The sequence below is a fragment of the Liolophura sinensis genome, chromosome 1 (genome assembly GCF_032854445.1).
Source record: "Liolophura sinensis isolate JHLJ2023 chromosome 1, CUHK_Ljap_v2, whole genome shotgun sequence".
NCBI classification, from domain to species: domain Eukaryota; kingdom Metazoa; phylum Mollusca; class Polyplacophora; order Chitonida; family Chitonidae; genus Liolophura; species Liolophura sinensis.
The window spans coordinates 26,676,110-26,748,198 of record NC_088295.1 but is presented as its reverse complement, the minus strand read 5'-3'; the positions used below and the strand labels follow the sequence as shown (position 1 = coordinate 26,748,198).

At 39.6% G+C, this 72,089-nt stretch overlaps 3 protein-coding genes across 3 annotated transcripts; 2 read left to right on the top strand and 1 right to left on the bottom strand.

Annotated features, from left to right (window-relative positions):
• The first annotated feature begins 19,616 nt into the window (after nt 1-19,616).
• Nucleotides 19,617-31,884, top strand: LOC135482355 (ionotropic receptor 25a-like). Its single transcript, XM_064762293.1, has 10 exons — nt 19,617-19,719; nt 20,618-20,791; nt 21,571-21,744; nt 22,410-22,520; nt 24,223-24,315; nt 25,505-25,699; nt 26,351-26,684; nt 28,266-28,833; nt 29,248-29,461; nt 29,775-31,884. Exons 1-10 carry the CDS (start codon nt 19,618-19,620, stop codon nt 29,868-29,870), a joined length of 2,061 nt encoding a protein of 686 aa, XP_064618363.1. The 5' UTR covers nt 19,617; the 3' UTR covers nt 29,871-31,884.
• A 10,977-nt stretch (nt 31,885-42,861) lies between these two features.
• On the bottom strand, nt 42,862-48,870 carry LOC135482017 (NADH dehydrogenase [ubiquinone] 1 alpha subcomplex subunit 6-like). Its single transcript, XM_064761831.1, is given in 4 exon segments — nt 42,862-44,311; nt 45,048-45,088; nt 45,091-45,162; nt 48,721-48,870. Coding segments are annotated over 4 exon segments (369 nt in total). The 5' UTR covers nt 48,848-48,870; the 3' UTR covers nt 42,862-44,182.
• A 254-nt stretch (nt 48,871-49,124) lies between these two features.
• Nucleotides 49,125-71,667, top strand: LOC135471777 (exportin-6-like). The gene is made up of 24 exons (XM_064751114.1): nt 49,125-49,229; nt 50,079-50,169; nt 50,451-50,563; nt 53,524-53,721; nt 54,977-55,136; nt 55,944-56,081; nt 56,379-56,817; nt 59,229-59,355; nt 60,034-60,143; nt 60,667-60,775; nt 61,236-61,328; nt 61,668-61,897; nt 62,471-62,563; nt 63,045-63,195; nt 64,363-64,509; nt 64,957-65,146; nt 66,025-66,180; nt 67,051-67,165; nt 68,075-68,134; nt 68,821-68,932; nt 69,517-69,672; nt 70,168-70,266; nt 70,991-71,221; nt 71,515-71,667. Exons 1-24 carry the CDS (start codon nt 49,227-49,229, stop codon nt 71,614-71,616), a joined length of 3,423 nt encoding a protein of 1,140 aa, XP_064607184.1. The 5' UTR covers nt 49,125-49,226; the 3' UTR covers nt 71,617-71,667.
• Nucleotides 71,668-72,089: the final 422 nt, after the last annotated feature.

Sequence of the window (72,089 nt, the reverse complement as noted above, 5' to 3'; positions counted from 1 at the left end):
ACTAAGTTTGTGTTCATACAACACAAGTGTTTTTGTGAGCACCCCAACAACTATATGTACAAACATCGTAGAAAATACTTCCAGGCCATTTTGAATTCCGAAATCTTGGTCTCTATTAAAAGCCAAGGTTGTAAACTTTCCGGGCTTTTCCTTTAAACTCTACGCTGTTACAGACATATGAGATACAAAATCATAAACACTTGCTTACATATGCAGCTCGTTTAGATTATTGCCATGCATGTTTTGATACAAGGGGTAGGAATATTAAAGGTCTTGAATTAAGAATACCTGTGTTTCAAAAGAGCTATACAAATATCAAACATCAATAATTTATGTTTCTAGTTTGCTTACTCCACACTAAAAATACTTCATTTGTACTACCTGCGCTCTAACGCCACGTTCACTGGTAGTACATACGTCATAAAGTCTATCACTTCAGAGGAATTGAGATTAAAATAAAAAAAACAGCTGCTTAATGCAACGTGGGCGTAATGACAATGAGATGCAATACCTCATGGTCATACTTTGTGATTAAATTGAGAATAGTTGCTTTTGTTGCATAATACATGACAGAGCTGATATAAATATCATCTCATTGGGAAGCGTACGTGGGAAGGTCTGTCAGCAACCTGCGGATGGTCGTGGGTTTCCCCAGGACAGAGCCCGGTTTCCTTCCACCATAATACGTCGTATAAGTGAAATATTCTTGAATACGGCGTAAAACACCACTCAAATAAATAAATAAATAAATCATTGGGAAGCGATTTAACGTTTATATTTACACAGAGCACACAATAGTATTGTGACAGACATATAATTAACTAATGCGTCTTTTGTCCCTTGTTCCAACAAAAGAACGATTCGTTTGTCAAACGTGACAAGTAGAATACAATTGCATTTAGTTTGTAAGAGTAAAACACTAATCTATTTTATACAGTCAGCTTTCTCGTCAGTGCATTCCGTAATGCCTTGTGGTAATGAATTGATAAATAAATAAATACAGAGACGTTGTTGACCGGGTCAACACTTCTAGACATGCATTAAGGCAAATTATAACTCATAGCCTACATGACTACCGTCATACGGACGACAACACACAATGACACTCAGCAAAGTCCCGAAAATATACCTTCAGTTTGCTTGGCTGTCGCTCTTAAGTCTCAATTTATAAGTTTCTGTTCCTCAATAATGTGTTGTATAATTTTAATGCGCGCCGCCAAAGTATTTTCCCGCTCATATCCAGTCTGCTGTGTTTCAAAGTGGTGTCTTATGCCCTGTTACTTAACGTCCACTGCAAGATACAAACATAAGCCAACCTATCGTTGCATACATTTCCGCATTGCCATTATGTAAATATAAGTCAGTTGCATACACCCGTGTACACTTTATTCTGCCTACGTAAGTCATAAGATATTTATTTGATTTGTGTTTTACGTCGTACTCAAAAATATTTCACCTATAAGGCAACGGCAGGTTTTTGGCAGAGTTAAGAACAATCTGGCATATGCAGGTAGAAGCATAAATGTTTTGTTCCGCAAAACTCTGTACTTCCTCAAATGCTGTGTGACTGTCGAAATGCCAGTGACAACATTTATACTGTCAGCATCATATACATTTTTCGTTTCACACTGATGGTGTTTACAGAGAAATTGTTACTTCCAGTCGATGCTCAATGCTAATTTGCTTTGGGAGTTTTAATAGTCATTAGTACTGTAATTGGACATAAGAGGGTTTACCAAGAGCATCAAAGTATCGAGACTCGCTGGACTCTACATTTATGTACATTTCCCATTTCGTGTTGTCATTCACATCACAGTACTGCATTTGTCCAGATGGTCAACCTGATACCGATGGATACAGTATTAGGTATCCAAGACAACTGGACTGTGTGGTTCTGTCTGTATTGACACTGGTCTCACATGTGTTTCTCACAGGTTGATCAGCCGTCTAAAATATATGGGTAACAAAACACGCCAGTGCTATATCCAATGTTCACACGTATTGTCTTTTCATCTCGGGCTACTCTAGTAGAAGTTGTTCACTACATATATATAATTTATATCTCGTTGATCTTAATAGACTGGGGCACTGGTGGTTGGAGATTAGAACGCTGACCTCACATTGGCAAAGAGCTGAGGCGAGAGTGACGCTTTGGTAAATAGATCCACTCAAGATCTTGAACACATGCACTTGTATCAACTGCAATCATCTGACTTTCAGCATTATGTATTTTGTCGAAGAATCATATTTGTTTCAAAAGCCATACATTAAGATTGCAGAGAAATCACTAATCTGCAAACAAAAGTGCCAATAGTATACTCTTTGTATCAAAATCTGATCCCTGGAAGCCGGTGACAGAGCCTACCTCACTGACATTTGTTTATGTCGAGTTCTAAGAACAAGATGTTAGAAACTTTCTCGCATAATTGGAAGTTAGGGCAGCATTCGTTTGAAAATCTTCAGAATAAAGTAGCTTACTGTTGGAGATTAATGCTCTGTTGTGTGTGTAATTCTAGAGGCATTGTGACTAAGAGGCTACCATTGAATCCATCAATATCTTTATCTTTCCACTCAATTAAATTGAACGTTTGCTTTCCCAAGAGTGCCCATGTACACATATCTTCGATCTTGAGCCAGCCTGTGTGCCTTGGGATTTGTCTGCTCAGGAGAGTAGGCAATGAGAGCGGTCGACCTTATCATCCCGGACAAAAACACCCATAATAACGGCGTCCAAGACAAGAGGCACACATCGGATGTGCGTCTGTTGACATTTCAACACAATCACATTGTGAAGACGTTGATGGGTATTGCTCCAAGGTGGTGTGAGGACAGGCCTGTCATGAGTGCTAACGAATAGGCTATATACGTGGACGAAACCTTAGCTATTTGATCAACGATCCTGTCGAAGTGCTTTCTCTGAAACGAGGGATCAAATTTGCCCTTTTGCTGTCGTACAGTTGGACTACGCCCACCATAATGCTATTGCAAACTTAAATATTAAACTGAGTGACATCGTGATTACGCCCGGCGATATGGTTAAAGCTGGACGACGTTGACAGGTGCCAGTGGGTGAAATTGAAAAGGGCACTGCCATCTCAACCGACAGATGCACACTAACCGGAACCATTGTATACTCGACGCCCCCTCGATGAGGCTTTTACGTCAATTAGGCGTGGATGCCAACAGTTTCCATGCAGAAATGCTGGAGATTGTCTACGTACCGCAGGGATCTGTGCCCGGCACTCTAGGCTCCCAGGCTGAGAGCCTTTGAATTTTGGCAATAACACTTCAAGTTAACAAACAATATATATTTGTACATGTACATTTTAATCACGATCATACCTTTAGACAAGATTGGGTAGGCACTAAAATATATATTTTTGGTTTATATACATTTTGCCAGTAATGTATTGAGTGCCAATAAAAAAAAATATGTAAAAGTAGTCAATGGGTTCTTAACTGCATAGCAACAATGACTGGCGAAATCGTAGTTTTTAAATACGGATTTTCGGTTTCAAGGTGTGAGCAGTTCTTACAGGAGCCGTTTACATTAGATTTCCCATGATTCAATTCTCAATTTCCACACTACACTATGGGTAGAATTTGCTACAGGTAATGTAACGTCATTGCATTACGGGTAGGGAGTGCTACCCATAGTGTAACATTTTTACATTCCGGGTAGCAAGAGCTATCCATAGTGTAATAATTGTTACATTACGGAATTTTATTACAGTAAGAGCTTTTAGTGTTTGCCTTGGTCACACACTTTGTTAAAAGCATATCGGTTGTAGCGTCGGTCCATCCCCTTATTTCTAAACTGATGTTGAAGCGAGATTCACTTAAAAACAAATTAGCAAACATATAACAAGAAAACGATGTATATTATACAGAGGTTGATTCCAGATAGTTCCCGGACTGTAAATAATTAAATAATTTATTTCCTGTTCAATTGAAAACCCGTGGATGTTTTCGTTTTTACCAGAGAAACTAATGATCATGACGGTATCTGCCATTAGAATTGAGATGAACGCTATGTGAAGCGGGACCAGTATAAACAGACTTCAGTCAACTGGCAACAGTCTCCTTCGTATGAGGCCATTATTCAATGATCAATGATGCTGAATTATACACAATATGGAGCACATAGCAACAAAGGAATGAAAATTGTCGCATCTGTCTCAGTTGTCAGAACTATAGTCTTTTAATTTTGACATCTATACCGTAAAGCACCACTATATGAACTACATTCAATTTGTCCACCTACTCGTCATCTGTCCAATCATATTCTACCCATTGATGCGCCTCTTTTTTCTCAGTCTTTCAAAAGAGACTGTCCATATCTCTGATAGCACAATATGTATATTGTAAAGAACAGTAATGGCGGACTTTTCCACGTGTAATTCCACTTCATACTGGTGGAAAAGAAGTAGTCTTCAATGGATGTTAGAATATGCAAAAGGATCCTCGATAGCCGAAGGCCCCCATGAACAGTAAAGAAGAATTGGTGGAATCCATACATTCCCTGTCCAAGGCCGATGTTATCACCTGCACCTCGTGTGTCCTAGCAATAGAAAGCTAGGGCCTTCACCAGTAGGTCACGATCTGCTGCCGTGTTTCATTTTCAACAAACGGATTCTGTTCATTGGATAATCTATATTAATGTCACCTCTCTGGCACTTCCGGGTACTCAATGTCCTGTTAAAAGAAATCATTGCCCACGCTTCAGCAGATAAGCTGAAGCTGATCAATGAGGTTGCGTGATCAAATCCAGCTACCTCTAACTCTGCTACTGATTTAGATCAAGGACTTCTGTGCAAAGGAAAAATGTTTTTGAGGAGGGCGTTACACTACAATCACGAAACTAAATATATCTTAAAAAACTCTATCCCGACTCTGGTACCTTCATGCCAAATTCTGTATACTGATATTCCCACCATATCAGCGAAACACGAAGCAAACCTTGTATACTGACACAGCCACCTTGTCAGTTGGACAACACACAATGGTCACAAAACCTGTATACTGGCACTGGTACCTTGTCAAGTGATGGTGACAAAACCTGTATCCTGACACTGGCACCTTGTCAGCCGAACACCAAGCAATGATGACAAAACCTCTATCCTGACAATGGCTTCTTGTCAGCCGAACACCAAGCAATGATGAGAAAACCTGTATCCTGACAATGGCTTCTTGTCAGCCGAACACCAAGCAATGATGAGAAAACCTGTATCCTGACACTGGCTTCTTGTCAGCCGAACACCAAGCAATGATGAGAAAACCTGTATCCTGACAATGGCTTCTTGTCAGCCGAACACCAAGCAATGATGAGAAAACCTGTATCCTGACACTGGCTTCTTGTCAGCCGAACACCAAGCAATGATGACAAAACATGTATCCCGATACTGGCTCCTTGTCAGCCGAACACCAAGCAATGATGAGAAAACCTGTATCCTGACACTGGCTTCTTGTCAGCCGAACACCAAGCAATGATGAGAAAACCTGTATCCTGACACTGGCTTCTTGTCAGCCGAACACCAAGCAATGATGAGAAAACCTGTATCCTGACACTGGCTTCTTGTCAGCCGGGCACCAAGCAATGATGAGAAAACCTGTATCCTGACACTGGCTTCTTGTCAGCCGAACACCAAGCAATGATGACAAAACATGTATCCCGATACTGGCTCCTTGTCAGCCAAACGCCAAGCAATGGTCACAAAACCTGTATCCTGACACTGGCTCCTTGTCAGCTGAACACCAAGCAATGATGAGAAAACCTGTATCCTGACAATGGCTTCTTGTCAGCCGAACACCAAGCAATCATGACAAAACATGTATCCCGATACTGGCTCCTTGTCAGCCAAACGCCAAGCAATGATGAGAAAACCTGTATCCTGACAATGGCTTCTTGTCAGCCGAACACCAAGCAATGATGAGAAAACCTGTATCCTGACACTGGCTTCTTGTCAGCCGAACACCAAGCAATGATGACAAAACATGTATCCCGATACTGGCTCCTTGTCAGCCGAACACCAAGCAATGATGAGAAAACCTGTATCCTGACACTGGCTTCTTGTCAGCCGAACACCAAGCAATGATGAGAAAACCTGTATCCTGACACTGGCTTCTTGTCAGCCGAACACCAAGCAATGATGAGAAAACCTGTATCCTGACACTGGCTTCTTGTCAGCCGGGCACCAAGCAATGATGAGAAAACCTGTATCCTGACACTGGCTTCTTGTCAGCCGAACACCAAGCAATGATGACAAAACATGTATCCCGATACTGGCTCCTTGTCAGCCAAACGCCAAGCAATGGTCACAAAACCTGTATCCTGACACTGGCTCCTTGTCAGCTGAACACCAAGCAATGATGAGAAAACCTGTATCCTGACAATGGCTTCTTGTCAGCCGAACACCAAGCAATCATGACAAAACATGTATCCCGATACTGGCTCCTTGTCAGCCAAACGCCAAGCAATGGTCACAAAACCTGTATCCTGACACTGGCTTCTTTCAGCCAAACACCAAGCAATCATGACAAAACCTGTATGCCGACACTGGCTCCTTGCCAGCCAAACACCAAGCAATGATGACAAAACCTGTATCCTGACACTGGCTTCTTGTCAGCCGAACACCAAGCAATGATGACAAAACCTGTATCCTGACACTGGCTTCTTGTCAGCCGAACACCAAGCAATCATGACAAAACATGTATCCCGATACTGGCTCCTTGTCAGCCAAACACCAAGCAATGATGACAAAACCTGTATCCTGACACTGGCTTCTTGTCAGCCGAACACCAAGCAATGATGACAAAACCTGTATGCCGACACTGGCTCCTTGCCAGCCAAACGCCAAGTAATGGTCACAAAACCTGTATCCTGACACTGGCTCCTTGTCAGCTGAACACCAAGCAATGATGACAAAACCTGTATCCTGACACTGGCTTCTTGTCAGCCGAACACCAAGCAATGATGACAAAACCTGTATGCCGACACTGGCTCCTTGCCAGCCAAACGCCAAGTAATGGTCACAAAACCTGTATCCTGACACTGGCTCCTTGTCAGCTGAACACCAAGCAATGATGACAAAACCTGTATCCTGACAATGATACCTTTGCACTAAGCGATGTTGCTACTTTAGACTTTTCTGTATATATGAAATGATGACTAGTTTTAAAGTTTTTCATTAAGGTATTACCTTTAATACCTTATGCAAACTTTATGTACATGTACCCATGCGTGGTTAACAATAAAACCACAACGGCATAGAGTAATGCCAGGGCAGCGACAACAAAATGATATCTGGCAAATGGACTTTAATTAACTTCAGGGTTTTGGTCTAAGCGTTCATGTAAATTCTAAAACAATAGCAAATTACACCATGTCTTAAGTAGAGGTAAATACAAAATGCAGTCTAATTCCAACGTATTAGACGTCACTGGTTTAAAATTACTCAAGTATGTTGATCACATTTAATACACAAGCACATTAAAACAGTGCCAAAAGACAGGCGTCGGGGGATGCTTGATCTATGTTTATGTGACCAGAGGATTAATCCGGAGGTAAATTGTTCCAGTTTATGTCTTATCAATGACGATTTTCCCTGGCAATCACATAACTATAACCCAAATTTAATTGGGTAAATAGCAGGTTACAATCTCGTCTCATCTCTTTTAAAGTCAGTTCGTTCTTTAAGTATTACGGCACCATCGGAATAAAGAAATGTTCAACACGCTTTCCTGAAATAACTCAAATAACCTGCAAAAACAATGAACGGAAATTGAAGAGCTTTTTGTGGAATGAGTACCAATGTATCCCAACTATTTTCGATTTATTACCAACAATTGTCTCCGGTGCAATTCATTTCAAACTGCTCTGTGATTTAGGTTACCTGACAGGACAAACCATCATAACAGTAAATGTTTACAGTTAACTCGTTCAAATCAGCCTTTCAGGCAAGATGAGCCACGCATGCAGTATTACATTAAAGATAAGCTACCAGAAGAAAGAAAAGAATTACCCTCAGCATCATCTCAATAGCCCACTGGAACAGTGGGTTACAAATTAGGACGCAGCGTGGGGAATTATGCCTGAATGAAACTGATTCAAACACGCCCAATGAGTAACTTGAAGCCTACTTCCGGTTTGTTAGATATGCATTTACTCATTTAATGCATCAGTAAACGTTAACCATGGAGTGTCTCTTGAGAACTTTGTCCTTTAAAAGCCTTTGTTGCTCTATATTAAATGATTGAACGAAAACTGGTAAACTGATATGTGGTGACCTTTCTACTCGCGTTAACTATTTACACTGAAAGCATTGGGCTACGCACATCCATCATCTACCAAAGCCCCAGTAACAACCAGACTTACGACTAGTTATGAAAACCTGCGAGTGAAGCATCGCCGGTAATCTTCGTAAATACTGGACTGATCGTATGATATGTATTTATTTATTTATTTGATTGGTGCTTTATGCCGTACTCAAGAATATTTCATTTACATGACGGTGGCCAGCATTATGGTGGGAGGAAACCGGGCATGGCCCTGGGGAAACCCACGACCATACCTAGGTTGCTGCCAGACCTTCCCACGCACGTCCGGAGAGGAAGCCAGCATGAGGTGCACTTGGACTCACAACGACATTGGCGAGAGCCACGGAGGCCCCTAGAGAAGAAGAAGAAGAAGAAGAAGAAGAAGAAGAAGAAGAAGAAGAAGAAGAAGAAGAAGAAGAAAAGAGTGAGTGAGTGCTGGGGTTTAACGTCGTATTTAACAATTTTTCATTCATATGACGACGAAGGAATCCTTAGAATGCATGTAATGTGCCCTTTATCGCAGGACGTATTTCCACCGCTCTTTTATCCAGTGCTGCTTCACTGAGACGCCTTACAGAAGGCAAGTATGTCGAACCACCAGAGCCATTATACTGATAAGGGTGAACCAGACGTTGCACTATCCCCTTCATGCTGAATGTCAAGCGAGGAAGCTGCAACTTCCTCTTTTAAAGTCTTAGTTGTGACTCGAGCTAGGATTGACCCTGGATCTACCGCTCCCGATGCGGAAAAGAAGAAGAATAGGCGGTCGGAGTAGTCGCAGGTAGCATTTTGTTCAGGTAGATTTTGTGCATGCACAAAAGCCAGCTGCCATCAGCTGCGATCTCCATAAATTCGGAATCATTTTAATCGGTCAGCTCTAGATGCTGGTTTCCGACCATCTAAAACCATCTTGATGAAATATGCATGTTTATCTTTGTCACAGAGTGCATTTGTTGTGAATCACATCACTCAAATTTTTCACAAGTATAATGTGTAATAATTGTATTTTGGAGTTGAGTAAATTTTTCCCCGTTTTTCAGATATAACAAAATTTACACCTCACTACAGCACCACTGTATGACGATTTCTGACCTCGTTGCTTTGGATCACTTTTGTGGGTTTAAATACCAGTCAATAATTCCAGTCTTAAGTGAGCATTTTACTACTAAGCCTTAATCTAATCCGTTTTATTTGGTTTTGATCATCCTTAGCATATGTGTAAGACAGTCAAAAATATCAAGCTTGCTAATAATCGTTTTCTCAAGATGACCGAGATGGTTAGCGTGGCACCGTGATGCAATGACACAAAAGCCTTTCACCAATTTGGTCGTTGTGAGTTCAAGTCCAGCTCATGCTGGCTTCCCCTCAGGCCTTATGTGGGGAGATCTGCCACCAACCTGCGGATGGACGTGGATTTCTCACAGGCAGTGCCCGATTTTCTCCGACCGTAATGCTGGTCGCTGAGGATTTTAGTACAATTTAAAACACCAGTAGAATAAATAAATAAATAAGTCAAATAAAATTACCACCTTATTGGTAAATGATTCTGTCATTTATTATACCTTATGGCACCATCGTTTTAAAATAACAAGCTAAGATTCCCCATTACTGTTGTGCAGTGTCGCTTAGAAACACTAACTTCGTCACTGATTGTATACATAAAGCTATTTGTATTGAAAAATTCAAAGAGTATTTACCACCCACTAAGTAGCGTGCTGTCTTTTCTGCTTGATCATCTTTAAACGTGTTGCAAGGCCCAGAAGAAGTAGGGAAATCTTTGAGACCACTGTAAGAAGATTTTCGCTATAACCATTGTCTACATGACTAATTCACAATCTAAATCTCGCCTGAGGAGTCTGTCTGCTTACTCAACCAATGCCAAATATTCTCTTTGAGTCCCGAAACACAAATAACAGAAGCATGAATAATTGGAGACATTCTCCATATCACATATACGGCTGCCAGAGTTCATTGAAGCTCACAATGGAGAGGTATTTGGTAACAACACGGAACATCCAAGGTCAAGGTTATCGTATTGTCCCACTAATACCAAATGTCTTCGTACTCCTATTGTTAACCATTTTTAATATTTCAAATTACAACCGTGTAACAAGATCGAGGTTAAATAACTGTATACATGGATTTGTGGAAACTCACGTGATATCACGTGTTGGACATAAATCTGATGCTCTGATTCGCTTGATCCTGATCAACGTTGTCCCATGTTAATCCACTTTGCTATGGCCTTGTCAGGACTTGCTGTTTGATAGCTTCTTGTTCAGGTGCATAGTCTCCCGGTTTCTCAGATTTGCCCGTAAAATGATCTAAAACACGGCTAGCCAATCCAAGAAAAACATGCCAAGAAGCGGCAAAAAGTAAACAATATATGCTGCATGTCACAATAGACAATATAGCCTGAGGGATTCATTTTGTTTTTCGTAGGGCAGGTATTTGCCTCAGAGTATAGCTGGGTAACCATTCAGAAGAGGATTTCCGTAGACTACAAATATTACACACACAGCTCTAAATGTCGAGTAAACCACTTCTGTGTGTTCCTTCCTGACATGATGTACATTGGGATAGGCCAATTACTGGTTGACTTGGTGTCAAGGGCTGTGACTGAATGGGACGTTACGGTTTATAAGGAAGCACTCAGAAAGGGTCGATATTTGATGTGATCTTCTACGAGGAAAAAGACAAGCGTTACATGACCGATATCATATAGAAAACTATATATTCAAAGACTAATTCATTAATTATCATTTTCATAAGCGTGGCCATTTCCAGGAGAAAATATGCAGCTCGTTACATGTGTTTGTAAATATACAAATCTTTTTGACTCATTATAGCTGCCTGATAGCAATTTATATCACTGGTTATGTCTTTGACGTTGATTCTCTACATTTGGCTTCATCCTATATGTGCTTGATACAACTGTGATATAACAACGTGCATTCAACAGTATAAATAGCTGATGTACGACACAGATATTATCGAAAATTATGTTGTTGTTTAAATTAGACAGGATTTGGAACTGCAGCAGTTTATCTGATCTGCATATACCTAGAGCCGGTAAACACTGGTGACAGGGAGTCAGTCAACCGGTACCGTCCATTCTTGTTACTCATCAATAGGAGATGGTATGAGAGATGGTTTCCATTGAAGCCAGTCTGTTTATCCATGTTAATGGTTTTGTTCCAGCAGAATTCTAATTCATTCAGTAGGATTTGGCATCGCCTTGTACTGACAATGGAATCGCCAGCGGGAGTGACATAGCCGCTCGGTATGGCCTTATAAATTACAAGTAGTACCTGGTAGACTCGCTGAAGTTGAAGTCGTCATCAAAAAGGATATCAACCGCATGGAAACCAGAAAACATCTGAGTTATTGCTTCTGTGGAGTGTTGTAATGATCAATCAATCCGGATAAGATGAGTACGCTTGGATAAGGTTCACCATGAATTATGTATCTGATTGTGGAGCATTGTTTTACGGGTGCTTGTCCGTTCGTTATGCGATATGCTTCCCTTGATGTCGTAGCCGCGAGCGTCAAGAGGCTTTATCGTCCCGTTCAAAACCTCGAAGCCATGTGTAAACCTCGTTTTCAAGCGGCCTGCGTTTCCGGTGCGATGATAGCGGTCTTCAGTTCTACCAATAGATTCAGTCATCCAGTGTGACGGGATAAACGCAGCTGTGCGTTGACCAAGTACTATCTCTCCGACATTTCTTTTTGCCCGATTTACCATTTTGTAAAATGGTGAACAGTCGGGCCGCAATGGCTTCACACTACCCATGGTGCTTACTTCTGGTGGCCTCGATTCTTTGGCACGGGACATCCGTAGCGTTTAATCTGTGTGAGTATTAACTTCAATGCTGATTTCCCAAAGGTATCTTTTGTGATGACAGCTGCTGTATATGGCACAGATACACCAGATTGATGCTTCGAATCAATATAACCCTTTTGGCGAATATAGTAAATACAGTTAATCGATATATTCAGTTGTCACGATGACTAGCCTTATTCCCAGAGTTAATTTTTATTTTTCCTAACTGCATGTGGTGACTGGCTCGCTGTGTGATTCACAGATAGCTTTTCTGTATTAAACATCTCAGCCGGCTGCGGATGTAGGCGAAATGGACATGTCTATATAATTATCTTCAGAGCTTTCACATAAAAGAACAGCAGTATCATTTTTCACATTTAATGTTATTTCTACATGGCAATCAGTATACCCTTATCACTGAGAGGGTGGTGGAACGTTAGGCTGGAAAAATAGCCTAATGAAGCGGACATATCTTCATGACTCAAATTTTGAATTGTTTTGGTGACATTTGTGAGTCAGAATAAATAAATATAACATTATCCTAACCTTTCTGCTTTCCTGTGAAAACAGATGTTTGCCGCATAAATGCAGTGTTTTATTCATTTTGCTACATTAGTGTACAAAAGCCTGCATCATAAGATTCAGGGGTTTATTTTAATACATTTCATGTTGCTAGAAAGTAGGTTGATCAGATTGTAGGATTTATAACTACATGTTTTCACGCGTGTGGTACTGTTAGAAAACCGCGCGATATTTGCAGACTATTTTCCATTTCATTGTTTTGGAAGGAAAGTGCGTTTTGTACTTAAAACCCAAGATATTGTGTTGCTGATGCAGTTATGTACACTGGGTGGAGTGCCAAATACGTGAACGTACTGTTCATATCTATACTGTTGACACATTGTTTGAAGGGTTTAAAATAGTGTCTGTGTTCATATCACAACTAATGTCTATTTTATATCATTTGCATTAAAACCAACTTGTTACATAAGGCTTTTCACTCCACCATACTCTACGCTATATCCAATCCTAACTTATATCAGAAGAAAAGAAACAAATCATTTACAGTTTGGTTAAAAATGCTCTCAACTCACTTTAAGTCATTCATAGCACAAATGCGATGTCGTCAATGAAAATGATCACTTAGAATCTTTCATGAAAAGGTTCAGTCATTAGTGTATGTACTCATTCGAAAGTCCATTTTTTTATCTTCTCTCCAACCTTTGATGTCCAATACGAATATAATTACTCACCATCATTGCCTCTGTTTACATCCCTCCGTGTAGCATCACGCAATGTTTATCAATAAGCCTACATCTGCACCTGGGTTATATGCCAGTGATCATCTTTCGAATAATAAATTTCTTCAATTTTGTATTTTCCACAGTAAGGTATACTTAAGTTGGTCAGTTAGTTAGCGCGCTAGCGCAGCGTAATAACACTGGAGACTCTCACTAATGCGGTCTCTGTGAGTTCAAATCCAGCTCATGCTGGTTTCCTCCCCGGCCGTAAGTGGGAAGACCTTTAAGCAAGCTGCCGATGGTCGCGGATTTCCTCCGGTCTCCGCCCGGTTTCCTTCCACCATAATGCTGGCCGCCGTCGTATTCTTGAGTTCGGCATAAAACACCAATCAATAAAAAAATAAGTAATACATTCTTAGCTGCCTCCTGTATCTAGATTTGCCAATAGTAATTTTGTAGTCATCTACATCGATTTGTTAAAAGCTATGTTAAAATTGTGTCTATTCAGGAATGAGCGCAGTAATTTCAGTTTGGGTTGTGGGCAAACCCTCTGACAATAGAGAGTCGTAATTACATTTGCGCAATTCAGAACGTCTCTCAGTCGTGCTGAATACAATGCTCTAATTGCAGTAATCGCCTGCCAATCCCCAGAGTGTAACGTCAGCGCGCCAGTCTTGGATATGTTAAGAGATGATCTAGATGATCCGTTCTTGTACACCTTCCTACCGGCAACTGGGTCGTCACTCTATGAAGATGTGGTGGGCTGTGAGTACCTCATACACAACTCCTCTTGAAAGCTCACCTTCGCCTCATGCCATCCATAAAGTAACAAACCGCGTGATCTTAATAAGCTCTTTTTGTTCGAGATCTAACGTATTTGTACTAATAAAGACTGGAGTCTCAGAAAATTCCACTTCCTGTCAGTTTGTCAAGGAATACTTTATTTTATTTATTACATTGTTGTTTAACATAGTTGTCATGGAATATTGATTGGTACTGGATTACGATTTAGCTTCCATTCGTGTGGATATACATGTAGATTGCCGAGGTTTTACGCAATAAGTAGAAAGAATATATCAGCAGTATATCTCAGCGATCATGATGACACAGCAACTCACTGTAGTGAACTGATCATTACAAATAAAGCTTGTGTCACCAGATATCCACAAATTACACGCCGACAAACACACGGATGCCACAAAACTTTCATTTTACATATCAGAAACTAAAGGAGCTCTGACCTTGTCAATGAAAACTGCTGAATGCTTAAAACATATTCTTTTTCAGTGTACCGTATTAGCAGCGAACCAATAAAGTTTGTTAAAATTCAAATATATATATACTTACATGTAGTCAAACATTGTAAACGTTAAAAAGAAAATGGCTACATATATCATGTATATAAAAGTATGACATAAGGTTTTATTTTATCGTACTTTCGCTTTGGTATCACCTTTTGCAGACTGTTCTACCCGAAGCCGAAAGATATCCGCCGTACTGGATCTAACCGAGAGTTGTCAGTTGTCAGAATTGTCGACTATCAATCAGTTGCCCTATCTTAGCTTGGTCCCCTGTTCTGGCGTGTCCGGCTCCATCACGCCGGATACATCCGTGTACCTGAGGGCAGTGCTGGACATCTTAACAAACCAGGGTATCAGTACTCAGCAGATGACAGTGTTCGCCGATACTTCAACAGGTAAGCAGCTCTGGCAAAACACATAGGGACACATCAAGCTAAGGATTTTTTGGTCCATTGTCCCATCACCAGAATTGGATTTCTTTATTATTATTTTTTTTTTGGAGTTTACGCTGTATTAATCCAAGGCGTCCGAGGACAAAGAGCTAACAGATAATACCTGTAGACTACTTCCGGCAGATCAAAATATTCATATTGTCTCATATGAATATGCCCGTTATTAGAAAACGCTAAAAGCCTTTGAAAACTAGCTAATTATCCTTCTTGAACAAGTCTCCTGCACACAGTTCCTGTATCACTTTTATTAATCAACCCATAGCTACTTCTCATTTCATATTGGTGATTTTAAGTAATATTGAGATTACACGTTATGGATAAAACACAGATTCTAGTGCTAAAAATTCCTCAACCAATTTTCAACACTGGAGTTTGTGTGGTATTCAGAAAGTACCATGTTAAATAACAAGTAGAACTGCAAGCAATTTCGGCCGGAATCCAAGTCGTTTTATCGTTCCAATCATTATTCGCTATCAAGAAGATGTAACGTACAGTTTCCGTATTTCTAACGATATAAGCGCTTCATGGACAATGCAGTAGAAATCAAGCTACCATCGAACTCCTTATTAAATCAATAGGCTCCATTTTCTATTTATTAAATTGGGTGATGTCGTTCAAACATTTCTAGCGAAAAATCCATTGATCGGAGCCATTCTTGGGCTACAATTTCGTGCATGTTTTAGACTTTTAGCTCCCATACTTTTCGACCTACAGACCATTTAAACTTAGTAACTAAAATTGGTTTTTGACGTTATCTCAAAAAGTAACATAGACGAAAAACCAAAGCAAATTCACAATCAGCTGCCCAAAATACACCATAATATATAAAATATATGTCAAAATTATAAAATAAAAAAAAAATAGCGAGTTTGCACAGTCTTTACCGGAAATGAATTACATTTGCCTTATTGTAAGTCGTGTTGGTCTACATGCATATTAAACTTTAGGAGAATCCATTCGCTTGTTTTGAAAGGAAGACGTTTAAAGGTTTTACACAAAATCAAACATGTCTGCAAAACCACGTAATCTAGAAAAATCAGTTTGGCTGTTCGGCACAAGTCAATCGGTCTAAGGCTTAGGCTGTAGTGGGGTCACAAATTTGGTGAAGTAAAAATAATAATCCGACCGAAACAATATATGTCCCACAGAGAACCGGTGTGGACCGACTAAAAATGTTATTACTTTGCATTAATCTGCAGAAACTTGCCACATCTCTCCAAAAGGCATTGCTTTATGACTGATTGAAATATTCACAGAGATAATGATAAACAGCGCAACAACAACCACCATGTGCGATGGACCGACAGTCGAATTTTGTCGGACACTCAAAAAAACACTTAGACTCATCTATTAGAGCCGCCGTGTTCATATTCATTTATCGATAAATTATGCTGTGCTGTTGGGAAGACCGCTCGGGTGTGGATAAGTACCATACACACTTTTTATACACTGTTGCTAGTTCAAACGCATATTGCCATTCAACCATCGCAACGGTGACGACAATGTTGGTATGAGAGCGCGTCAGGTAGATTCACAATTACCTCATCAGGTATAGAGATAGATCGTAATTACCTCATCAGGTATAGAGATCGATCGTAATTACCTCATCAGGTATAGAGATAGATCGTGCTGTAAATCATCGTGCTGTCGAAGCGACTGTTATTAGACTCAAAAAGGCATTGCATGCAAGGACTGACGCAGAATGGTGCGGATGTAAACGCACGAAGTTAGTATACTAATTGTAACCAATTGACCCAATGCGAACAAAGGTAGAGATCAGACAATGCTTTTTGTAGCATTGTTAGAAAAGGAGTGGTGATTTTATGCCCGAATGATTCCACTATCTCTATGCCTGGGTAAATGACAAAAGGTCCGATGAAGACAGGGTCAAGCCGGTGTGCTGCAGTTCACCGGCTGATTTCTGGCATGGTGTGTTACAGAATTACTTAGCTGACCTTAAACAGCCCAGCGATATTTACTTATGTCTCGAAAATATGATTGAAATGGATGCCAAACAGTTACCTTTTATCTCTGCAAGTCTAGTTTTTGAAAAGATAACAAACCTAATTTGGAGGGGGGGGGGGGGGGTCCTGTGGCATCTAACTCTTCCAAAAGACGTAGCAAATGACAACAGCCATCTTCAGATGAATGTACTAGGCGTACACGTAATCGTCACAAGCAAAAAACTGCTTTACTCGAAATTTCCTCGTTTACATGGCTAACACAGCTCGTCACGTGTTTAATTTCCCGGATGTACGACTGGCAATGCGTGCAACAACCCTGCCAAGCCTTTGCCGTTCCCGTGTAGGTCTACATAGTCTAATGCGCGAAGCCGAGAAGGTCACAGTATTGCCGAAAGACTGTACGGAAATTTACTCGTGAATAACAGATGATGCTTGCAGGCCATGTAGATGGGGACGTTTTGGTTCAGTGCACGTTTGCAAGGTGATGCATGTCGCTAAACTGACACATCGTATGTAGACATGGGCAGGGGAAAACGGACAACCACCTCAAACAGCTGACATCACCAGTATGTCGAGGATAGCACACTGAGGATCGAGGGGTGGAGGGTAGGTCATTGCTTGCATATAGGGGTATAGTTCTACATAAATATAGCCCCATAGACCTAAGACGCATATTGTTTCTCTGTTTGATCAAATGCACGATGTCTTTCCGACATCACTGGAAACTATTGATTGCTGCTCTTAGCATGATGTTATGTTCTTACTCTCAAAGATAACATAACAATCAGGTTTACTTGAACAACGCGGCTTTTGTGGGGAAGTCGAGTACTAGCGCGTTACTCACGATAACAAATAAAACTGCTCATTTAGATATTCACCTGGGAATACATGCTACAATCTTTTCCCTCTGATTTCAGACATATACTAGCCTGCAGTACTTTACATGAAATTAACTACGAAGTCCTTATGTATAATGTTCATGTCAGTTCAAACCCTACTGGTACCGAGAAAGTTCTTGGAAAAGAAACAGATCTCATACTGTTTAAAGTTTATAACATAACCGATACTGGAGTGTCACGTCTTGAAAGTTACACAGTATTTTGACGGTTTCCTCTCACGACTCAGCTAGACTATTTATGGCAATGACTTTTCCAGAACGGGTGATTTCTAATCACAAAATCTGGATGTATCATTGTGTAGTCATTGTAGCCGACTTGTTGGTTGCAAGTTTGGGAACTGGGATAACCGGTGTTGCAGGGAAATGCTGAATGGTTCCTGATGACTCATGATTAAAGTTATCTGGTTGATTCTTTGGCATGAAAATATCAATGAGCTGATCCAAATGTCTCTTCCAAATAATATCGATTCCTACTTCAACTTGGTATGTCACTGGACCTAATTTCTTCAGAATAACACATCGAATCTAAGTAGGGCGTTGACACTGTAGTCTCTCATCAAGACAATAGATCCGATTTCCAATGACTTTGTCATTTTCCGATGAGGCTTACTTCATGATAGATGATGTCAGATTAGGATGCATAATGTTGAGTCTGGTCCACAGTCGTCGTCCTAGGAAAAACTCTGCTGGACTCACTTTCGTAGTGGAATGTGGTTTTGATCTGTACGACAACAAAAACTGGTACAATTTCTCTTCAGCTGTCCCTGGACTTTTGGATAAGGTTTTCATTGTTTTCTTGAACGTACGCACAAACCTTCCTGCTTCTCCATTGCTACTTGAGTGATAGGCTGGTGATTTGATGTGTTTTATCCCATTAGTTTTGGAAAACTCATCAAACTCTACGGATATGAATTGAGGTCCGATGTCGGAAACAATATGTTTTGGAATTCCATATGCTGAAAATAGCTTCCGAAGGGCATTTACTGTTGCATTAACTGTTGTTGCTTTCATGAGTATTACTTACGGCCACTTTGATCTTACATCAACAACAATTAGGAACATTTGATTTAGGAAAGGTCCAGCATAGTCTGTATGTACTCTGTCAATAGATCCACTGGTCCAAATCAATGATCTTTGTTGTCTCATTGCTGGTAAGGTTTTCCCCGGACTGTTCTCGGTTTTGTCACCATAATGCTCTCTGCGGTCCTATAAGTGAAACATTCTTAAGTACAAAGCAAAACTCCAATCAGAAAAAAAGCATTTTCTATGAAACTATGATTTCGAAATAAATACACGTGTTAACAGGGTTTATTCTGCTGGTTTTTACTAGAAAAGTAAGACCATGTCTGAGTAACTTTTTTCTTGCTGTTTGTTATGGAACAGGCTGTTAGGCCGGAGACTCTGGTCTGGCCTACGTGTATGTAGATACAGCCCCGCAGCATTGGCAGCAGCGTAGACCAACTAACAATATTAACTTGTTGAATTTTCTTCCAAAGTTTTTTGCCCTATCGGGTTCTGATTTAATATTTAAACATTGTGTTCTCTCTGCAGACATGACAGCGTTGCTAAGCCTGGCCGACTATAACGACACGGTGCAGATTCGGGCGCTCAATATCGAGCCGATGGCGGAGGGCTACAGGAGGGATCAGTTACAATGGGCAGTCAATTCCCGACAAGTGGGCGTAATTGGCGAATTGCCTCAGATACGCACTCTTTTCACAGAGGTTAGAATCATTAACATTATAACCTATAACGTCCTACATTCTTATGCATGGATGTTTATAGGTTCCGTTTGAATCTTGGTGCACAGTCATTACTATTGATAACTGGGGATGTATAGAGTTCGCCAGAAGGCAGATTCAATAATCATGCGCTGTAAGGATGAAAGAAATATCCTTGAGAGGTTGCCGGTTTTCGTCATCATCTCATGTAATCCACAGAAATTACTTGCTAATAACATTTCTTTGAACTTCAAAGAAGATATTTTTTTGCCTTTGAATAAGATATTCCTTAAGAATTGCCATACTTCAGTAAATAGTTTTGCCAATGCCCCAATAAAGCGTGGTTGAGTTTTGTGTTACAAAGGATGATTCTTGGAATGAATGCTACAGCAAAAGGAAGATAATGTTCTCATTCTCACACAGGGAAGGTTGACATACAGCTGTCATATTGACCCTAATGCATTACAATTAAATTTTTTTTTTAAATTTTGAATCATTTTATTCCCACTGAAGCGCTATGTTATATACCTTAATATATACCCTTCCATATTCAACAAGGCTGATGAGCCGTCTGCTGTAGTATCTTGAACTGGTTTGCGTCTACAATATTCTGGCTTATGGTATTCATGACAAATTCCAAGCGCAACTTTAAAAATGCAGTTTGTTTTATTCGTTTACTTTTTCCAAGTTTGCCAAGTTTCACCTGTCGTAGAGGGCGTGTAATTTGCTACTATTAAAGTACGCACATTAACAGTTAGAAAAACACCCTAACTGAGATAAACTGACAAGAGGCCGTAATTCATCAGTGTGTCGTGGCGGTGTGACCATTTGCCAGTTATCTGGTTTTACTCTCTATGCTGTCCGTCTATAGTTATATTCTATGTGTATATATGGTTTTCAGATATGTAAATTGAGAAGCATACCAAAATCAACTGCCTGGACAATTGTCAGCATAGACCAGAACTTGGAGGAGTGTTTTGGATGCGAGATTAAAAATGCCCTTTATCTCAGGCCATCAATAAGAGATAAAATCTTGACTCAAAAGATAAAAATGGTCATGGGCACTGATAATATGGTAAGATAATTACACTACTTTTATTTTAACAAATATAGAGACACATGTGTACAGTAGCTTAACTTAGTAATAGTGTAAGATATCCTTGCTTATCTTGTTTGGTAATATGGTAAGATATCTATTTTAGTGTACATCTTGGTAATAGTGTGAGGTATCCATTATATAGTCTTTTTTTTCAACTTGTCCATATTCAGGTATCTGCAAAATCAATCATACTGGCTATCAAAATTGCCTTTCGTCATTAACATATAACACGACAAGCTCTTTACATCGTTACATTGCAGATTCATATTATTGCCATGAAAATGCAGCTAGAAAACTTCGTCTAAATTAAAACTCTAAATGCCACTTGTTTTGTTAATCACGTAACCCGAGGCAACGAAGTCTTGGTTTCGAAAACAAGTTTATGGAGTATAACATTATGATTTAGATGGGCTGCTCAGCAGCATAATACCTTGCTAACTGGGTTATCCGTTTCATTTGGGATCAACTATTTGATTGATGTTCTACTCAAGTATATTTTTACTTTATGCGTTTTGGAGTCTGCAGAAAATCAGTTACCTGACGAACTTCCTTGTGTACAGTGTTAATCTAATTGATCTTCCTTTGACAGAATCCATTCTAATACGTGGTCAAATCGAAGTTTAATGAGTGCATTTGGCACCTTCAACATTCAGCAAAGTTAACGATATATAACGTTGTAATCGAGCTATTCCTCAATCAGCTAAATTAAACGAACAAGTTTAATGAACCTTGCTTATCTCCTATCCTTTCTTCAGACGATGGCTTACACTGTGTACGAGTCAGCCCATATTCTGTACCAGCATTGGCAGGAATTAATGGACATAAATTCTACTATGGCCAAAACGGAACACGACATTTGCATGGAGCCACCTGTGTACTGGAGAAACCAAAGCAATACCTCCCAGGGAGAGGAATCCGCCGACATGGAGGTAAATATTGTACTCACCCCACTGGCCTGTAGTCTGCTATCTCATCTCTCAGTCCATTGTCACTAGTCAATAGTTATGTAAGGTGCCAAGAAAGAAACACAAGAGTGAATAAATACGTTTTTTTCAGCTATGTTACAAAGCGCTAAAATCAGAATGTCAATAATCCTGAAATAAACTGTCGTCCTGAAAAAGTTTGATTTCCCAATATTAAGACGTGGCTATCTGCATGCAGATTTAAATAAATAAATGTACTTCAGACAAGCTTTTATTTGTTTCTTTACTTCTTTATCTTTTATTTGTTACCAAGTCCCCACAACAGTGAGTGCCGAGTAAGTCTGCAAATTCCCTGCGCAAGAACTGGTGTTGAACCCGTACCTCGTATGTTCTGGCGTTTGAAAGGAAAGGACCTTCAACCATGCAGTTTATCACACCCTGTCCCCTACCGCAGACAAAATTCTTCAGTTGTGTTTTTCCCCCTAAATCCATACGGAATAGCAGTCATTTCATACTAATGGTTGTGGATTTATTACTATCAATTTGTCATTGATTGCGCAACAATGTGTATTTATTGAGCCAATGGCCTTTCATCCAACGAGCTAGTTAGCCTACATAACGTACATGACATGTGAAATGATGAAGACCATACTTTGTTATTTCTGCTATAGTATTCTCACAGTTTTGGACGCACAAATTGGACAGGGACGGAATTCATACAGGAACCCCGCATCAACGTTGGTCGATACAGTTGTGATAAAAATGGCAGTACCATTGAAATGGTAAATGGGCAACATAGTTTATCATTGTTTAATAGAATGCACTCCCAATAGTAAGTAGACTACCCGCGGTGGTAAATATCCTACTCATTTTACCGGTTTGATATGTGGGCTACATACTTTACCAATGGTAAGTTGGATATAAAGTTTACCACTGGTAAACAGGCCAACATAGTTAACCAATGACTACAGAGTTTACCATTAGTAAGTAGGCTACATAGTTTACATGGTAAGTAGGCTATATAATTACCTGTGGTAGGTAGGCTATATAGTTTACCAATGGTAAGTAGGCCGCGTAGGCCAACCTAGTTTACTAATGGCTATATAGTTTACCATTAGTAAGTAGGCTACATAGTTTATAAATGGTAAGTAGGCCACATATACTACAAATGTGGATTTCAAGACAATCGATAAGCCTAATTTGTTTTGTACACGTTGCTGCAAGTCCAAAAGTAGAGAAACAGAAAAGCATTCAGTGTAAAGCACCTGAAAATGTCAGTTCCACACAATAGTCTATTTCAGTTAGAGAGTCACCAATATTCAGCTATCTGCAAAATCTGTGATACTCACAACCAAAATTGCCTTTAGTCGGTGATACGTAACAACACAAACTTTACACATGTTAATGTTGGAAGTCCATATTCTTGCAAAGAAAATCAAAATAGCCACGTTTTCTAATTCATAATGCTAAACTGCATAAGCTCCGTTTCGTCGCCAAGAACCCATTGCCTCTGGTGCCGTCATAATTATTCAAAAACAAGTGGCATGCTAGGGAATGGGCGTTGAGAGTGATTTAATTTACAATAGCTGCACCATCATGCGGTTACAACAAACTCCACGCACTAACACAGCACTATGTCAGCGAATGGACTACATTGGTTTTATAACAAAATTTCCTAACATCCAGCTTTAAAACCATACTGCCATGACATCATATACTACAACAAATACTAAATACTAAATTCATTTATTAAGGTTATATTATACTAAGTCATGTAAACAATTTCAAATATGGCAGTGTGAGAAACATGGTTTACAGTAATATCGATAGCAGTTTAGGTAACTGGTGTCGCCCTTCATCAAAACATAATGAACTCTGCCCAACATTCAGCATGCCACTCGTTTTGAAATAATTATGACGTCACCCAAGGCAATGGGTTCTCCGTCGAAACCGAGATTATGGACTTTAACATTATGAATTGGAAAAAGTGTCCTGACTTCATTTTCCTTGTAATAATGTGAATTTCAAACATATCAGAGTGTAGAGCTTACGTGTCAATGATCAAAGGCAATTTTGGTAGTGAATCTGGATATGACAGCTGAGTATAGGCTCTACAAGAAATAGACTATAATACTCTCACTGATATAAGGTTCTTGTTTACCAACCATAGCGACAACACCGACCATCAGTTCTGCTTAATGCTAGCATACGCACACCTCAGAATCAAGGCAAAATTCACAAATGCCAGCAGAAATAGTCTTCCTTAAGTCTTCCTTACTTCAAATGTTTCGAAATAATGCCTGGAATACTCCTGATAAAAAAAAAACTGGAGATTAAAGGTCATTTATTATTTGATCTGATTTGAAAGCGATTTTCTCGAGGTTATTAACTGATAAACAAAACTTTGAACTTAAAAAAACGTAAATATCAAGGTAAATCCTTTGTGTTTGTATGAATGTGATGTATAATATCCTGTGTTTGCAGATTGGCCAGTGGACATTAGAAAGGATGAAATGGACTAGTGATAGCAGAATATGGCAACCTGAACAGACCATACTGCGTATTACTACAGTACCCGTAAGTCTATTACTTTGTATAACCGTCCTCCGCCTTTGGATATTCAAAAATCAGCAGACATTTCATATCATAAATCTATGTCACCTACATTTAAAAATAGACTCCAGACAATACCTTTGAGTAGTAGTCCTAAAACTTTAGAAACAGGGAAATTTGGTGGTAAATTATATAAATGACTTGCAATCTTGAATTGTCCAGCGTCATCTTGATGATACTTCCTCTTGATGTGTAGTTGATGATACTTCGTCCTGATGTGTAGTTGATGATACTTCGCCTTGATGTGCAGTTGATGATAATTCGCCCCTATGTGTAGTTTACCAAATGATAAACAACATGACTTCTCGAAATAATCCTATAAATATTAGATGTCTGAAAATATGCCCGAAATTGTGAAATTGCGTTTTGTAAAAGTTGATTTTCTATTTTCTCCGTTTTCTTTTCGAATACATATTATACTAATATTTGATTACTAACAAAATTCCATATTGCGCAGTTGAGAAGTTCAATGTATACATTTATTCATACTACAGTATATGTAGGGGTGATTGTTTTTCTAAAGTCAACCATTCCAGGTCATAATGAGGGCTGGAATCTCAAGGCAACTCCCAGAGAATCCCCATGTACCTCATAAGTGTACAGTTAGTAATGTGATATTATTTAACGCGAAAGAAAATCCTTTATTATACATATCTGTTTGAGTGTTTTAAGTTTGTATTGGGTGTATATTACTTAGATTGAATGACAAATACAGGCAGACTGAATGTTGTGAACCACTGGCATTTTGTTCCATAAACATGCCACGCGTCTCAATCCATTTAATCTACCGAGAAGGGATACGCGTCATCAATATTTATGAGATCGAAATTAAGCCACTGCATATTAGCGAAACTAAAAAAGCAGTTCTGTGTTTCAGGTGGATACTAAATATTGACAACAAATGTCATGCATGATTCGTATAGCCTACGTTATCCAATGCGCCTTCAGGACTGGTTTATTTCTAACAGAATATTATAGCTTTATAATTATAATACTATTACTAGAAGTTTTAAGAGCATGTCTTTCTTTTTCTGTGCATTCTGTCCTAATTGCTGATTGTGGGTGTAGGGGCCACAGGAGTTTAGGAACATGTAGATCTAGAATTTAAATGTTATTTTTGTCAGCTGAATATCTTTATCCAATATATTCCCAGGAATCCCCATTTGTAAACAAGGAGGTTCACGAGAACGGCACGGTGAGGTATACCGGGTACTCTGTGGATGTGCTTATTGAGATCACCACTCGCCTCGGTCTGAATTACACCATCTCTGAACCGGAAGACGGCGAGTTTGGGGCCGTCGACGCAGACGGAACTTGGTCGGGAATGATAGGCGAGGTGGACAGAAAGGTGACGGAACATAGGAGGCAAAAGTTTTGTTTTCTTCACACATATGTATATATATATTGTTAATGTTTACGTCGGACTAAAGGATGTTTCGCATTGTGTGTCGAGGAAATCAGACGAATTTCCTGACGAAGGGTCAGAGGGATGCCAAGCAGAGCTGATTTGCATAAGTGACCAAATGGACAAGATGTTCTAAGCCGTATTAGTTCAGTTCAAAGAGATTTATGAGTGGCATAAACCCTTCGCTGCACTTGATTTATCACCTCCACATAGACATCCACATTCACCGTGAAACTTCGGCGAAACCTGAAGTTTCACGAGTAAAACCGTGTTTACTGCTTTAACAACAACATATCTTTACATCTGACAAATATAAAACAATATTGCACTACACAGGAGCCTACACAAGCTCGTACAGTTATAATATATAACTATTATGGACACAAAGCTATTAATTCAGATGAGTAACTGATTCCTTCTCAACTTCTACGTACAATCGACAGAAGTCTGTTATATTTCATGTTACGCAAAGAAAAGTAAACTGAACGAGTGATTACGAATTAACGCCACTTTAAACTGAATAGATGATATTCCCGACAAGATGGTCATATATTACATTTTCTGAATATCAAAATGTGTAACTTAATTTAACAGAGTGCCGATATGGCCATTGGACCGATCTCGGTGACTGCCGAACGTGAGAACGTGGTGGACTTCGCCACACCTTACTACGACTTCGCTGGCATACAGATCATGATAAAGAAGACAGAAGTAGAGAACAGCATGTTCACCTTCACCACAGTGTTTTCTATCGAGGTTTGGTTGTGTTGGTTCAGCGTTCTGGGCGCCACAGCTGTGCTGCTACACGCCTTTGACAGACTCAGTCATTGTAAATGTGGACAAAACTCAGGCATCCCAACCCCGCCACACGACGGATTCGATCTCAAGGACAGCTTCTGGTTTGTCATCGCCTCACTCACGTTGTCAGGTGAGAATGATGGAATGATTGAGGTTGATAACTCTACACTGACACTTTTGCAGCCATAAGGTGACGATTATCAGGGTAGGTGTGACGATTAGTTTGAAGGAGTTTAGAGGAGTCTGGTGCCTAAGGCACTAGTCCATTTCCACCATGGACTATCTTTGGGCACAGTTTCAGTACAGGAGGCTTAGCCCTCATATAAGATGTAAACCATGCTGTCGGTTGTTTAATATAACGAATTCAAGAGCACATTCCCTTTATAGGAGAATTCAATTAGGCATAAGTGGGACTGGTATCGCAGAAGATAGTCAAGTGTTTTGTGATGATAATCTCATGGGTGTTCAATGCTCGCAGATTTCAGCAAGGAATATTCAACCTGCATATAATTTGCAACACTGGTAAGCATTCATAGTAAAGTGTACTAAGAAACGACTCAGTGTTTCAGAAGCAAACTGTAATCATCGCCATTATCACAATGAGGGAATACATTGAGTAAATATAACTTCCGACACTGGTAAATAGGGACCAGCGAATATACCGGTTTGAGTGACACTTGAACTAACGAGTGTCTAGTCTCACCGCCATACCAAGTGAGGGGTCCAGTTATATGCAGTGGATGATTCTTCACAAATACATACAACATTTTTATTGCAAAGAATATGTCGAATAGATACAGGCCTAATTTCGAACACTGATAAATCATGACCAGCGAAAATAAGACTCGAACTCACATCTTCAGGTGTACGGACACAACAGCTCACCAAAGGAACTATCTATCAGATGAGAACGATCAATATCTCGCTTCTAACACCAGTCATATACGACACTGGAAGGTTGGCAGAGGATTACTAAATTCTCATGCATTCGTAATAGGCCTATTGATGTAATACGCATGAGGTTTAGGTCTTTGGGCTATACCGGGTACGTTCGAAATAGTGCCTCCGAATAATGACTTTTACACATGTGAGTTAACCTGGTAAGAATTTCTGCAGACAGGTGGAAACAAACATGACCAGGGGCTATAATGGTGCATTATCTCCCTGCCTCTGCTGAAATTCACAAGAGAGGTTAGGTTAAATGCGATATATGAACTGTATACAAAGGATTTAGAGTAATAAGTTATCCTTTTAAGGACGTGAACGGATTGAATGATGAAGAAATAATTATGGCTTAATGGCAAAATAGCAGCCATATCGTGGCGAGAACATGTTGAAAGCACTAAATGGGTTAAGTTGGCATGGCTCTATTTGAATAGTGAGTTTTTTTGGTAACACAAAAAGAGTGCCAAACCCATGCAAACAAGATGTCTTCAATTTTTTTTTATAGAAAACCAAGAGGCGATGTGAGTTAAACCCTGTTATTACTCGCAGTTAGGCACCTTAGTATAATTTTATTTACTTGATTGGTGTTTTTACGCCATGCTCAAGAATATTTCACTTATACGACGGTGGCCAGCATTATGATGGAAGGAAACCGGGCAGAGCTCTGGGTAAACCCACGATGATCCGCAGGTTGCTGTCAGACCTTCCCACTTACAGCCGGAGAGGCCTTGGTATAACTAATATCTTGTATACTTTCCCGTCTTAGGTCCAGAGAAAAGACCACGGTCATTCTCCAGTCGAATCCTGGTCACGGGTTTCTGGTTTTTCTGCAGCATAATGATGGCGACCTACACAGCTAACCTGGCCGCCCTATTGACTCTGTCCCGTCTGAGCGCCCCTGTGGCGAATCTAGAGGACCTGCTAGCGCAGTCACAGATCCGCTACAGCACCATGAAGGGTACCTCCATGCAAACCTACTTTTTGAGGATGTCAGAGATTGAGACCAATTTTTATGAGATCTGGAAAGAGATGAGTTATGGCAATGACAGCGAATCTGCCAAGAGGAGCCGATATGCCGTCTGGGATTACCCGCTTCCTGACCGCTACAAGGTCATCTGGCAAAACATGGAGGAGACCGGCTTTGTGAACTCATCTGAGGACGGCATAGAACGTGTGCTGAAGGGAAATTACGCTTACTTCACAGAGGCTCCCATTATTAAGTACAAAATGAGCAAGCATTGTGACATTACAGCTGTGGGTAACCAGTTTAGCGCCAAGCCGTATGCCTTTGCTCTCCAGGAAAAGTCTCAGCTAACATCGGTTGTGTCTGGCATGTGAGTTAAACAAATTGATTTATGACAAATGTCAGAGAGCATAATCAAGGAGCATCAATAAATAAAGTGAATTTCCGTGTTGGTGTAGACCAACTAGCCACACATCTTCTAACTTCATTACTGTGCATGAACAGTTATAAAATAAAACCTTAACTAAAAGAAACTTAAAAGAGCCTGAATTTTACCAGTTTGCCAAAATGAGACAATCACACCGTCGCTATAGTTTACTGTCCCTCGGATTTATAAAACTGTACATAAAACCGTGAAGTCTTTAATTCAAATAAATGATAATTTTCAAAGTTCACAGTAAAATATCAGTTATGTATTGAAATAGAAATTGTGCAGACATGAACATTGTCGAACAAAATTAACATTCACAACATCAACATCATGTGGCATAAATTTGTTTGACAGAATCCTTGAACTACAACAGGAACGGATTTTAGAGACTCTGAAACAAAAATGGTGGCCTGAAGTGACGACTGCTTGTGGGAATGTGGAGACATCAGAAGGTGTGGGAATCGTGGAAATGGCAGGAATCTTCATGCTTGTGGCAGCTGGAGTCGTCTGTGGGATACTAACTCTGCTTATTGAACTCATCTGTTACAAAATTCTTGGATCCGCTAAGGTAACAATCCTCAAAAGTAAAAAAAAAAGTAGAATTGCATGCGTCCATCTGCCCACAGCATTTCAGCAAAATTTATGAACGTGTTAATCGTTTGTCTTTCATGATTCCGTAAAAGTGAACTGAATTATTTAGAACACTGAAATGAATAAGGCGACAAAAATCGAAATGTCTTTCCATTTTTATAATTTTACCTTTGAATAATGTTTTGATTCTTTGGTAAATCTGACAACTGCGATATTTATACCGACTCAATTTGCTCAAATGCCTGATTTCTAACTAATAACATTCTGTGTTACATGTCTCATCTAAACAGAAAAGGAACAATAACGCCAATTCAACAGAGGGGAAAGAGGTATTCAGAGTTTCTCTTGATCTACCGGATGTGGAGACCAAGAGACAAGACACGTAATTGGTCCCCCACCAAAGATGTCGCACGCAGGGAATTGATTCATTTGCGCCTAAGATGAAACATGCAGCTAAAAAATCTGGACGTCGTCATACATATTACACCGTGATCAACTTGGCTGGAAAAGCCGTCTATGCATTTGTCCACGAACACATAGACACGTGGTGATGTTTCAAACAAATCTAGGATCGTATACACGATTTGTGGAATGTTGTTGTTCTTCTGTGATTAACTGAAAGTGCGTATTGACGAACACATTGACACTATGAACAAGATTTATGGCGAGTCCTGAATTTATTTCAGGGAAAACATTGATGTTGATACGACCTTCAAATCCTCGAAGGTCGATCCCCTCTCACTCCTAAGGGTTTTGTCTCCCTAAGAGTTCACCATCACGTCACCGCTAGCAAGTGTTGTTCTGTTCGTTGTAATCATCCGTCGGTCTAAACATGATGAGTCTCGCGCTTTTTTGTAGACGGTTTGTCTGGAACGCTTATCATGGTCTGGTCGTTTCAACTCCAACCATGCCTCATCTTGCCTTTTGCTCACAGTATAATTATGTATCTTTCAGGCACCAGCTTACGAATTTGACACTTTCACACATATTAGCAATGAATGTGTTGAAATGTAAGGCTAAAATACAATATTATTGGATATAGCGTTTGTTATCACTGTGTTCCGTTATATGGAATGAACACAGAACATGTCAAGACAGGTTCACATAAATTTTCATATTTTTATTGACTTGTTGTTTTGAATAACACTTTGTTTTTTGTGGATGTGTGGATGGTGCTAGTGTCTCTCCAAAACTATAACTATATCATGTTTTATTTGTGTCACATCTGGAGATATCTGTCATAAAACCTTAATTGTACTTCACGTTTCTTATCGTTTATCGTTTTAGATTTAACCATGTCAAAAATATTTTGTAGGATTATTTGTATTAAATAAAAATAGGAAACAATGAGCATTTGTTTAAAAATTAAAACGAAGAAAGGTTGGGAAAGTTTCTAAAGAAGTATTTCTTCTTATTTCAAGCAAGTTTTGTAGCGCTGTAAAATGTTAATTACCCGTAGATACACTAATTGATTAGAAGATATGGGGAACCCTGTACATGTTTGAAAGCACAGTACTGAGGACAGAGGAACATTTTGTTTCATTAAGTACTGTGTATTTTATTATTGTGTCTCAGGTAACTCTTTCACCCAAGTGACAGTGCCTCTCTGAATTTACATGAGTTGTAAAGTACAGCATTCAGATATGCGTAAATCATGTGGAAATCAAGATGTTCTGCTTGGAATATTGTTTCTTTTGACTACACTTTGCGACATTTGCGGTAATGGTCTTCGTTTAAAATGGCACCCGATTCTGTAATCGACACGACGCAAGTTTACATCACTGGGTTTGTATGCAAATGATGTTAACTTAAACACGAAGTTAATTTGCTACTTTGTATTAAAATAACCATAAATCGTTATGACACTTTAGCTACAGAATAAATTAAAAGCCCAATATTCTTTTGAAATATTATATAATACCTAATATAAAGCGCTGTGTTAACTGTCATATATTTTTCTCTTTGCACAGTGCTGGTATAAGTAAGAAAGAAAACCATAAATGGCAAACATATCTATTAATGATATCATATCTATTAATTGGCTTCTTTCTGGGAGGAAAGCAAAATGCCAAGATGAAAATCCATTGCGCTGTGATTAGATGAATTTCATAAAACTCACCGTATGTCGTTTTGCCAGTGGAATGAATTAGCACTTGCAATAGGGGAATAGATATTGGGCAAGAAATATTTTAGACTGTTGATGTTTGGGGTTAAATATTTACATATAGAGTATGTAAGTGTACCAATATTGTTTTTGATCGTACCTTGACGCATGTGCCCTTCATTGTATACTATGTATCGATGTTGTTTCACTACCATTAACGTTACACATATATGTATGTATCGAGTGCAGGCACTTGAGTCTTCTACAGTATTCCACGAGTTATAAGAATATATACGCTGGTAAATAAAATGTGTCGTTTAGCGAATTTAGCCATTGTGTTGAAATAGATTGAATTGTACAACTTCAACAAGCACATGTTTCAAGGCTAAAGGTCACAAATGTTAACTTACCATGAGCAGTGAGTTTTGCCGTTATACTTTCCCCAGTTGTGAATCGTCATAACAGGAAAATCTTAAGATATTCTTCCTTGATATTCTCTTGGTGTCTACTCTTGGCCAGGATAACTCAAATGAATTGCGCAATGGCACCTTACATGGAGTACAATACAGGGATAGCCAGGGATAACAACATACGTCTTTATGGGATAAAAACATATGTTTATTTATTTATTTATTTATTTGCTTGCTGTTTTATATTTCACTTATGCGACGGCGGCCAGCATTATGGTGGAAGGAAACCAGGCAGAGCCCGGGGGAAACTCACAACCATCCGCAGGTTGCTGGTAGACCTTACCACGTACGACTGGAGAGGAAGCCAGCATGAGCTGGACTTGAATTTAGAGCGACCGCATTGGTGGGAGTAACAACATATGCCTTTATGAAATAACAACGGGCCTTCATGGGATAGCAACATATGTCTTGATGAGATAACATCATATGTATGCTTGGGATTTAACGTCGCACAAGTCTTCAGTCGTATGACGAAGAATTCGTTAGGTGTGTGTAGATATATTGTGTTTTCTTGTGGGAGTCCATGTAAACAATTTATTTATTTATTTGACTGGTGTTTTACGCCATACTCAAGAATATTTCACGTATGCGACGGCGGCCAGCATTATGGTGGGTGGAAACCTGGCAGACCCCAGGGGAAACCCACGACCATCCGCAGGTTGCTGACAGACCTTCCCACGTACGGCCGGAGTGGAAGCCAGCATGAGCTGGACTTGAACTCACAGCGACCGCATTAGTGAGAGGCTCCTGGGTCATTACGCTGCGCTAGAGCGCTAACCAACTGAGCCACGGATCCATCACAGTAGTCATGAAGATTCATATGCTGGGTAGAGTTCGGAGAAACCAGCACTCTTTACCATTTATCATACAAAAATCTGAACGGGAACCCCTACCAGAAATAGCGGGCACTGGACTGGGGTACTGTAAAGTCTGCGTGGTGAATTGATGGAACTTTATTACTCTCAGGTCGCAAAATAGCGATATAATTTACCCGTGCATCGGAAGAAAGGAATAGTCTATTCAGCTTGGACCGCACATCCAGTGTCCGCATGTGCATGACACGAAACGCTGTGACGAGTTGTATATCTTGAAATATATCTTGAATTATGCTAGGAAAATGCTGCTAGAATACTTTTTATAATTCATAACGTTAAATTTTTTTTTCGACACCAAGAACTCGTTCCCTGGTTCATGTCAAAATTCCTGAAAATGAGGTCATTCTTGGCAATGGCCGGTGACCAGTATGTTTTGACGGAGAGCGACACCATTTGCCTCAACTAGGATTAACACTAATTTAAACCCTCTTTCTGAGGGTGATGTATTCAAGTTTTATGTATAGCAAAACCTTAACAAACGAAATTTAAGTGTTGGCTTTGTGACAGCATAGAGATGGGTATACCCGCTTCTCGTTCAGCTAGTGTAACACAAATAACTCTTTGCACATTGTTCATCATATCACTTTTTTGTGAATAATTATGAGGTAACCCGGTTGAGGCAATGAAGTCTCAAAACCAAGCTTGTGGAGTTTCACATTATGAAGTAGAAGGTAGAGAAAGTAGATGTGGCGAATATGACCCATTTTACACATACATGAAGTTGAAACTAGGCGACAAGTTAAAACAAATAGACTATACTGCCATACAATTTAATCCTAGGGTTACATAATTAAGCTTCAGTTATAAACAGATTGTACAAATCTGTTGAAATATAGCCATTAGCATCGACAAATTTATCAAATATATCACAGTAAATTTACAGCTTTGACAAACTATTAACCAAGAGGTGTGCGCTCACATTAATTAATATGGAATGCATGTGTGTATACGTCATACGTGCGAAAGTTCGTGAGTTCGCGAGGAATCATTGTGCTGCGCTAGCACTCTAATCACCCGGCCTGAGAGCTTCCGTAATAAAAACATTAGTTATACCCATGCATATCACAGCATGTACAGCTGTGTTTAGCAACGAGATGAAATTCTCTCACACTAACGGAGACGGGGTTAAGAATGAGTGAATTAGTACCAGCATAAGTGGACCCGATAAAAAACTACATTTGATCTTGCCATCCAATGTCTACAGAACGGAGCCTTAACCTAGACTAGCAAGTGAATGCGCAATGTCGATGAATTTAATCCCTCTAAAACTTTCATGATGTTTGAAAAAACCGTGGACAATGGTATAGGAGTATAAGCTTTGAGTGTTGATTACGTCTGTTCCTCAACAAGCGCTAAACAGAGAATGTTTGCTACAGGAGAGCTGTGCGAATGGAGTAACGGGCATATCTGTGAAACATACGCAAAGTACAGTCTCACGCGATTACCTGTTATAAATACAAATAGTTGATATTTTTCAGGTTGCTCGGGTGGTGTTAAAAACGTTGCACTCATTTAATGTTCTAGAGGTTTTGACGTAAGTGACGCGTCCGTGCGTGCCACAAAGCTTCCTTCACAACGCCGCTGCCTGGTGTCATATAGTCAGCATTAATCAGGCTACATATTAATTTGGCCTAGAACCGGCATTTGTGTTATCTTGTCTCTATACCTACTGACTGGGACTCAAACACGCTAAGACTACAGAACGTTACTTAATTCAGTCTAACTTCACCTGCGACTGCGTACCAGTATGGAGGAAGGAAGTTCCAAAATATACCCCGCACTTCAGAAGTTCCAGGCCCCATCCGAACGAAGACCAAGCGTAAATGATGGCTTGAACCAGGAATATTTCCACAAGATCGCCAATCCCTCTGGACGGAGATTCTCCACGTTTCCGGCATTAGCCATTTCCGATGACAAGATCGTTCAGACATATGGATCAACGGCTATAGATGTTACCCACCAGTTTTACAACGGTCCGGAAACTGTCTACAGTATATCGCCAATTTCGCCAGAGAAGAACATAAGTGATCCGAATGCTAAACATTTCAGGAATTCACGCTCACAGAAATTACGCGATAACGTTGGAAAGCGTGGAGGAAAGAAGACTGAGCTTGTGCAACCGTCTTTAGATGGAAGCATTCGTGGTCTGGAAAATCAACGCACAGAATCTAGCAACGCCCGAAGAAGATCCGCCAACAGCCTAGGGGAGAGACAACTGGGTTTAGGGCCAGTCCGCCGCCTGGCGTCAGCCGGTACAGACTTATCCTCAGACAGAGATTTCCTGGACGAATTAAAGGAGTCACTTCGCCAGAAAGAGAACTCTTTAGATTTCCATGCCTGGAACGATGAAATGCCAGTATTGGGCGAGCTGGTTAGCGGAGAGTCCGTGACAAAATCCACACCGTTGTACACAAGTGACACCTCAAAACCAACAGATGAGAATGTGCTGTACATGACTGGAACCAACACAAGTCGTGTAGTTAGTAAAGGTGAACTGAAGGTGAAGAAGATCCGGACCGGAAAGCATATGCATAATAAAATGGCGTCTGTGAAGACAAAAGCATCTCCCGCTGGAATGAGTTTAACTATTAGTGGCAAAGCTCCAGAGGCTAAAACATTAAAAGACGTGGGCAGTTACCAGATTCGGCAGAAGTATGCCGATGACATCGAACGAAAGTGGTTCATGGACAAGATGCAAAAGGTGAAAGATAAGAAGGAAGATGCTGAGTGGTTAAAGCGACGGTATGATCTAAGGCTAGATATGTTCTACAGCCCGGAACCTGGAGAGGAAAGCCAAACAGACTCCGAGGATAACGACTGTCAGGGATGTCTAGGGGATTCGGTGACTGATCAGTATGGGGATGAGTATATGAATGACACTGAAGTACAAGTTCTCCAGCGTAGTTTCAACAATGGAAATGAATCTCCATTGAAAATTTTATCTGACAAACCGAAATTAATCTCTCAACAAAGACCTTTTTTGAAGCAAAAAACATTAAAGTTGCAAAACCAGTCACAGGACAAACGCAGCTTGTTGAGACACTTCGATTCTACAGACGTTCTTGTGGGAAACGTTGGTGAAATGGAGGAATCTAGTGAATCAGACATAGAAACCGTATTACAAAATGGCCAGCTTCAACAAAGACGATGTAAACATAAAATGCACCGCAAAAGAAGAAGACAACAAAAACGATACAAGCCTTTTATCCAAATACCGCTTATCCAAGTACCAAATTCGGCAAATGACACCGATGAGGAAGAAACAGACAGTAAAGTTCAGGGTACACGTAGCATAAATGTGGAAAAGTTTTCGATAAAACAGTTGAGAAGTATGAGACTGAAAACTAAAAAGAAAGCAGCACCCTGCCTCCGTGGAATAAAGAGATTCCGCCAAGTTGCCAATTCTGTTTTCATATTTGTTTACTTCCGAAAAATTCTGCTTTCCATGAGACGTGCTCGACGCCGGGCTCACAAACGAAGTCTTAAGAAAGCACGAAAAGTAAAGTGGAACAATGAACTGGAAATATATTCGAAATTTGAACGGCAGAATTCGCCCGCCCGAGAGCCTATCCACGAGAAGTTTATGAAAGAAGTAGGGGTGAAATTACTCGATGACATAGCAAAACTTCCCATACCCACAGAATCGTACATGACAGACGATTCTGAAGAGGAAGGTGTGAACGAGATGCCAACGAGGCGAAAAGGAAGGAGTTTCTACCGTGAAGTTCAAAAGGTTGACTTCTCTGACATCAACAACATTTCCCTTCAGCAAACGCCGATGCGTCGCGAAAGGCGATTAAGTGAACCCGACGCTGAACGACCAGAGTATATTGCGTACACTCTGCCTGAAAAACCTGCCACAAAAAAGCTTCCGCGCAAACATCACAACAGTCGCACCAAATCCCCGTCAAAATTCAAGAACAAGTCCAAGCAAAGAATTAACTCACCGGTCACACTTGTAAAGGCGCCAAGTCATCTACCGCCGCTTGTCACACCTCCGTGCCTGGGAGGAAGCAAATCTACGACTGAGGGTCATAAACACAGTCACGGACATTCACCCTCAAACAGACGCAAACAATCCCCTCGGAAACGTTCGAAGTCCCCCTCTAAGAGGTCTCGCTCGCATTCACCCTTGGAGCCAAAAAAGATATCGCCTCCCCGTTCTGCAAGAGAGGTTAAAATCTGGCCTGAGGCCTACCGACCGAGGAGTTATAGCGCGTCATACGTAAAGTTTAAAAAAGTAGTCGGCTTGAGGGAACTTCTGAAAGATGCTGACATCCCCGCAAAAGAAGTAACAATACAAATAATAGAGCGAAAACGGAAGAGGCGCATGAGAAAAATGGCTGATGCGGCGGCCCGAAGGGAAACAATGGAGTACCAACGAAAGATTGCTGAAGAAAAAGCTGAGATAGAAAGGGAACGACTTGCTGAATTGCAACGGCGGGAAGAGGCCAGAAAAATTGCCGAGGCGCGAAAAGCACGTAAACATTCATCCCCATTTGTCTCCAGCGGAGTTGCTTGGAACCAGCGGAAACCTCGGAAACTTCCATCTTGGACAAATAAGGAATTGGACTCGGAAATCACCAAACTTTCAGGGCTGTTTTTTGAAATGCGAAACTGTTCTTACATTCGCTGGAACAATAAAGACCAGGCTATTTTGCAGCGATTGACGGAGTTAGAGGAAGTGAATATGTAACAGCCGTTCTGAGAAGCTTAACTTGAATGCAATTATCCTAGGCCTATTTGTGTGCAGACTATCACAAGGAAAAAAAATAAATGAAGAATAGACAAAAGTATAGTTTATTCTCAGAACTGCTACCTTTAGTTAGATTTGAAGTTTGCATGTTAAATTGTCGAGACCCCACATCTCCGTACTTGTGTAGATGCAAAGACTATTGATGATATATCAGCGATTTTCAGAACTAACAGTGATGATATACCAGTTATAACCCAATGGAAATATACAGAACGTATAGGAGATACGGTATTCAACATTTTGTACAGCTTGGAATAGTTTTGTGTGTGCTACTTACGTGAATTCATGTACTCCACTGTCGATAGAATTAGTGTTATCTGCAATGTCTAAAACGTGTATTTTTATAGCACTTTGCGTTTGTCGTTTTGCTCTCCATTGAAAATGTATTTATTGTGTGCTATGAATAGACCGTATATATATATTCTTATTTAAGGTCTTGGTACATCTGTATTGTCCATGTATTTCTTGACAACATCAAATACAGTTTTCATCGAATCCATATATATATTTACCACACGACTGGTTATATCCACTGCATATTCTGATCCTCGACGATCTGGTAGCCCAGAAAGAAAATATATAACTCATTTCTGAATCAGTTATCATGTCATTAGTGTTTGGTGATTGATTTGTGTAGTGGCACAATGACTCATTGACTGTTCTATTCAAATGCTACCAAACCGAACTGAATGAATGGTTGATGTTTTTGTTTGTGATTAGAAAACTGTTTTAACAGAGTGTTTGTCACTATATTAAAATTCAACTTAAATGAGATGGATGTTGATCACCGAATACAGCAGTAACCTTTCTAATATAAGTCTAGTTGTGATTTTACTTTTTTCATACTATTTCTCATGTAGAAAGCTGTTATTGGCTGTGCATTTATATGCTCAAAAGGTGGAACAGCTCGAGTTTTGTTTAACATGTATTATTTTAAGCACAGTTCCACCCTGAGTTTGAGCACAGTTCATTCCTGAGTTTAAGCACAGTTCCATCCTGAGTTTAAGCACAGTTCTTTCATGAGTTTAAGCACAGTTCCATCCTTAGTTTGAGCACAGGTCCATCCTGAGTTTAAGCACAGTTCCATCCTGAGTTTAAGCACAGGTACATCCTGAGTTTAAGCACAGTTCTTTCATGAGTTTAAGCACAGTTCCATCCTTAGTTTGAGCAAAGGTCCATCCTGAGTTTAAGCACAGTTCCATCCTGAGTTTAAGCACAGTTCCATCCTGAGTTTAAGCACATCTCGATCGTGAGTTTGAGCACAGTTCCATCATGAGTTTAAGCACAGGTACATCCTGAGTTTAAGCATAGTTCCATCCTCAGTTTGAGCACAGTTCCATCCTGAGTTTAAGCACAGGTACATCCTAAGTTTGAGCACAGGTGCATCCTGAGTTTAAGCACAGTTCCATCCTGAGTTTAAGCACAGTTCCATCCTGAGTTTAAGCACAGTTCCATCCTGAGTTTGAGCAAAGTTCCATCCTGAGTTTAAGCGCAGCTCCATCCTGAGTTTGAGCACAGGTACATGCTGCACGACCTATCTTGTTAATACTGATTTTGCCACATCATGCATGCAAAAACCGCCCTGTCCCAGAATGCAAGGTTTCTGTCTCCGTGTACAAACTTTTCCTATTATTTTTACATTGCTGTTTTTTAAGCCAAATCAGAAGACAATTATTAGAAACAGCTGAACAACACTATATAGGGCAGTCCCCATCAGCCCACTTGCCTGCGGAGCTGGACATGCGTGGATCAATTGTAGGTTGCGACCGCTCCCATATAAGTGAAAAATTCTACCCCATGACATTGAACAACAATTAGATTAATATATAAATTGTGAGGCAAAGCAAATTTATCGACAAATAGTTATAAACAGAAAAAAAATAATAATACGTTATAATCTCATACAAAAATCCTTCAGTTTGTTGAATACAATACATCAAATGTTTAACACTCTATAGGTCATTCACTGCTATATCTATTAATAAATACCAGCATATAATTGATCTAAAAGCAGACTTTTTATGGCAGTGACGGCCATTGATTATGAATACATTAGTGGTACACATTTAACGTGCTGTCTTTTCGCAATGTGTAACCATACAATTCTTGTTGTTTCTGTCAAAAACAAAACAAATTTAAAACAGACACCCTCACCTCTTGCAAGGAGCCAGTCACCATATGTCTACACCAACATGCGGCCTAAAACTGCAATCAAACCAATCAAATCCTGACTGGGTCACCCTACTGTCCTCATGCAGCGGGCCGAAACCTCCCGATAAATTCGAATGCTGGAGAACGTAAGCTCATCCGACCAAAGCGTAGTTCTTGACACAGTCAATCGACCCTTGGTATTGAGGTCGGGGGTTCGAGTCCAGCTCCAGCATTACCTGGTTGAAGTTTTCATGTAGTCCCCAGTTTTCGCCACTCATAACCTGTCCATTGTCATATGTACCTAAATTTGTTGTTTCCTTAAATATACCTAGGATTACTGATTTTACTTCATTTTTATTTATATGTATAATGATGTGCTACTTATGCAATATTTAAACTGGTGCACGGTCTTATTAGTTCTTTTTATTGTTTACGGTGTACCTTATGGGATATCAAGCGCTTCATATCCAATAGCTCCTCCGCGGTGTGATTGCGTGGTTATAGACATGTGTGATCAATATATGCTTGCACCATCAAAGATCCTCTAGACCAACATAGGATGTGATCGATATTATGTGAGCAACTGAACACTGATCAAACACAGTAACACAGATCGCTCCTGCCGAAAACACGGTACAGGTATTGTGCGCATTGACACAACTGAAACCAGAGGCAATATATGCCTATATAGTCTTTTCAACATTATAGCTGTCTGTGTAGTTATCGGCATGCATAATAGATAAACCTTATACTGTACTGAACAGACAAGAGTTATTCAAAGCTTTCCAAAAAGAATATCGATTTTTTATTAGTACAGATGAAAGAAAGTTGTCATGGAAACATATTGCGTGTGTATCCATGATGACAATTTATGTCCAACTGCTAGTTTCACTTCCTGAATTATTTATTTATGTATGTATGTATGTATACCCGTCTTTTACGTAGTTCTTAACAATTTTTAAGTCATATGACAACGAGGAGTCATTATGCGTGTGTACACTTACCATGTCTTCTTGGCAGGGCGAACCCATGCTGCCAAAGAGACACCGCCACTGTATCATGTTGAGGATATTACCCAGTCACATTATACTGACACCGGGCCAACCAGTCCTGTTTCCTTGCTCTAACATCTCAGTGCTGAGGGCCTATCACAAAGCAGCAGCAACTACCTTTTTTAAAGTCTTTGGTATGACCCGACCTGGGTTTGATCCCAGATCTACTCACCTCGAGGTAAACGTTTTAACCATTAGGCCACCGAAAAGGTCACATGAATTCTTGAACAGGCCAAAACCTGAACACGTACGGATGGCAGGCAGCAGATTAAATATTTCAGCTCATGAGAATCTCCATGTTGCATCAGATAAAGTAAGGGTCAACTGGACTGAGTGGTTAGCGTGCTAGCATATTTAAGGACTCAGTAGCCTCTCACAACGTTTACACCAAATTTACAATTTCACCCACTCACTCTCACAACCTTTGCTGTTCGTGAGGTCTGTCAGCATCCTTCGGATGGTCGTGGGTTTCTCCCCGGCCCAGTCCACCTTCCTCCCACCACAACGCTGTCTGCCGCGTAAAGTGGAATATTCTCGAGGATGGCTTGTAACTGACCTTGAGCAAAAAATTTGTAAATGTCCACACTCCCATTGCTTCTGCGTCCTTGGTGACAAAAACGCGGTCGACGGCGTTTATGTGACCGTTTCCGCCGTCTAACGTTCGTGGAAGACCACTTGTCTTTGAATATGGTCTGCATATCACATGATTGTGGGAAAGTTTGTCAGTAACTTGTCAAAAGCTCGTGGTTTTCTCTAGGCACTCCAATTCCCTACTCATGAAACTGACCACTATGCACAATTGAAAAATTCTTGTGTGTCGCTTTAAGCAAATAAAGCAAACAAATACAGCTAAAAAACTTATTTATTTTTTTTTAATTAGAAATATTTACGTGTTAATATATTTCATTGAGATTGTAACAGGCTGTAGGGCTATATATCCCGCTTGGGAAACGGATGCTAGGTATTCCATTTTAATCTGGTGAAGTGTACATGGGCATCTGCGCAACGAAGATAAAGATATCTAATAATCTGTGAACATGAATGGACATTCTACTTTTGTACCTTATGTAAATGCTAGAAGTACGAAGTCAAATATATGGTGTTTAAGTGCTACAATTGCATGGTTGTGCAGCAATGCCAGAAAACTGTAAACAACAATCGGGGCGATATCAACAATTGATTATCAATCACTGACAACAAACTGATAGCTCTGTATATTTCACCTATTTCGGTTGTTATGTCCGCTCTATATACCATTACGCAGAAAATGTTCCAGATCTGTAGTCGACTGCACAGAGTATACCAGCTGATCCTTCCAAAAAGTCCAAGATACTCTGCTATGCCCGAAACGGACATTCCATCAAGAAAATCCAAGAGTCAGCGCCTGTTGGACTTCATGTCACCAAGCGAAAGAGTGTTACGGGTACACCGTAAGAACTTTGCCTGTGCCCGGGCCCTGCGTCATCAAATGGAGGAATACGATGCGGAATGCCGGCGAGCGCTCCGCAAAGTGGAACAGGAGATCTTTGAAGTGTACTTTGACGAGTATCTGCCACTGAAGGCACAGGCCAGGTCAACGTCCAACTACCTGCAGCATCTGAACACCGTCAGTTACATACCAAATATCCACATGAGAAACAGCAGAGCCAACGTTAAGTTTCCTTTGATCAAAAATAGCGCTAATGCCAAGGCTTCGGGTAAAGGTAGACAAAGTGTTTTGAGAGACAACCGTTTGACAGCGTCCGTTACGAGTACGGAGATACTGCCTTCCGTTCTGGAAAATATGAACCTTGGCACTCCGGGTGGGAGGCCGAGTCCGGAAGCCCGGACGTCCAGTCCGCTGCTTGTTGCCGGGGTAACAGAAGAGCGGCTCCGCATCATAAAGACGGCTGTAGCTCTGTCATCTCAACCCCCACCTCCCGCACCCAAAAAGAAAAAGAAGAAAGACCGCAGTAGAAAAATTCCCATCATAACCATTACCGAGGCGAGTGGAGAGGACATGTCCAAAACTACATTTGTGGACACGACAAAGGTGAGACCCAGATCTGCAAACACACAAAATCTTCTCAAAGACAAAAGCCCGACTGAAGATACCAGTGGACTTACTAGCGGAAACAGTGACGACAATAACGTAAAAGCAAAGTTTCCCAGTACAATTGTCAAGACTCTTCTAAAATGGCAGCCGTCGCTGGCTCGAAACAAGATCTTGAACGACGATGAGACGGATCTAGAAGCCAGTGTTTCCGACATAGGAAGGGGGAGCTCTGAGACACAGTACGGACCACCTGAGTTTGCTGCGGATGAGGACGGCGTTAGCTCGAAGAGCAGCCGCGCTTCAAGTCCAGCCGAAACCGGGGAGTACAGCTCCCGTGAGTACGGCTCCACCGAGGCCACATCCAGCGGCTTGTCAAGTCCCATCTTAGACATGGAATATGGACATGACTTTCCGGATGACGCCTTCAGCTCTATGTACTCTTACTCACAGTCATCTTTCATCAGTACTGATGAAGGGATGTAAAGATAGGATTTGAACAATATCTTGAATCTCTGTATAGCTCTGTGTTCACGCTCAATGGCATCCTTAATCCGCACTGATAAAAACATGTAAAGACAGAATTGGAAGAAAAATATATGTATGTACTTGAATTCCTTCATATCTATGTATTCATACTCAATGTCATCCTTGATGAAGGGACATAGACAGAATTTGAGCAATATCCGTACCTACTTGAATTTCTTTAGCTCTAAGTACTCACACTGAATTAAGCACTGATGCAGGGATTTTAAGACAGAAATTGAACAATATCTGTATGTACTTGAATCTTTCCCAGAAGACTTGGATGACACATTCCAGCTAAAATATCAGAATTTCTGTGATTTTATCAAACATTTGACCATAACTCTGATGGATTTCATAATTCACTTATGCACTATTTGTGTTACAAGTGTAAGAGGAAATAATTATGATAGAACCAAAAACCTAATATTCACCGCTGATGTAACCATTAACATCATCAAATGAAAACCATTAACATCATCCAATGAAAACCATTACAATGTCAATCAACTCTCTCGTTTCATTTGTTTATTACATTTCTTTAACAACACGCATTGGCAAAACAACTCAAGGTTAACATGTTTTCATATTGTCTATTTCTGACAGATTCAGAGTAATATGTAGCACAAATGATGCAAGAAATATGTGCATAATTAAAAGTGTCCAAATATAAGTTTCAATCCAGCTACTGTTATCAAATGGAGCTCTTCATAATCACTACATAGTACACACATCAATCATGACCATCATAGAATTTAGACAGAAAATCTGTTGGTCTGGGATTTGTTGTGTCACCAAAATACTTCATTATGTGTGTTTTCTGTTTCCATATCTCCACTGTTTCCACTAACTCCATCTGGCCCTATAAATCACACAAGAGAAAAATCGTGTTAGAATTAACATACATTCATACAGAATCCTGCTCCCACCAGTTTCATATCAGAACGTTTGAAAGGTAATTGGGCAGGTACTTTAGTATTCTTTAGGTGTAATCGGATTTCCTTCACTTAAATTCATAATATAATTATAAAATGGAAATTATCAAATATGAAAACTGAAAATACCTTGGACCAGTCTTCCCCCAATAGATAATAAATGCAACTATTCCCTGGATTAAACTGAATACATGTTTCTTGCATAAACTTCAATCAATTGGTTACTGATATCTGAAGTGTATCGGTTGAAATGCAATAAAAGAACTGAGAACTTAGCACCGTTTTCTATTAAAGGTGGACATGTACTGTTCATTCCTGCACAACATGCAACTGTTTCTCAACTGAAGATTCTCATCAGAATTATGGTCATTACTAAATATTTTAAGGGCAGACCATGTACATGCAGTACACATTGTTCTCCTGCTTGTGCCCTGAGCAGACAAGTAAATATATAATCACAGACAAGTAAATATATAATCACATGCTATTTATTGGGGGTTTTTTTTTGTATTCTACTGGAGATGGACACCATACTCAAGAATGTTTCGCTTATTTAAGATGGACATGTTACTAAAGCACAAACACACTTCAGGGGAACTACTGCTTCTCTATCTAGTAAAAAAGAAAAATCTATCAAGGTGAACCAAGTCTACTCAATGTTACCTTGATAACAAGGAGGTCAATAGTCCTGATGTCTGTGACATTTTGTGTTTGTCAAACTCCTCTCGCAGCTTTTTCCAGCACTGTTTTTCTGTGACAGGAATATCATACTCCTTCACTGTAAGAAATGTTTCAAATTGTTACTGAATTAACTATACATATCTTCACACACAAAAAACATTATAATCTATGTATACTACTAAGTCAGATGAATGATTTTGAGGCTAAAGGCATCTGTGACTCACTAGAAATAAAAAAATCACTCTCTCTTGTTCATCAGATTAGCCCCATTCACCACATTGTTGTCCCTTTCACAGTTCAAATTCTGTGTCTTAAATAGTAGACAAGTACCTTGTGTTTAATGAGCTCATTGGTACCCTGAACACAAGTTTATTTGTGAAAGTGACATGATGCCAAGTAGATTGTGAAATATTTGGATATATCCTACTCATGACTGTTACTCAATGCAGTACTCAAGAAATTTTAACATGTATGATCAGTTTTATGGGTAGATGACACCAGTGGGCTAGACTCAACTACCAACCATTTACAAATTACTGACAAACTTTCCCACAAGGGATGTACAGTAAAGACAGGCACACCTTAATGGTGAAAGACAAGTTGTCATTAATGAATGGAAGCTTACAGGAACAGCCACAACAAGCCTCATCAAAGTTTACTGCCAACCAATTCCTAAAAGCAGTGACAGGAGGGAAATGCACAGCCTTCCCATCCAAGGCCGGTTTTGAGTCCTCACCTTGTGTGTCCTTGCAACTGAAGGCACATGCCTCTAGCTGTCAGTGAACAGACAGCAGAGTAAATTAGCTCTAACTCATCAAGTGCACATCTTCGTCTCAACCCTACCCATCGCAGCATGAAGTTTTGCACTCCAATAAAATATCGTTTCTCAAGAAATAAGCCTCCAGGATGACAGTTAGCGCACCTTTGCCATCAAGTTTCAATGGAAGCTCCTGGGCAAGTCTTGGTCATTTCAAGAAAACTGCCATTTACCTCATCGTTTATATGTGAATCGTTACCCCCAGTAAAACTCATGATCTTGATAATTAGTAAAAATGTAGTTCACCTGTATGACACCTTGAAAAAATAGCAGTACCACATAGCCTGCAGGCTTTTTCATAAGAAATGATATTTTATTGGTGTGCCATTATAACACTATAGATCAGGTGGAAATGGAAATGGAAGATGTTACAATGTGCATTTGATCATGAGAAATGAAATGTGTTGAGTCAGAACTACAAAACACTGAGTCACGCCAGGTAGGAGTAAGCTGTAGTTATGCCCAGGAGTGAATAGCAAGGTAACATTTAGAACAATGGTACATATGTTGGTTAATTAACGATCAGTTCATTAACATTTGTGGCTAGTCATGGTGGAAGAGTAGTCTGGCTAACAGCACCAGCAAGTGCATCAGCTTTTTAATGGAGAGCGTTCTAATGCTGGTTACGAGCCATGTATGGCTGAAAAAAATGACCTTAGAAGTTACATGAATTATCCTTCTTCAAAACACGAGCTACATTTCTATCAATTTAGAGACTAGTTGGAGATTGCTCTGACAGTAGTTTTAGCAAAATTTTGTTTGACCATATATGGCCCCAGACCAAAGTCAGAAAGTACTCCATTTAAAAACCTGATGCAGTTGCCATGGAAATGTTACAGCGCTATTAAATTATCTATCACGGCCATAAGTTAGCGCACACTTATGTTCCTTATCTGTGTGATGGTCAAAGCCCCCACTGTACTGACAGCTCTACAATATTTGACAAGGGCAGCTGGGGCCTCCGTGGCTCAGTTGATTAGCGCGCTAGCGCAGCGTAATGACCCAGGAGTCTCTCACCAATGCGGTCGCTATGAGTTCGTCCAGCTCCTGCTGGCTTCCCCTCCGGCTGTATGTGGGAAGGTCTTTCAGCAACTTGCGGATGGTCGTGGGTTTTCCCCGGGCTATGCCCGGTTTCCACCCACCATAATGCTGGCCACCGTCGTATAAGTGAAATATAAGTATAGAGTACGGCGTAAAACACCAATAAAGAAAGAAGAAAGACAAGGGCGTGTAACTGTCTCAGGTTTTTAAATGTAGCGCCCTTTCAAGGTTTTTTTTTTTGCCAAAAGTAATGTACGTCTATAGAGCAATCTGGGACTATTTAGAGACATATTCTGTCACTGCTTTTTCTCGTCAACTGCATGCAGAACTGTAGATTATGCGCTCATACACCATTTCTACACTAGTTCAATACAATGTTTGGGATGTGTAAGGCTGGGGGTGCTGTCTGACCTTAGTTGAGTTGGATTAAACATTGAGAGGTGTATTTTCAACAATTTCTGATATTTAGATGCCTCAATCGTTGAATTAAAAAATGCAGTAGGTCCATTTCGCAAGGCACTTTACAGAACGAAGTTGGCCGCTAAATCTGCCCCAAAACAGCGGCACACGCAGATTTCTGGTGTCAACTGGGAAAAGACAGGTCTTTCAGACTAGTTATAAGCAGAAAACCTGATGAAGTGTTGACGTTTCTCTCTTATTTATTTATTTATTTATTTATTTATTTGATTGGTGTTTTACGCCGTACTCAAGAATATTTCACTTATACGACGGCGGCCAGCATTATGGTGAGAGGACCCCTGGCAGAGCCCGGGCGAAACCCACGACCATCCAAAGGTTGCTGGAAAACCTTCCCACGTACGGCCAGAGAGAAAGCAAGCATGAGCTGGACTTGAACTCACAGCGACCGCATTGGTGAGAGACTCCTGGGTCATTACGCTGTGCTAGCACGCTAACCGACTAAGGACTTTTCTTTCTTCAAAATCATGGTGTGCGTGCTCAACCAATCAGGTGCATCCAAAATCCAGATTGTATCTGATCCCACGGGCAGAAAACATGGATATCGAAGGTGAGTCATGATAGTCCCAAGTCCTGACTGGAGCCTTTAGAATTAATTTTTCTCACAAGACTAACTAGGCAAATTATTCTTTTACTCTACATCTACATCTCTGACGACTGATGAAATCATCACTAAAGTCATCATTAAGATTGGTTGCTGGTTGCGTGGTCTTCTCTTGCTAGGTCGATTTCCGTATCTTCTGGTGCACGCATCCAAGATTTAGGTACATCGGACACCAGAGTTATTTTGACGAGCGAGAAGGAAATACTTTCGTGGATTTCAACAATATTTTGACTATGGAATGGATTTGCACTGGAAGAAGTGCTAACAGAAGTCCTATTCTCATTAATCCCCACCAGAAATTGGCGCGTGACAGTTTTGGAGTGGATTTAATAGCCAACTTTCTTCCGCAAAGTGCCTTGTGGAATAGACCCACTACGTTTTGGAAATAAACGATTAAACGTTGAGCCACGTAACTATCAGAAATTGTTCAAAATAGACCTCAACGTTTAATTTAATTGAACTAGTCTGCCGTCAGCTCATTCAAGAAGCTGCATTTCACAACGCACACCTGAAAAGGAGGTCACCGACTAACAATAGACAGCAACCTAGTCTTTACAACAGCCCAATGTTTCTTAAATACCGTCGAAGGGGCGTAAAGCGATAATCTCTCATAAATTTTCAAGTACCGGTTGGTTGCACAAGATTATCGGGATTCCAAATTTCGTCCGTGTCAGACACCGAAGGCTGTTCGAACAACATATCTGCTTAGTTCTTACCAACATAAGGGATTTGCCTGTACCAAGCCTTGTACAAGTTTAACACACGTAAGCGAGCTTCATCTCTGTTAGTTGACAAAATGGGCTTCACTTGTTTAAAGCCTTCCCTCAATGCCCTTGACGACATTTCGTTTTTGAATGTTGTTGTCGTTTCAGTCAAGCCAAATGTCTAATGAATAGAAAAAAGTAAATTGAATACGGACTTTTAGTTTGGGAAATTCTTTAAAGTCAAAAGAACACTTTACAGAAGAAAATTTAAAATAATATCCTTAGAGTAGAAATAGTATGTTGTTTGTAAAAGATTACGGGGGGAAAGCACCATTACAAGATTGGACGGCCGTATGTATTTTGGGTTTTAAATTTATGTATAGCCTGTCATTCAATTTCCCAGCATTCAAGTGTCATGATGGAGTAGCACATGCTTTCCTGCGCTGTCGCTACCGATGCGTTCTTTTGAAGTACCGCACATTATTTGATGCAAAAGCATAGATCTGTTATTTAATGTCATGGTAAGATATCGGATGAGTCTGTAACTAATAGCAATGGTGTAAACTGTGGATCTATGTACTTTGTCTCTGTAGAAATGACTCACTGTCCAGGGTGTGAGTTCAGCATCACACTGGCCGACTTCACACGGCTGTTTGCTTGCCTGGTAGTATCACAACAGGCACTTTTATTGTGTCTGAAGGGATAGGCATACAAGGGACTAATAAGATTTAGCAACCCTGGAAGAATTTCCATGTCAAATGACAGCTACATTACAAAGGCTTTCCGAGTCTCTATTCATTCAAGTCCCACTGCCTTGATTTACAAGTACAGTTGTTCTTGCAGCCAGACCACTGAAGTTTATTGTACCCTCCGTACACCAACATACACGTCGTTGTACTGGGGAATTGATATATTCCAGTATTTATTTATTTGATTTATATATATGATTGGTGCTTTACTCCATAGTGAAGAATATTTCATTTATACAGCAGCGGCCAGGATGATGGTGTCCAATGTCTCTAACACTATATGAGGGCCTGCAATCAAATAAATACAGTCCTACTTGATGGCATCTTCCCTTCAATATGATTTTGCCATCACTGCAGTGCAGTCATACATCCTTGTATTTACTTTTCTTGGAGTAGTGCGAGAGTTCTGCCATTTCACACCTCAGACACTTATGGTGTGAAAGTAGAGACCTCCACAAATGTTTGTGCTACAATTTCGCCAGCCTCACCTGTATTCCTTAACAGCCTACCAGCCGTGAAGATCTCATGTTAGATATTTAGTACAAAAATTGGTGATTCTGTAAAAACGGTATGTCACCTTGCATCAAATGATAAAATGACTTTGTATTTCTGTGTCTTAAGGCATCTGATGAAGGATCACTGAGATCTCTTGAGGCTCTTATGTCCGAATTCTTTGATGGAAGAACTACAAACCAAAGAAAGAGAGAAATTGGTATGTGTGTTGTCTTGTGTTTTTTATGAGCAGTTTTTTGTTTTCATTTGATAGAATACAATAGAAATCTTACAGTACTAAATGTAGTAGTTTTCTCTTCTTGAACTGGGGAACTTTTGATTCATACCATGGATAAAATACAATGGAAATCCAATGAATTTTATGCTTAATTTGCCATGATTGAAGGTGAATATTATAATGCATGTTGAAGTCTTTGAATAAAAAAAAAACATTTACAGGTAAGTTGATTATGATGGTTCTTATTGAATTGACGATTTCAGAGGATGTCTTGAACAACTTCAGTCAAACTCAGGATGCCTGGAAACATTCCTTGTACTACCTGGCTCACACTGAAAACCAGTATGTTCTCATGTACTGTATGACCGTGGTTGAGGTAAATTCACTGTACACTTGCATTCTTGTTCAATAGGATAATGTGTTTATCACCCCAAATAGTGAACTGTTGAGTATTTAAGAAAATGTGTACAGGAGGAGGCTTACCCGGTACTCCCTCTCTTGGAAAAGTAGAGAGTACCGCACTACCTCTGAAAATTATCTGTAGCACTGCTTGACCCTTGGGTTACTGCCGAAGACTTGATCTTCCTAACTGCGTGAATGCCAACAAACTTATCACACAAAGTTTTTCATGGTCCGTGGAAGAAGTTATCTGTTAAATTGTGGAATGAGCTGTTAATTATATTTGCAATATGTGATGAACATTTGGATATCATCCTGAAAAGATTGAAAAAAAAGTTGACAAATTGTACATGTATTTTATGTGGCCTTGCTATATTTCTGCTGTTGAGATACAACTACTTGTATACAATCTAAGGAACAAAACATGTATTAGGACATGTTGCCTTCATCTGTTGCCACATACAGCAGTGGTAAAAATAATGAAGATTTTCATGCTCACACTAACTGAACCAATATAAATGTTGATGACAGTTGCAAAAAAAAAATTTCGGGAAAATGTTTACAGTCTTACAGTATATCATATGACATTCTGGTGCAATGCATTCTTTTAAAGCCATGTCATATTGAGGTGGTGCCAGGTCCTCCATTACAAACAGAATAACTGATAGGTCCTTTGTGGGTGGAGAAGACCAATGTACTAGAACACAATTTGTTATTAGTTACAAGAAAAAGGAAAGTACAAGAAGAGCAGTAGACCCATTTCACAGCCCTTGGGCTCATAGTTTTATTATTGGATCATTTTCTGCAGATTCAAGTACCTCAGTCCGTCTGGTTAAGACTGAATTTGCATAGAGCTCCCCTTCTTTCCTGACACATTTTATAGAAAAGATAGCGTCCGTGTTTGAGATGTTATCATTGGTTCCTGACAATCAATAAGGTTACTTCTGTGCCTCTAGGAGTAGGACTACTCTGGTGATATGAAATTGTACTTATTCTTATTTGCTCCTGAAAGACTTAACCCTGTGCTTGTCCTTGAACCTTTCTTTGATATAGATGACATGGATGCTGCCACATTTACCTGAAATGACGTAGAGTTTTGTTGGTCGCTAATTTGCTTATTTTCTCAATTTTGAGAGTTTTGTTGATTTTGGAAACATTTTTTTGCCTTTGTTTGGAAAGCACATGTATGATTATATCCTATTGAGAAAATGCAACTTTCAGCAACAAAGTGTTATTTTATGACATTTATGTGCCTCCAAAGATGCAGTTTTAGGGTATGTAAGAAAAAGACTGATAAGAGGTGCATGCGGATAAGATTTTACTCCACCCAAATTGCTAGATCCTTACACAGATTATTGTTAGAATGTATTTATTGCATCAAATAATCATAGTTTCATTAGAAGGCAGCTACATTCAGCCCGCTACTTTTGAAAAAAATTGAGTAGGTACATTCTGCTGCTAACTTGACCAAAAGTTCATGTCTTACTTCATTTATTTCTCTGTTGGGTAGATGGCAGCTTTTCTAGAGTACCCTAATTTCCCAGCCTTTTCGCATATAAGAGAGCAACTTTGAATGTGATTTATGCACATTTAGATTTAGATTTTTGAGACAAAACTACATTGGTTGAATTTGCCAATTTCAGGGTTTAGCAAAAACTATAAATTTAAGAGTCTTTGCAGAATAATGCCTGAATAAACACCTTACAAACATGCAAAAAAGTTGAAGAATTACAGTAGTTTTGTTTTCAAAGGTAATGAAAGCCCTGAATAATACTCAAGATAATGAGGGATAATGCACAACTGTGGTGAATATAAAGAGTATGGTGAATGTGTAGTGAAATGTTTTGTCTTTCTTTGTATGTTCAGTGTAAGAAAAAGTTCATTATCTCAAGATTTGGTAAGCCAAGATAAAGAGTGCATGGTTAACATTGCACCAAGATGGGGTTAGCCAAGATAAAGTGTGCATGGTAAACATTGCACCAAGATGGGGTTAGCCAAGATAAAGTGTGCATGGTAAACATTGCACCAAGATGGGGTAAGCCAAGATAAAGTGTGTGTGGTAAACATTGCACCAAGATGGGGTAAGCCAAGATAAAGTGTGCGTGGTAAACATTGCACCAAGATGGGGCAAGCCAAGATAAAGTGTGTGTGGTAAACATTACACCAAGAAGGGGCAAGATAAAGTGTGCGTGGTAAACATTGTACCAAGATGGGGTAAGCCAAGATAAAGTGTGCGTGGTAAACATTGCACCAAGATGGAGTAAGCCAAGATAAAGTGTGTGTGGTAAACATTGCACCAAGATGGGGTAAGCCAAGATAAAGTGTGTATGGTAAACATTGCACCAAGATGGGGTTAGCCAAGATAAAGTGTGTGTGGTGAACATTACACCAAGATGGGGTTAGCCAAGATAAAGTGTGTGTGGTAAACATTGCACCAAGATGGGGTGAGCCAAGATAAAGTGTGCATGGTAAACATTGCACCAAGATGGGGTTAGCCAAGATAAAGTGTGTGTGGTGAACATTACACCAAGATGGGGTTAGCCAAGATAAAGTGTGTGTGGTAAACATTGCACCAAGATGGGGTAAGCCAAGATAAAGTGTGTATGGTAAACATTGCACCAAGATGGGGTTAGCCAAGATAAAGTGTGCATGGTAAACATTGCACCAAGATGGGGTAAGCCAAGATAAAGTGTGCATGGTAAACATTGCACCAAGATGGGGTGAGCCAAGATAAAGTGTGCGTGGTAAACATTGCACCAAGATGGGGTTAGCCAAAATAAGGTGTGTGTGGTAAACATTGCACCAAGATGGGGTAAGCCAAGATAAAGTGTGTGTGGTAAACATTGCACCATGAACTCGGCCTGTATTGAATTTATAGCTTGAAATGACTCTTTGAAGATTTTATCTGCATTGCTCACTGGAAATTGTATTTTGCAGAATCTGATCAACAAGCGCTGGGTTGGATTTGATGGACAAGATAAGCTGGAGATTAGAACTACACTGAACCAGTTTTTGTTATCTCAACACAAGAGGGTGCCATCCTACATCCGTAACAAACTGGTCAAGTTGGTAGTGGACATTGGCAGAATTGACTGGCCTCATTTCTACCCAAGTTTTTTCATGAATATTCTTCAGGTTGGTTACTGACACATTACTGATTAATGGAATCTTGAGTGTGACAGAAAATCACTGTCCAAAATTATACGTATAATAAACATATGCATCTATGTTTTTATTTCTTAGTTAACTGTAACCAAAGGATACTGCCATTGTTTGGTATGTTTGTCAGTACATTCCTAAAAATGCCAAAAGCTTTGCCAGAAAATATGTGATCAACCTCTGGCCTACTTTCTTATGGTAAGAATTAATATTTGGTTTGCTTTTTGGTATCTCCAAAATTATAGTGAACCCAAATTTAATGAAACTTCATAGATGGATTGACTGGTGGATTTCTTAGAATACACATGTGTTGGAGTGTCATCAGTGCACATGATATTTGATTTACTTTCTCAGGTCAGAGTTCATATTTGACTTGTTTTTCTGTATCTCTGAAATTACTGAGCCAAATTCAGTGAAATTCCATACATTTGATACACTCAGAGTATATTTGAGTGTGGTCAGTACAGCCAGTCAATCCCTGAACAGTGAGGCTTGAATTTAAATAGGGAGATTTGTCGGATACATGTATTTAGAAATTGGTTGTGGTTTGACCCAGGCAAGTTTTTCTCCACTCATAAACCCCAAACATTGAGTTTCCACGCTTGGATCCATTCAGAATTACCTTTCCGAGCTGTCAGTCAAGAGCATGCATTTCTCCATTTGTAATTTACATTGTTGCAAACAGGCCAATCTGATGTCCCACACACTGGTTACAAATGTAAAATTTTTCTCTGACGTCATGGCATCACAATCACTTTCACCCAAAATGGAATAAAAAGTAATGTTGTTGCGAGAAGGGATGATGGGTCATTGCATGTGGTGGATCCATCCATGCAGCCTTAGACAAAGGGTAATGGTATGCCCCAGGCATTCTCTTTTCTTAATAATCATAAACTTCCTGTATGTTCATGTATACATATGTAGTTGCTCCTGTCCTATACTGAGTTATGACTTCATTGAGGTACATCCTGTAATTCTTCAACCTTTTCGCATGTTTTGCAAGGTGGTTATTCACACATGTTCTGCAGGCATCAGTTTGTGCAGATTTATAAATTGTACTTTTTGTGAAGCCCTGAAACTGCCCAAGCCAAACAATGTTGTTCTGTCTCTAAAATCGAACTGAAAATCTGCATAAATTACTCTGGAAGTAGCATTTGTAAAAAAAGTTGAAGATCTACAGTAGTTAGTATTGATGAGTTGTACCTAACTGTGGTGATTTTTTCCCCTTCAGCTTGTCCAGCAGCCTGATAGTGTAGAGCTGGGGGTGGTGTTGTTACAAACCACCTCTGAGGAGCTTGCCGCACCCAGGGAGGACCTCAGTGTCGACAGGAAAGAGGAACTGAGGAGGCTCTTGCTGGCTCAGATACCCACAGTCCTCGATATACTCAACAGTAAGTCCTCAATATGCGGAATTGTAAGTCCTCTATATATTAAAAATCATCAATATACTGAGTTATATAAAGTCCTCTGTACACTCAAGTGTAAACCGTCAATACGCTGAATTATGTTACGTCCTCTATACACCCAAGTGTAAACCGTCAATACGCTGAAGTATATTACGTTCACTATACACTCAAGTGTAAACCATCAATATGCTGAAGTATATTACGTTCACTATACACTCAAGTGTAAACCATCAATATGCTGAAGTATATTATGTCCTCTATACACTCAAGTGTAAACCATCAATATGCTGAAGTATATTATGTCCTCTATACACCCAAGTGTAAACCGTCAATACGCTGAAGTATATTACGTTCACTATACACTCAAGTGTAAACCGTCAATACACTGAATTATATTACGTTCTCTATACACCCAAGTGTAAACCGTCAGTAGACTGAATTATATTAAGTCCTCATATATACTCAAGTGTAAACTGTCAGTGGATTGAACAGTAAGTCATCACTATGCTGAACTGTAAATCCTCGATATATTTAACTTTAAGTCCTTAATAGACTCAACAGTAAGCTTTCAATATACATGATTATGCAAGAGCAAGTCCTTGATATACTACGATGGGAGTCCTCGGAATGCTCATAAAGTAAATCCTCGATATATATTTTCACTTCACAGTAAGTCATTATTATAATCTACAAGTGGATGTGTACCAAGCCTAAGTCATTAAAATACTTGTGTACACAAGAGTAAATCCTGGATAAAGTGACAGTAGTGTGATTGGCATTGCTGGTTTGCAGGTATATTGGAATCTGTGTTGGAGAAGCACCGTCACCTGGTAGCAGCTACCCCACCCCCATCCCCCACCCATGGCTCAGATAGGTCCACACCCAGGCAGAACTCCATGCCTCTGTTTGCTAACTCATCACTGGCATCAGGTAAAATTTTGTCACTCATTACATGTATTGCCACTAGACATTGTCTTGCATATATAACTTTTCTACTTTTTATGTGTTGAAAACGAACACATAGAGTTATGAAGTTTGTTCACTGAAGCAGAAACCTGTTTTAAAGAATTTGCATACATTGCTTTAAAATTGACTGATGTGCTCTTTTTGTGATATAGTGGTTTTTGGTGTCAAAATTGTGTTTGAACAACTATATGCCTTACTCATATTTAATATCCAAACCAAGTGTGTTGACTAACATAAATATCTGTACACCTTTCCCTCCAGGTGACTTGCTCAGCAACATGTTCACCTCCCCAGGGCGTGGTATACAGTACGAGGCTCTCCCGCCCCTGGACACAGAGTCCCACAAGCTGTGTGTGCTCACCCTTAATTGCCTGTCCCATTACTTCAGCTGGATCCCTCTGTCTACCACCATCACCCCAGCCTTACTCAGCACCATATTCCATTTTGCCGCATTTGGCTGTGAGGTCTCACATGCTAGCCGCCAGTCCAGCCCTAACAGTAGCTTCAGTATGGAGACTCAGGGGTTAGGGGTACTGGCTATGAACTGTGTAAATGAGCTATTGGCGAAGAACTGTGTTCCCCAGGAGTTTGAGGATTTCTTGTTACAGATGTTCCAGCAGACGTTCTGCCTGTTACAGAGACTGACCAAGGAAAGTAATACGAACGCCAGCGGTAACCGGCTGGCAGAACTGGATGAAACGTGAGTATCACATGTATGGACAGCACTGTTTGAAAGGAAAGACAACACATAATATATAATCTGAGATATTTCGGAAGAAGGGTGAAAACAGATCTAAATGGTCACGTATGGTAAATGACCCAATTTGTTTCGCATGTGAGTTACTGTCGTTGACTTTCGCACAGTCTGAGTTGGTGGCAAGATGATAGAAGAGAGCAATTAGCCCCCTGACCGGTTTCATTATCGTGCATGGCACCTAGCAGCTCTGGCTGCTAATTCTTGCCATGTGGGGTCAAGTCACTGACAGTGAGGTGTGCAGGTTTCTCGACTAGTAGGCCCACATGTACATCTCTGAATATACTCATGAATGATATCCAAGAAAGTATTAAGAGAGGCGATGTCTATTACAAACTTTTAAATTCCAAACACTGTCTAAAGGCATGACTGTGCCAAATAAAGAGTGTACATGCACAGTGTACACTGCAGACGAACCGATTATTTGGATTAGGCCTACATGAAAGTCACCTCACGCTGTTGTCTGGTGAACGGTTGTTGACAGTCCTCATTATGCAACGAATATGTGTACAAATGTATTTTAGCTAAAAATGAATTTCAATGAGAAATCATGCTGGCTTCCTCTCTAGCCATACATGGGAAGGTCTGTCGTGGGTTTCACAGCCCGGTTTTCACCCAGCATAATGCTGGCCACCGTCGTATAAGTGAAATATTTTTGAGTACGGCGTAGAACACCAATCAAATACGTAAATAAATCAGTGAGAAATATCAGTCATCAGCTTCCTGTGTTCATGTAATTGGAATTTAATGTGTCGGTCTACACACACATTTTGTTTCTTTACCTCTGGGAGTGTCCTTTTGCTGAAGAGTTCTCCATGCAAGGTTTCCGAAAACTACCGTGTTTTACTTTTACCTCTTTTCGATAGCTCTGTGTGCAAGTCCAGAATATCGGGAGGCAGGATTTGTTTGAGGTGTTATTACATTAGGAGTTCGCACCATCACTGGCTTTATAAACAGAAAGTTTTGTGATTTCCTGTATACAGTTTTGCCCAGACGTGATTTATGTGTCGCCAGCAACAGATTAAATTATTCTTTCGCCTTGCACCAACAAAATCACATGATCGATGGGTAGACACGTGGATATTTCGAGTCCTGTGATTGTAAGTGGCTTGTATCTACATGTAGATAAAACCAGTCTGTGTGACTAAAATTTCATCTGAGAGGACTTGCTTAAATATTAAGTGAACAAAGTATTCACGGTTATGAAATGTGCGCAGAAGTTGACAGTCTTTCAAATTACGACAGAATGAACAAGAAATGTTTAGCTGCAGTGGTGCAAATGGACGTGTGCAGGTGTCGCTTCGATTTGACATCTTGACCTCGTCTGCTGGAAGGCCTAGTTTGCAGGTACAGATTTGCGGTGTGCTAAATTCTGCTACAGCTTTGTATACGCTTACGGAGAGCCATGCAGTTTAAAAATGGATATGTTTGAAGGTACTGGGTAGTCACGTAGTCTCCACAGTTTTCTCCCAAATTCCCATTTATCACAAAATAATGATAATAAAATCATCTGACTGTTGCGGAGTGCATGTACTAAAATTATTATGATTAAAAAAGGAGGAAAACATGAACTATTGGTGGTAGTAGTATAGACTAACTGCTCATTGAAGTGTGAGCTTGTTTATTACATTCTTGAACTGTCATTATAATCCCCTGACCACCTCTGATGCTCTCCTGCGGTGCCCACTCAGTAAGAACCACAATCAATGCAGTGAATACACTTTTTGAGTCCTAGAGCAAAAGTTTAGATCATTTACCGTACATACTTTTTTGATGTGCTTGGTACAAGTTTAACTGACCATTGGATGCATCATGTTAGACTAACCGAAGCACAATGTCATGGAATTCATGCCCAACACTAATAACGCTCAAAACAGTGTAATTTGGGTTTTCGTTTGAATTTCTTTACCTATACCTATCATCATTGACATTGGTACTAATTGACATGTATTAAGACGCAGTTTGTCACCTTTTATGAGTAGAGAATGTTTACATAATTTTGGAGAAAAACAGGAATGAAGGTTTCGTACCTTCGATAAAAGGTTTTCCTCCCACCATAATGCTGGTCGCCGTTGTACAAGTGAAATATTCTTGAGTAGACGTACGGCGTGAAACACCAATCAAATAAATAAATATATGAAAGATACACATGCTGAAGCCTATGGAAGGAATACTTCTGCCAGTCAGATAGAGGAGATTATACAAAACACTGAATCCGGTTTATGTCAAAAATTATTCAATGTATATCCAGCTGACCGGATTCAGTGTTTTGTTTTTGTTGTGTGATTTTGCTATATTATATGCCTGTACGGTGTAAATATATTTTGCTTTACACGTGTGTGTTCGCAATATTTCAGATACATTGAGAAGTTCACAGAGTTCTTACGACTGTTTGTCAGTGTTCATCTGAAGAGATGTGAAAGTAATGATCACTTCCCTGTGTTGGAACTGTTAGCTTTGATGTTTAAGTACACTCTGAAACAGGTACGTCTATTGTATTAACTTTGTCAGTCACCACAATGTGGCTGCAAAACTGCAGATGTGGCGTTAAACCATAATCATTCATTCATTCATTCTCTTTGTCTAAGTGGGTGTGGTGGATTTAAGAACGATTTGTTAAAGTCATTGTTGTCCCAGTTAATGCACATACAGACTTGAAGGGGGACACATACTTGAGAAAACATCTACTGTTCAGGTGTTAAACCATAATCATTCATTCATTCATTCTCTTTGTCTAAGTGGGTGTGGTGGATTTAAGAACGATCTGTTAAAGTCATTGTTGTCCCAGTTAATGCACATACAGACTTGAAGGGGGACACATACTTGAGAAAACATCTACTGTTCAGGTGTTAAACCATAATCATTCATTCATTCTCTTTGTCTAAGTGGGTGTGGTGGATTTAAGAACGATCTGTTAAAGTCATTGTTGTCCCAGTTAATGCACATACAGACTTGAAGGGGGACACATACTTGAGAAAACATCTACTGTTCAGGTGTTACATACCAGTCTTTAAGGTGACCATTGTATCTAACAGAGTAATGATGTTTAATGCCTGCATTGATGGATGAATAAAGTGATATATTCTTGAGTTTGGTGAATCAAATGACACAAATCGTTGATGGATATGGAATAATTTATCTTTATCTTCTGTCTGTGAACAGCCAACACTGGATGGATTTTATAACTGCCTGGACATATGGAGCACATTTCTGGATTATTTACATACTAAGATGAATGGCAGGAGTATGGACAGTGAACAGGTGTTGTCCAAGTAAGTGAAGGAATTCTTTATCACAGGCTTAAATTAGATAAAAATGAAACTTACATGTAGTCAACATTTCATGATTTGACTGCAAGCCTCATTAACATGTTATAGTTTTTAATTTATCTATTAAATTGAAAATCGCTGTGAGATTTTTAGTTTCACCACTGCATTTATATGTTTGCAAACACATTTGTTTACAAAAATGAGCTTAAAAGCAGATCTTTAGGTGACATGGCAGCTTTCCTTTAAACGCATTTGTATCAATTCACTTTTATCATGTGAAACAGGGGCCTCTGTGGCTGAAAGTTAATAACTTTCCAGTGCGGCACAATCACCCAGGAGCCTCTTACAGATGCATTCGCTGTGAGTTCAAGTCCAACTCATGCTGGCTTCCTTTCTAGCCATACATAGGAAGATCTGCCAGCCACCTGCGAAGAGATGTGGCATTCTGCCGTGTTCCCTCCCATCTTATTGCTGGCCACCGTCATTTAAGTGAAATATTCTTGAGTACATTTGTTGACTGTTGTAGATACAAGGAAGCCCTGCACACACTAGTGAGCCATATCCTACAGAAGATGCAGTTCAGATATAATCAGACATTTCTGGAGGAGTTGGATGATGATACTCTGGATGATGATGTGAGTACATACTTCTCCATACTTACTTCTTTGTGGCTTTCCTAATGCTCAATCAGGCCCTTGCTGGCCCAGATGATTATAACACTGGCATGCTGTGACGAGCAGGATCTTGCCTGGTGAGGTTATGTGTTCAAATCCAGCTCTCTGGTAGGATGGCGACTAGATCAGCAGGTTTGTTGGTTACTTGGCGAAGTGTGGTGGTTTGCTCAGTAGAAAAACTTGATTACAATCATATATTAAGTGAAAAGTTCTTGAGTACTAATCAAATATAAAATGAAAATAATGGTGATTGAACATTGCCTCCTAATAGTAGATGATGTTTGGATTCCTACTTCTACAGTTACCAGTTCCTATTCAAAATGGCTATCATCAAGTACAGTTACAGTGTGGAAAGGAAGTGATCATCTTGAACTTTGAAGATAATGCGCTGGCATCAGTTGGTGTTTCTTTGCTGTTGTAGGGTCAGACAGAGTGGCAGCAGTACTTGAGACATTGTCTAGAGGTGGTTGCTAAGGCAGCTGAATTAAATATCTCGGATATATTTGGTATTTTGGTAAGTCGGGCTTAAATGGTCTCTAGGAGGTCATTGATGGAAATTAAAAGACAGTGTATGGGCATGGAAAAGTAATAAAGGATTAATGTGTGACTGACCAACAGATTTATTTTGTGTTTTTGATACCTGTATGTACAGATGGATCATTGGCCTTAATGTACGCATTGACTACAAATAGTGCAGCTTTGTTACAAGTTTTTCATTAGGTACTTCAATCTGATCACACCAATTATGAGCTCACATGTTCAGAATGTATATCTGCAGCTCTGTGTCAAATTACATCAAATTATCAATGACAGATAAATTTGTTTATATCCTAGCTTGGTTTCTCACTTACAGTACACCCCGTTCCAGGAGTACTTAGAGATCTACATGGGGCTAGAGCAGTTTGTAGCCAGCACTCCACAAGGGAGACAACTCAGTATCACTGGTGAAAATGAGTGTCGGAGGCTACACTGCACATTACGAGACCTCTCGTCGTTACTACAGGCCCTGGGCCGACTATCTGATCACTTTGTTGGGGGATCCTTTGTGGAACGGTTTAGTGACGCACAAATATTGTTAAACAGGTAATTTATTATATGCGCAGAAATATGCAGTTAATACATGTATCGTATGAATTTAGTCTTTTACCGGTCTTTTTGCTTGTAAAACTACTTTTAAATTAGACTCATGCATATATCAATCACAAAACTAGTTGGTAGCAAATTATGACAAGTTTATCAATAAACAGGAGTATGTCTTTTTTTCTTTGCTTTCATGGATCCAGTTTTTTGCTATGGTGTACTACTTACTGGATATGCAATTGTTTCTGATTGGTTGATGTGAGAGAACAGTCCATCCTAGCATAAACTGAATTTTAGGTATGGCAGATTTATTCAAGCGTGACAAATGCTGGAGATTCTAATCGTAGAAACCTTATCTCCACTGTCTGCCAATCAGCACCGATTCTATATCCCTTTAACTCCTATGATTTATTTGTATTTTTATATGTTAAGCTAGGTACTCATTAATGTAGCTTTTTTCTTTACAAAATGCTAAGTGACTTTGATCCCTAACCAAGGGAATATTTGCTTTTCCAGGTAGAAGCATTTGTTTGCTTCACTGATGTTAAAAGAGCTGACAGTTTCTTTCTATTGCAGGCTTGTCCATACTGTAGTCTATTGTTCCAAGGTGAAATTATATGAGGTTACATCCGTGGCTCAGTCTGTCCTAGGAGCTGATTTCATAGAAGTGTGAGTTATCTCCCTTCTTCAGTATTCAGAATTTAAACAATATATCTGCTTAGTTTCTTTTTTTTCTTGGATACTGAAAACTGTTCAGATAGAGGGCTTTTTTTATTAGCCTTAAAAGTGTCATACATGCGCATGACTCAGTACAGAACATGTGAAATGTACATGTTTTTCAGCTTAGCAGAACATAGTAACCTCTGTTCAGTGGTTGTACATGTATTTGTATGAACCAGCTGTTCTCATTCATTCAAAAAGTAGTATCTTGTGAATAATTTTGGTGAAGTGTACCTTTTTCTGTTTAAGTTATAAGTTTTCTTTAGTATCCATTTTGATGTGTTTACTCACTCATTGTTGCCATTGGGCATAACAGTGCTGTGTTAAATCTACCCACATGTCTGAGAGGAGGATGAGGAGAGGTGGGAGTGCTATAACTGTTTTATACATGTGTCTTTGCTTTCTGCATTCACCACATCCATGTTTACAGCCATGCCCAGGCACTGGCAGCCATCAAAGCGTACGCCACCTGGCTGTCCCAGTATTACCTGCAGTCTCACAGAGAGAAGGAGCAGCTGGAGAAGTGCGAGGTTATCATCACCACTCTGGTGGAGGCCACAACACCGCTAATTTCTAAACAGGTACAGTACTGTAAATAGCTGTACAAGGGAAAAGTTATGCTGGATACTTTGTTTGGGATTAAACTTGTAGGTGGATTTTTCAGTTTTTAATTAAATGATTGATGATCACAAGAATTATGACGGGCATAAATGTGCGTTTTGGTACTGGTGTAATATTTGCCTTTAATTGTTAAAACTTCTTCTCCAGTGGTATATGGGAAGGTCTACCAGCAACATGCAGATGGTTATGGTTTCCCATGGGCTATGTCCAGTTTCCTTCCACCATAGTGCTGGCCACCATATAAGTAAAATATTCTTGAGTAAGGCACAAGATCTCAATCAAATAATTAATTTAAATTGATGAAGTGCTAAACCAGCATCAAAACGTTTTCGTTCTAAAGCCAGGTTTAACTGATATGGATTGAGATAGTCTAAGGTGCGATCTAAACTGTAACTGCATTTGCAAGCTGCTGTTGTCGGTTTGGATGAGTCATACAGAAACAAGTTTTCTGTCATTCCCGGTTTTCTTGGGTGTGATGTCATGGAAACTTTTATGGATACTGCTAAAGATTTTGTTATTAACTCTTCAGTTATAGGATTTAAATAATGTTATTCATCCTAAACCCTTCTGAATTGTAGTGTTTGGCTCTTTTCCATAGGGTTTCCTTCATGCATGTATCATTTTAATAATATTTCCACCTAGTTTCTCATGGAACTAGAGTAGTATTCTACGTTAAACCCCAAGAACTCACTCACTCACAGTAGTATTCTGCATTAAACCCCAAGAACTCACTCACTCACAGTAGTATTTTAACACCTTAACTTGTAATACCTGAGCAGATATACATGTATTATTCAGTGGATAAGCACACAATGTACACACTCAGTGGCTGTATTGGAATCCACATAACTGTGTAATCTGAGTTTTTTTGTGAGCTGACAAGAATATATAAGTGCACAACGAGCACAGAGGGCGCTTTATTTCAGTATCGTTTCTGTTGCACCCTGCTCTAACACCTAAGAAATGGGGAGTGAAACTCTTGTTTGTTACACTTTGGCATTTGAAAGCTCAGTCTGTGGGATCAACATGAATACAAAGATGAGAATATGCCCAGTATGTCTGCCCATCCAGGCTGACAGTACAGTAAGTACAGTACTGTAAGTATGTGTACTTTAACATGTTGTCAGGTGCCTGAGAAGATTGTCCACTCAGCCTGTCACCTGCTGGTCTCCTTGATGACCACAGTCCGGCCGTCCCACCTTCTCCAGCTACCCTCTATACAGGGCCTCTACAACCTGGCCAGTCAGGGGCAGTTCTCACAACTCTCCACTGAGGTAACCTGTCAAGTATTGAGTTACAACATGCAATAGAGTTACTTCCCTTTACACTATGATTATACTGTCCCCAAGGGCCACTCAGTATGCAATATTGTGAATTAATAAAAATAAAAAAAAAGATAGATAATATGTACGTTGAAAATTGATGGTTCATGTATCAGAACTATATTTTGTCCCATGATCTGTGGCCAGTCAGGTTAAGTGAATATACATGTCCTGGATAAAATACAGAAGTTATTGGTATTGAAAATGTTGTGCAACTTTCAGTGTCTGCTTTTGGATATGCACTTGATTCTAAGATGTATCATTTTCTGAAGTGCCGATGTCTGAAAATAATACTAAAAATAAATATGCCAAAATGAAAGTGGGTATTGAAAGGGTGGGACCATGGTTTATCAGTGTGTTTGACGTGGGCAAAAGCTAAAAGTATACATCTGTTGACAGGCCCAGTTGTTACTCTACCGGTCATTGTCCCACTATCTATTGCTCCCCTGGCCCTCATTGACTGAGGGTGAGCAGAACTGGACACATAGAGCTGACCATCACCATCAGTTTATACATCAGCTGACCACTCAGTACAAACAGCTGACAGACACTCCCACACTGTCACAGGACACTCAGCTGCAGGGTCAAGGTAGGGGAGGTTTACAGCAAGGTGCTGTTGTTGTAGTTGACAGTTGTCATAAGTTAAACATTCTCCGCAACCAAACACCAGTCACGTGAAATCACTTGAAGGAAATACAATTAAATGTATTGTGTTTGTAAATGAGCTCCCACTTGTTTGAGTGTGACAGCAGCCCAGGAGTGCTGTCGAGTACATGTATGCGAGATGATGTGATGAGTACATCAGTGTTGTTTACCTCCATCCCCCCATTCTGAGGTCAAAATTTCAAATTGACGTAGAGGTCATCCAGTGTGATTTAAAGGTGTGACATGCATTGGATTCCAGTTTTGTCTGTGGAAAACAACTTAGAAGTGGCAGAAATACAACTTACAATCATCACTTATGTGATTAAAATTATACAGGAGAGAAAGGGATCGTTGTTATGGGCTGGACTTTGAGGCCATCATTTTTATTTTGAGCTCTTAAAGCCAAGTGAATGACCAAACATTTTGACACCTGATGTACCTGGTTGACATGAGATTAGCGAGATATTCTAGAGTATGGCATTAGTAGACAAATCGTGGAGAAAATTGAAGAGTTATGTGTTTGTGAACATAACTGCATGAAGGATAGAGGTGTCATTTTTCCCATGGTAAAACAGGTGATAAGTAAATTAATTTCAACCGTATTTACATAATGTTTTTGATAAGTCACTTGATACAGGAGGACATTTTTGCCTTTGGTGAGAAAAGAGTTTTTTGTTTTAATATTGTAAGGTGTTGTCTTAGTAAAGAGACAATAATGATAAACCATAACATCTTTCCACCTCATACTGTAAAAATGATTCAAATCATTCAGTATATGGGTAAAATATACTTCTAAATGGACAGAACTTGATGTGTTTTAAGCCAAGCCATTAATCAAGAAGAGCCTACAAGTGATGAAGGACTTGGTGGAATCTATAGCAGGGGAGACTGTTAAGAGCAAACAGATATGTTTCCAGTCCATGCAGGATTTGGTCTCGGGAACTCTTGTGCTCTTCCCGATCTATATTCATCAACCAGGTAAAAGACCAGAGAAAAATTCCTTTTGTTTTATCTGCTGTAAATAACTGTAGAACTCATTGATGTAAATGTGACATTATACCAACTTCTTTGTTTTCCTTGAAGAGTTTTTTCACCTTTTTGTTCCTGTCTCGGTTTCACTGAACAATTTCCAGCCTCACTTCAATACAAACATATGTTGGCCTCCGTGGCTCAGTTGGTTAGTGCGCTAGTGCAGCGTAATGACCCAGAAGCCTCTCACCAATGCGGTCTCTGTGAGTTCAAGTCCAGATCATGCTGGCTTCCTTTCCGGTCGTACGTGGGAAGGTCTGCCAGCAACCTGCGGATTGTCGTGGGTTTCCACCTGGCCCTGCCCTGTTTCCTCCCACCATAATGCTGGCCGCCGTCGTATAAGTGAAATATTCTTGAGTACAGCGTAAAACACCAATCAAATAAATCAAAATCACATTTATCTACACTACATTCTTTGTGATTTTAATTTTGTTTCTTTCTATTTGAATTATCTCCAGATCACAATACAGCCCATTTTGGGAAAAGGTCCATGGTGTGAAGATAGGAGTTATAAAATTTTACTTGTTCAGTTTGAGCTATTTAGGGGTTCATTGTTTGTTGTCCTACAGTGACTTACAGGTGCTCTCAGTACATGTTTGCAAAATCTAGGATCTTATTAAACACTTTATTGGTTAATAAAATGTATTTTGAAATCACAAGTTTAAACTTTACCAGCAGTTAAGGTTGACAGTCACTGAGTGAGTTGATGGCAAATGATTGATGGATTGACATTACTTTTCTGAAGGAGTCATCACTTATATGTACAGTATTAACCTACACTTTTGTACTAACTCTCCTGTATGATGACGCTCATTACAGACGTTACTGATGACATTCTGGGCTTTTTCTTGGCACTGTTCCAAGGCCTGCGGGTACAGATGGGGATACCGTTCACAGAGAAGACAATACAGACCTTCCTAAGCCTCTTCTCCAGGTTAGTTTTCAGTGTACAGGTACCTCTGTGTACATGTATAATAACAAAAACAGACTGCTGCAGCGGCCTAATGGTTAGGGCTTCTGCCTCGAAATCAGACCTAGGTCATATTAAAGATTTTAAAAATCGCTCAGCACTGAGAGGTTAGACCAAGGAAACAGGACTGGTTAACCCGGCATCAGTATAATGTGACCGAGAGAGGTGTCATGTCTGGTGTCTTTGGCATGATACTTCAGTGGCAGCAGCACTTGGGCAGCATGGACTTGTCCTGCTACAAGAAGACACAATATATATACACATACATAAATGAATCCTCGTCATCATATGATTGAAAAGTTGTTAAGTATGATGTTAAACACCAAGCATGCAAACATACAAAAGAGACATAATACATGCACATAATTACCATCTACATAACTAATATTAAACATAACATGGCCAGATTAAATGCATGCAGGAAGTGCTTTGAGAAGCTAAAGACACTGGTACATGATAGTGATGATGTTCCACTCAGGATTGACTTTTTCCACATCCCTCTCCACATGTCCGCATTATTGGTGAAAGTTTGTTATGTTTCTTTCAGGGTTATTTTTAAAATAAAGTGCTCCAATATGATGACATGAATGTTAGAATTGTTGAATATCATTAAATCTGATTAGATTTTTAATTTGTGTCTGTGTTTTTGTACTCTGTTGTACACTGAGAGGATTTCATGATTAGAATTATCTTTTCCGTGACAATATCTTTTCTGTGACAATATTTTAACACTGTCAGTGTCTCTATTGTCAGTTAGCTTCTCTTGTTAGTAATCTGTGATGTATGACAGGCACCACAGCCATCCAGTGTAATTCGGTGTTTCTGGCTTGTTTTCTGTGTTTTAGCTGGCAGATATTGTGTTTGTATTTTCAGCGATCAGTTGACAGAGACCATTCTACATGAGAGTAGTGCTGGAACTCAGGTCGTGGAAAAGTAAGCCATTTCTGATCAGTTACACGAAGATGTCGGTTGTATATATATTAAAAAAACAAACAAACAAAAAACAGCAACAATCGTGTATATAAGGAGCAACTTCCACAAATCATCGTTAATCCCTCTGTCACAATTATCCTATTAGCTAAATTTGTCTTAATGCTTATACATTAACCTCACTTTCATAAAAATTATATATCTGGATTTCTAGATCATTCAACGATTCTGAATTTCTGGGTGCACATTACATGCACAGAGCCTAAAGAAATTGTCTTGACCTTTTCATTGGTGTTGAATATTCATTCTACTCCAAAAATTTTCACTTTTACCAAATTGATCAGTTTTATGGTCAGAAGGAACAATAGTAGAACACCACCCTGCATTGTGAAGTATCTATATATGTACCTTATAAACATCCAAACCAGGAATAGCAAGATTCATTCTGTACTCTCATTGGTCAGAGCCAGTCAGGTGTGAGAATGAGGGTCGCCTTCTTCACTTAAAATCTCAGCCTGTTCCCAAGAAGCGTTATTGAAAATTGCAGTGTCACTAGTGAAAGACTCTTTAAGTGAGAAACTTAAATGTAAAACTTTGACACATTTCAATTGAATATAAAACTTTGAAACATTTAAGTGGAATTTAAAACTTGGAAACATTGAAATGGATTTGTGAATTATTTATTCCAGGTTTTTGAAAATCCTGGAGGTAATTGTCCTTGAGCCTGGCCATGCCTTCAAAGCCTTCCTTCCCAGTATAATCAGTATCTGTATGGAACAGATCTACCCCATCATTGCTGAGGTAAGAGGCAATTACTCTCACATGCTGCTTAAAATCCACATCCAAACAAATCCATCACCATAAAAGATGTGTCAGTTAATATAGTATCATGGTAAACATGTCTCTCTGGTAAACAAGACTTATACTTAGTAAATTTAAAGGGATGTAATTTACAGCCCTACAGCAACCTTGAAATTTATGCCGATCTCTTAAATAAACACTATACTTGATTCAGTCTGGATTTGAAACCTCATTTTATTTGAAACTATATACATGTAACAGATAGTGCCACACAGCAGCTTAAAATTGATCAGCCTGTGTGTAATATGAAGTATGGATGTCAGTTTTAAGTAATTTGTGTATCTGATTGCTGTATTACACCACACTCCAGAACGTTTCACTTGCACGACGGTGGCAATCATTATTGTGGGGGAAAATTGGACAGAGCCCCGGGGGATACTCAAGAAGATCTGCAGTCCCAACTATTGCTGGCAGACCTTCCCACCTATAAGTTTAGAGGTCAGTTTTTTTGTAAGGAACCAGAATTTCTTTATATGTGTATGTTTCCAAAAAACTAAATATTCACTGTTCCTGTCTTCCCACAGCGGCCCTCACCAGATATCAAGGCAACATTGTACATGCTCCTCTACCAAATCCTGACCAACAACTGGCGCTATTTCTTCAAAGGGACTGTACTCTCCCTGCTCCAAACCAAAGTCGAAAAAGTGGAACATCAGCCTCAGTTTGAGGCCATCATGCAGGTGAGTGATGTCTTATTTATTTATTTATTTGTTTGGTGTTTTACGCCGTACTCAAGAATATTTCACTTATATGACAGCAGCCAGCATTATGGTAGGAGAAAACCGAGCACAGCCCGGGTAAAACCCACGACCATCCTCGGGTAGCTGCAAGACATTCCTACAAACAGAGTGATGCCTAATTATGCCACTTTGATTTATGATCTTGTCATTGTTTGACAGAACCTAGGTGATACAGAGTAGAAACCAAATGGTAAATGCTGTATAAATATTGATAGATCATGTGCTTTTAAATACAAATAATTTTGTAGTGTACTTTTAAAATAGGGTAGAAGATGATTTTGATGTTAAAGTTTTGAAATTGTGGATAATTGTTACTTTCCTGGGACATTGTGGCTTTGGTCTTTGTTTCTCATTTAATTTGATGGTTAAGCAAGTGCACGTTTCTTAAAATTTCTTTAAATTATTTTCTCTGCATTTCTTTGTTTTTGTTTTCAGTCTTTTGGGCAGTCCTTTCTACAACCAGATATTGCTATATTCAAGCAAAATTTGGAAAGCTTGGAAAATCTTAATGAGAAGTGGAAACTGTATCAAAAGGTAAGCGGATACTGGATTTTGTACATGCAATATGCATGGGCCATCATAATGCTATATTCTTGAGTACGGCGTAAAACACCAGTCAAATAAAATAAATAAATATGCATGGGTACAATTTCCTATCTGTGTTCTTACATGTATTAAAAGCTTTAATACATCACAAGTGACCCTACATGTCAAAGTACAAGATGTTTCATGCTGGCTGCACAGGTGCTTGTACAGTTAGGGAAAAGTTTAAAGTGAAATTAAAGTGATTTAATGTGGAAGATTTGCAAAACGGCACCCAGATACATGCAAAAACTGTAATATTTTACCTTAAACTGCACTGTATGTTCAATAACCTGTTTTACTACATTAATTAATACACTAGGCTGATGAGCTTTGTGCTTGAAATCTCATCAGTATAATGATATGTTTAGAAGCCATTTAACATTTGGCAGCATAACAATGCACAACCATTTACTTACCATTTATATATTTGATACATGTCCTACAATATACTCAAGAATAACACCCTGTATGATTGCGGTTAGATATTTTTGTGGCAGAAACGGAAGCAAACCCATACACCCTACAAACCTCTTAACTTACTAAATATGTTAACTGGGACAACAGCAGCTGGATTCATATATACAGATATGGCCATTCATCAGTTTACCACTGATAAAGATGTCACATAAACAGGCACTGATATCTGTGCTTTGTTTTCTCTTCATTGTTTCAGAAATTATTCCGTGAACAGATGCTGTCGCAGTTCCTTAGTGTATTAATCCAAGTTCTCATCCATAAGTCACATGACCTGTTGCAAGAGGAAATAACCATGACAGTCTACAATATGGCTGCTGTAGATTTCACTGGTTTCTACGACAGCTTTTTAACACAGTTTTTGTCAATCTGTGATAATCTGGATTCAAATCAGAGAACCGTTTTGTCCCAAAACTTCAAAATTGTACAGGTAATAATGCATAACATAGTAGTTTTTTCAGTTAATATTCTTTCATTCATTGATATTTAAACCTGAACACAACAAATCTACATAAAATTTGTCAGATCATTGAACATCATTGAAGTCTTAGGCATTTCTTAATCATTTGCAAATGAAATTTAATTGTATTATCAATTGTAAAGTTCTAATGTTTCTGTTAATCCAATGTTTTGTCAAGATTTATGACTTGATAGTATAACTTTAAGACAGGTTTAGTTTTGACATATAAACTAAAAGCTACATGTAATTTCATATATTTACAGGATCTTCCTTCCTTTTCTCAAAATCTAACCCGGTTTGTCAATGATCTGCGGTATTACCGTCTGTTGAACACAAGTTTACCTGCTGGATCTGTGACATTTTAGCTGAATTCTTATGTCGTCATAGAAACAAATGCATGGTGAATAAATCTATGATGACAAACAGTTCAGCTTAAGATTGCTGTTAATTGAACAGCTGGCCATGGATCTGTGACAGTCAGCTGAATTGTTATTTACTCACTGAAGCTAGTGCATGATGAGATGACAAACATTTCAACTTACGATTACCGTTTGCCAAGCACATGGATACATGGATCTTGGCTGAATCTACGCTGACCAGATGACTGTTACATTTCAGCTTTTACCGTCGTTGAACACATGTTTATCTGCTGGATCTGTGACATTTGACCTGAACACTTGTCTTCTTACAGAAGCAACATGGATACATGTTGGCGGAATCTGTGCTGACCAAATGAGTGTTACATTTCAGTTTAAGATAACCATTGTTGAACACAAGTTAATCTACTGGATCTGGGACATTTTAGCTGAGCGCCTGCCTACTCACAGAAGCAACATGG

Coding starts and splice junctions, on each gene's coding strand:
- LOC135482355 (XM_064762293.1), top strand. CDS start 19,618: ATGGCGGAGGGCTACAGGAGGGATCAGTTACAATGGGCAGTCAATTCC. Junction 19,720..20,617: donor TACGCACTCTTTTCACAGAG/GTTAGAATCATT, acceptor TATGGTTTTCAG/ATATGTAAATTGAGAAGCAT. Junction 22,521..24,222: donor ATGGCAGTACCATTGAAATG/GTAAATGGGCAA, acceptor CTGTGTTTGCAG/ATTGGCCAGTGGACATTAGA.
- LOC135471777 (XM_064751114.1), top strand. Junction 50,564..53,523: donor ACTGTATGACCGTGGTTGAG/GTAAATTCACTG, acceptor TGTATTTTGCAG/AATCTGATCAACAAGCGCTG. Junction 68,135..68,820: donor GGAACTCAGGTCGTGGAAAA/GTAAGCCATTTC, acceptor TATTTATTCCAG/GTTTTTGAAAATCCTGGAGG.